General features: G+C 44.2%; 1 protein-coding gene across 1 annotated transcript; it reads left to right on the top strand.

Annotated features, from left to right (window-relative positions):
- The first annotated feature begins 12,923 nt into the window (after positions 1-12,923).
- Positions 12,924-35,939, top strand: LOC126276951 (uncharacterized). Its single transcript, XM_049977318.1, has 3 exons — positions 12,924-13,035; positions 32,013-32,327; positions 35,711-35,939. Exons 1-3 carry the CDS (start codon positions 12,996-12,998, stop codon positions 35,749-35,751), a joined length of 396 nt encoding a protein of 131 aa, XP_049833275.1. The 5' UTR covers positions 12,924-12,995; the 3' UTR covers positions 35,752-35,939.
- Positions 35,940-72,089: the final 36,150 nt, after the last annotated feature.

Below are 72,089 nucleotides of genomic sequence, written 5' to 3' on the forward strand. Positions count from 1 at the left end.
GTACTGACAGCCGGTCAGTTCCAGTCATTCCACCAGGAAGGAGGTAAACGGCTCATGTTGTCAGTAGTTCAGCTATGCCTAGACGGTCAATACCACGGTTCGATCGCGTCCGCGTTGTTACATTCTGCCAGGAAGGGCTCTCAACAAGGGAAGTGTCCAGGCATTTCGGAGTGAACCAAGCGATGTTCTTCGTCCATGGAGGAAGTACAGAGAAACAGGAACTGTCGTTGATGTGCCTCGCTCAGGCCGCCCAAGGGCCGCTACCTACTAATTATGGCTCGGAGAAACACTGATAGCAACGCTGCCATGTTGAATAATGCTTTTCGTGCATCCACAGGACGTCATGTTACTGTACGCAATAGGCTGTATGATGCGCAACTTCACTTCCGACGTCCAAGGCGAGGCCCATCTTTGCAGCCACGACACCATGCCGCACTGTACAGATTGGTCCAACAACCAGTTCAACAAAAGGGGCTCAATATGGCGCCCATCAATGCAAGAGGATGTGCAGCAATCTGGACCACCACCTCTGAAGCTTTCGCTGAATGGTGGTACAACATGCAATGTGTGGTTTTCAAGAGCAATAAAAAAAGCGGAAATGATGTTTATGTTGATCTCTATTCCCATTTTCTGTACAGGTTCCGGAACTCTAGGAACCGAGGTGATGCAAAACTTTTTTTGATGGGTGTGTTTATTTTAGTTAAAAATGGTTCAAATGGCTCTGAGCACTGTGGGACTTAACATCTGAGGTCATCAGTCCGCTAGAACTTAGAACTACTTAAACCTAACTAACCTAAGGACATCACACACATCCATGCCCGAGGCAGGATTCGAACCTGCGACCGTAGCGGTCGCGCGGTTCCAGACTGAAGCTCCTAGAACCGTTCGGCCACAGCGGCCGGCTTTATTTTAGTCGTCAGCATGTAGAAAATTTATTAAATTTTTTCTCGTCACACTGGAAGACACTGCACTTAATTTTAACGTGTACTAAACTACAAAACTTACTAAATACCGGTAGTATTTTTGATTTAATTCCTCTCAAACACACGTGGTATGTGTATGTAAATTAACTAAGTAACCATGGTTTCTTGAGCACACATACTTCCATAGTTGCAGTAGAGGTGAGTCCGCACCAGAAGCGCTTCGTAAAAAGCGTTTAACACAGATTTCCTTACCACCTGAAAAATGACGTCGATTCTGTGAAAAGTAAACAAATACCATTATTAACTCCATCATATCCTCATTATTAATATGCAATGAATTATTTTTCATATTAATTTCGTGTGCAAAATCAGTATAAAACGGTCAGGGCCAACCCTTTACAAGTTCCGCCGTTGGAGTCTAGTAAATTATTTTTCCATTACTGGTGCTCCCCAACGACACAAATTTGCGTGTACCTCCAGTGGAATCAACACTATTTTTACCATCGATGTCAATGTAGAAATGAAATCTTGAATAGCAGGATGAGAGCTGGTACAAATACAGGGTGAACATTGACAAAACCGACAAACTGCAGGACGAATTCCTGACTGGAACTGGAGGAAAAAAGGTCCTATGAACATGTCTCCGGAAATGCATCGTTGTCACCGTACGCAGCGCTGACGAATGAAAGTCCCTCTGACCACGTGACGTGTGTTCCTTGTGTGTAACTGTAAACTGTAGGCTGTGTGATTGGCGCAGCATACTGTACGCAACAGAATGGTCCGTTATTCATGCCGGGAACAAGCCGATATGGTATTTGTGTACGGCCAAACAGACGGAAACTGGCGAGACGCAGCAATACTGTACCAAAACAAGTAACCTCATAGACACCAACTACATCACATAACGTTTCAAGCTCTTTTAGGGCGTTTAGTGATCATTGGTCCTTTCAGAAAGACAAACGTGCCGCGAGGCGGTGGACTGTGCGTACACCGGACTTGGAGGATCGAGAGATTTCGAGAATCGCGTTCTATGTCTGTGACGCGTGCATTGCATGCCATGAAGACTACTTTGAAGATTTATTGTGATGTAGATGCGATGCAGCTGTTTGTATTGTGCTGCGGGGCGATTTGTTTTCGTTGCACGCACACCGTCAATTTCCGGACACATGTTCATAGGACATTTTTTCCTCCATTTGCATTCAGGAATCCGTCCATGTAGTTTGTCGGTTTTATTAATGTTCACCTTGTATAATTCAAATGGCTCATATGAAAAGAGACGGATAATTTCAAGCAATTTTGTTGTGGAACCGAAAGCGTCTCTTGTGTTGCAACAGAATCCACGATTATTAGGTAAAAATTTAGCGTGTTATGAACGAAGAGTATTCCCTCCGAAGCTACCGATTGTATGTAGCTCCAGTGCTTTCAATAAACAGTAGACTGATAGAAATAACAAATAACTCAACTGAATGACGTTACTCTATGTCGCGGAAAAATGTCCCGTAGCTACACGTGATAGCACCGGGTGGTTATAATTAAACTTTCCGTATTTAACACATTATAAACACGGAAACTAATTACCGTACGCGTACCAAACTTGGAAGCATTAATGTCCAGAGTATGGGTGCATGGTTTCCATGCCCCACAGAGCCACCGTCCAGTTTCAACTATGACCACAAGCTGTCGTGATTTCATAGTCTGACACACCTGACCAGTCCCCAGTGCACTTGTTAACGTGTCAACCTGAATTGGATAAAAGACCAGGGCATTATTGTTGAAGTTCTATTATCAAAACCAGTAACGCTGCAGCTGCACTTCGAGAATATGTCCGGCTGAAAGGATTACGGAAGAGTGCTCTTTGTCCATCTGCTGTGCGGAGCATGATGGAGTTCGAATCAACTAGAGAATTGGGAGTCGCTCCTGGCAGAGGCCGACGACCGGTTGCACCACAGGTGGTTGTTGAAATCACTGTTGCTATGGTAGACAACGCAGCGCGCAATTTCCAATCGTCAGGCAGTGCGTGTGCTGTGTCACAACGGTTGAACATCCAGTGGTCCACTGTACGGAAGTTGCTACGAACCATTCTCAGGTGGTATCCGTAAAAGATCCATATCGGTCAGCAGTTTGCACTGTAAGACGCACAACGACGTGTTGACTTCGCTCTCCACTTTTTCGCAAGGATTGAAGTTGACGAGGGCTGGCCTTCGACTATCCTATGGACAGAGGAAGCTCATTTTTCCCTGCTGGGTGAGGTGAACACACAGAATTGCCGTATGTGGGGATCTTCACCTCGAGTACCTGTCCATGAAGTTCCTCCGTATGGTGAACATGTCACAGTATGGTGTGGCTTCACGGCTACGTTCAATATTGGCCCATTCTTTTTTGAATAGATCTGAAGCGAAGCATATCAAGAGAGGTAGCCCGCATTCCCAAGGACATGCTTCGTTCTGCTATGCAGAATGCCATCCTGCGCTTTCAGACTCTTCTGGACACTGATGGGCGCCATGTTGAGCCCCTTTTGTAGCAGTAATGGTATTGCTATGTAATGGTATGACGTACCGTAGCAGAACATTAAAACTGAATTGATTCGGGATCATTTCTCTTCCCCACGTCCTTGACATTAATACTACGAAGTTTGGTGCCCGTATGATAATTAGTTTCCGTGTCATACGTGTTAAACAGGGAAAGTTTAATTATAACCACCCGTAATATATCTTTGACACTCTGCTCTTTCGTGAATGAGATTTCCAACGTTACAGAAGGACTCGCAAAAGCTTTATCGGGAGGTGATGGCTATCTTCTTCTAGATCAACATCCACACCATGAAAGCCGCCGTGAAGTGCGTGCTATAGGGTACTGCCTATTGTAATAGCTATTAGAGCGTACTCCCCCTACACTCACGTGAGGAGCGCAATAAAAATGGTTGTTAAAACCCTCTGTGGGCGCCGTAATTAATCTAAGCCCATCTTCGCATTACTGCAACAACGATACGTAGGGATTCATAGTATATACAGGGTGTTTTAAAAATGACCGGTATATTTGAAACGGCAATAAAAACTAAACGAGTAGCGATAGAAATACACCGTTTGTTGCAATATGCTTGAGACAACAGTACATTTTCAGGCGGACAAACTTTCGAAATTACAGTAGTTACAATTTTCAACAACAGATGGCGCTGCAAGTGATGTGAAAGATATACAAGACAACGCAGCCTGTTATGCGCCATTCTGTACGTCGCCTTTCTGCTGTAAGCGTGTGCTGTTCACAACGTGCAAGTGTGCTTTGGACAACATGGTTTATTCCTTAGAACAGAGGATTTTTCTGGTGTTGGAATTCCACCGCCTAGAACACAGTGTTGTTGTAACAAGACGAAGTTTTCAACGGAGGTTTAAAGTAACCAAAGGACCGAAAAGCGATACAATAAATGATGTGTTTGAAAAATTTCAACGGACTGGGAACGTGACGGATGGACGTGCTGGAAAGGTAGGGCGACCGCGTACGGCAACCACAGAGGGCAACACGCAGCTAGTGCAGCAGGTGATCCAACAGCGGCCTCGGGTTTCCGTTCGCCGTGTTGCAGCTGCGGTCCAAATGACGCCAACGTCCACGTATCGTCTCATGCGCCAGAATTTACACCTCTATCCATACAAAACTCAAACGCGGCAACCCCTCAGCACCGCTACCATTGCTGCATGAGAGACATTCGTTAACGATATAGTGCACAGGATTTATGGCGGCGATATGCATGTGGGCAGCATTTGGTTTACTGACGAAGCTTATTTTTACCTGGATGGCTTCGTCAATAAATAGAACTGACGCATATGGGGAACCGAAAAGCCACATGTTGCAGTCCCATCGTCCCTGCATCCTCAAAAAGTACTGGTCTGGGCCGCCATTTCTACCAAAGGAATCATTGGCCCATTTTTCAGATCCGAAACGATTACTGCATCACGCTATCTGGACATTCTTCGTGAATTTGTGGCGGTACAAACTGCCTTAGACGACACAGCGAACACCTCGTGGTTTATCCAAGATGGTGCCCGGCCACATCGCACGGCCGACGTCTTTAATTTCCTGAATGAATATTTAGATGATCGTGTGATTGCTTTGGGCTATCCGAAACATACAGGAGGCGGCGTGGATTGGCCTCCCTATTCGCCAGACATGAACCCCTGTGACTTCTTTCTGTGGGGACACTTGAAAGACCAGGTGTACCGAAAGAATCCAGAAACAATTGTACAGCTGAAGTAGTACATCTCATCTGCATGTGAAGCCATTCCGCCAGACACGTTGTCAAAGGTTTCGGGTAATTTCATTCAGAGACTACGCCATGTTATTGCTACGCATGGTGGATATGTGGAAAATATCGTACTATAGAGTTTCCCAAACCGCAGCGCCATCTGTTGTTGACAATTGTAACTACTGTAATTTCGAAAGTTTGTCTGCCTGAAAATGTACTGTTGTCCCAAGCATTTTGCAACAAACGGTGTATTCCTATCGCTGCTCGTTTAGTTTGTATTGCCGTTTCAAATATACCGGTCATTTTTGAAACGATGTTTCTTGAAACATACTAAATAGGTTTTCATGGTATAGTTTGCGACTATCTTCAGCCTTTTGCCTGTTTACTTCTTTCAGCTTCTCCGTGACGCTCTCCAATGGGTCGAAACAAAATTGTATCCATTCGTATTACCCTTCGTTGTGTGCATTCGGTATCCACTGTTGGTTCGATTTGGTGTACTGTGATTGGTACTGGAAGTATTGTTAGCGAAAGTTATGACGGCTGATCCAGTTTTTATTCTTCTGCCCCTCCAGGGTTAGGCCTAGGACTTGTTCCCGTCTCACAGTCTCATCCTCGGTCTTCCCACACTTCTCTTGCCTCGTCGCTAGTTTAGAAAGTCTGTGTGTTGAGACGCGAAGTACATGTTCTCTCCATTTTTGTTGTTGTTGTTGTATTGTGATGTATTTTGGGCTATTGGTTGCATCACTCATTCTTCACCTACTACTTCGTTTCTAATTTTGTCTTCCGTAGTGCAGCCTTTCACAGATCTCAGAAATTTCATATCTAGAAATATCATATCTATCATATTTCTAGTTGCCGTAAATCTTTCTCAGCGTCCATCTTGGCGCCCCATACAATAAAACGAGAACTGCCATGACTTTATAAAAATTTCAGTGGTGTCTCTTTCCTTGTTTTATGCTTAAGTGTTCTTCTGTAGCTTTCTTTCTTACTGTTTTTTTGAGTCATCAGCATTCTGACTGGTTTGATGCGACCCGCCACGAATTCCTCTCCTCAGCCAATGTTTTCATCTCAGAGTAGCGTTAGCAAACTAGGCCTTCCACTTTTTGCTGGGTATATTCCAATCTCTGTCTTCCTGTACAGTTTTTACCCTCTACACCTCATCCTAGTGTCATGGACGTTATCCTCTGATGTAGCAGATGTGTTCTCATCCTGTCCTTTCTCCTTGTCGCCGATTCTACGGAGAATCTCTTCATTCCTTTCCGTATCAGTCCATCTAAGTTTCAACACTCATCCGTAGCACCACATCTCAAGTGCTTCGATTCTCTTCTGTGCCTGTTTTCCCACTGTCCAAGTCTCACAATGCTCTGCTCCAAACGCACATTCTTATAAATTTACTCATCAAATTAGGACCTATGTTTGTTACTAGCAGACTTCTCTTGGCCAGGGATGCACCTTTTATCAGTGCTAGTCTGCTTTTGTTGTCCTTCTTGCACCGTCCCTCACGGGTTATTTTGGTTCCTAGTTAGCAGAATTCCTTCACTTCATCTACTTCGTGGTCACCAATCCTGATGTTAAGTTTCTCGCCGTTCTCAATTCTGCTACATCTCATTACTTGCATCTTTCTCCCATTTATTGTCACCCCATATTCTATACTTATTAGATTGTTGATTCCATTCTCCTTATTGAGCTACATAAGCACTGATAAGCATTAGGTTTCTTATACACTCCTGGAAATGGAGAAAAGAACACATTGACACCGGTGTGTCAGACCCACCATACTTGCTCCGGACACTGCGAGAGGGCTGTACAAGCAATGATCACATGCACGGCACAGCGGACATACCAGGAACCGCGGTGTTGGCCGTCGAATGGCGCTACCTGTGCAGCATTTGTGCACCGCCGCCGTCAGTGTCAGCCAGTTTGCCGTGGCATACGGAGCTCCATCGCAGTCTTTAACACTGGTAGCATGCCGCGACAGCGTGGACGTGAACCGTATGTGCAGTTGACACCCGGCATCATGGTGTGGGGAGCGATCTCCTACACTGGCCGTACACCTCTGGTGATCGTGGAGGGGACACTGAATAGTGCACGGTACATCCAAACCGTCATCGAACCCATCGTTCTACCATTCCTAGACCGGCAAGGGAACTTGCTGTTCCAACAGGACGATGCACGTCCGCATGTATCCCGTGCCACCCAACGTGCTCTAGAAGGTGTAAGTCAACTACCCTGGCCAGCAAGATCTCCGGATCTGTCCCCCATTGAGCATGTTTGGGACTGGATGAAGCGTCGTCTCACTCGGTCTGCATGTCCAGCACGAACGCTGGTCCATCTGAGGCGCCAGGTGGAAATGGCATCGCAAGCAGTTCCACAGGACTACATCCAGCATCTCTACGATCGTCTCCATGGGAGAATAGCAGCCTGCATTGCTGCGAAAGGTGGATATACACTGTACTAGTGCAGACATTGTGCATGCTCTGTTGCCTGTGTCTATGTGCCTGTGGTTCTGTCAGTGTGATCATGTGATGTATCTGACCCCAGGAATGTGTCAATAAAGTTTCCCCTTCCTGGGACAATGAATTCACGGTGTTCTTATTTCAATTTCCAGGAGTGTATGTCCATATTTTGAACATATAATATGTCAAATGCTAAATGCTTGAAATGAACTACCTGTTTTATTTATAGATATAGTCAGATTGTAGTTTTCACTTATCGCAGTTAGATTATGTGATGTGATTTGGAATTTACCTTTGCTGTCTTCTGTGTTAACTTGACCATCCGCGAACAACAACGTGTTAATAAGTTTATTCCTCCAATATCTATGGATCATGTCATCTATTTAGATACTGAATGATGATGGTGACAGCCGGCCGCGGTGGTCTAGTGGTTTTAGGCGCGCAGTCTGGAACCGCGGGGCTGCTACGGTCGCGGGTTCGAATCCTGCCTCAGGCATGGATGTGTGTGATGTCCTTAGGTTAGTTAGGTTTAAGTAGTTCTAAGTTCTAGGGGACTAATGACCAGAGCAGTTAAGACCCATAGTGCTCAGAGCCATTTGAACCATGATGGTGACAATCTACACCCTTGTTTTATTCCTTGATTCGTTTATATTTCACGTGTTATATCCTTAACGTCTCAGTTCTAGTGTTCATGTATGGTTCCTTGGATCACATGTTCAGGGATTTCTCTTTTTTTATATTATTCCTTGTAGCTTATTTCTATGAATTGTCTTAAAAATTTCTTCATAATCCACAAATACTGGATGAGTTTCCAGATTAAATTCTCGCCTCTTTCTGAATTATATGTTTCAGTGCGAAAACATCGTCTATACACCATCTTCCTTTTCGGAAATGTGTTTGCTCCGCCATTAAAATTACATCCAAAATATTTCGTATCCTCTCATTTATTATTTTGCTGTAGATTTTGTATACAATAATCTGAATACTTACACTACTGTAGTTATACGTCTTACTGCTTTCATCTTTCTTTGATACTGAAATGACTTTTGTATTTTCTACTCCTCCCGTATCTCATGTTCTTAAAACAACTAGCCAAAGGAGGCATCATTCTTAATTCTTAAAGAATTCCTCCGTGTTTAATAAATTTGGTATTTGTTTCATCTAGCCCTGGAGGTCTTAAATTTTACAATTTTTTTCAAACTGTCTTCAGTTCTGTCAGTTCTATATTGCTTGCAGTTGTTCTTTATCATCTGCTTGATTGACTTCTAGTCTGCCGGCCGGAGTAGCCACGCGATCTGGGGCGCCTTGCCACAGTTCGCGCTGCTACTCCCGTGGGAGGTTTGAGTCCTCCGTCGGGCATGGGTATGTGTGTTGTCCTTACCCAGCGTTTTCCCGTAAGTTTAATAAATAAAATATAAGCACATAACACAGAATTTAGTCATCAATAATATATCGATAATATATTAACTTCCAGTGAGTACAAAAATATGCCAACGCTGCAGTAACTTTTCGATTCTGTGGTTTTGAGGCGGAGAACTGGTTGAGCTGTCGATAAATGAAACCATAGCAGCCGGAATATCAATGTCCAAAACAAAAAATGCTATGAACTTATGCCCCAACCTAATACCATAGGTCTTTATAATGTGTAATTTAATCAGATGTTTGCATTTCAATTAAATTTATCTGTACCCCTTTCTTCTTTATTGATCTGATCCATTAATTTTTATGGTATTTCTTGTTTCCCATGGATCCAGTTTTTTAAGGTCTTCATATATTTTCAAAATACACTACTGGCCATTAAAATTGCTACATCAAGAAGAAATGCAGATGATAAACGGATATTCATTGGACAACTATATTTTACCAGAATTGACATATGATTACACATTCACGCAATTTGGGTGCAATGCAGTAAATGAAGCAGGCAAAAAGGAATACCAACGTCTCAAAAATGCGATCGACAGGAAGTGCAAAGTGGCTAAACAGGGATGGCTAGAGGACAAATGTAAGGATGTAGAAGCTTATCTCACTAGGGGTAAGATAGATACTGCCTACAGGAAAATTAAAGAGACCTTTGGAGAGAAGAGAACCATGTTTATGAATATCAAGAGCTCAGATGGCAGCCCAGTTCTAAGCAAAGAAGGGAAGGCAGAAAGGTGGAAGGAGTATATAGAAGGTTTATACAAGGGCGATGTACTTGAGGACAATATTATGGAAATAGAAGAGGATGTAGATGAAGACGAAATGGGAGATACGATACTGCGTGAAGAGTTTGACAGAGCACTGAAAGACCTGAGTCGAAACAAGGCCCCCGGAGTAGACAACATTCCATTAGAACTACTGACGGCCTTGGGAGAGCCAGTCATGACAAAACTCTACCAGCTGGTGAGCAAGATGTATGAGACAGGCGAAATACCCTCAGACTTCAAGAAGAATATAATAATTCCAATCCCAAAGAAAGCAGGTGCTGACAGATGTGAAAATTACCGAACTGTCAGTTTAATAAGCCACGGCTGCAAAATACTAACGCGAATTCTTTACAGACGAATGGAAAAACTGGTAGATGCAGACCTCGGGGAGGATCAGTTTGGATTCCGTCGAAATGTTGGAACACGTGAGGCAATACTGACCTTACGACTTATCTTAGAAGAAAGATTAAGAAAAGGCAAACCTACGTTTCTAGCATTTGTAGACTTAGAGAAAGCTTTTGACAATGTTGACTGGAATACTCTTTTTCAAATTCTAAAGGTGGCAGGGGTAAAATACAGGGAGCGAAAGGCTATTTACAATTTGTACAGAAACCAGGTGGCAGTCATAAAAGTCGAGAGGCATGAAAGGGAAGCAGTGGTGGGGAAAGGAATGAGACAGGGTTGTAGCCTCTCCCCGATGTTATTCAATCTGTATATTGAGCAAGCAGTAAAGGAAACAAAAGAAAAATTTGGAGTAGGTATTAAAGTCCATGGAGACGAAGTAAAAACTTTGAGGTTCGCCGATGACATTGTAATTCTGTCAGAGACGGCAAAGGACTTGGAAGAGCAGTTGAACGGAATGGACAGTGTCTTGAAAGGAGGATATAAGATGAACATTAACAAAAGCAAAACGAGGATAATGGAATGTAGTCAAATTAAATCGGGTGATGCTGAGGGAATTAGATTAGGAAATGAGACACTTAAAGTAGTAAAGGAGTTTTGCTATTTAGGAAGTAAAATAACTGATGATGGTCGAAGTAGAGAGGATATAAAATGTAGACTGGCAATGGCAAGGAAAGCGTTTCTGAAGAAGAGAAATTTGTTAACATCGAATATAGATTTATGTATCAGGAAGTCGTTTCTGAAAGTATTTGTTTGGAGTGTAGCCATGTATGGAAGTGAAACATGGACGATAACTAGTTTGGACAAGAAGAGAATAGAAGCTTTCGAAATGTGGTGCTACAGAAGAATACTGAAGATAAGGTGGATAGATCACGTAACTAATGATGAGGTATTGAATAGGATTGGGGAGAAGAGAAGTTTGTGGCACAACTTGACTAGAAGAAGGGATCGGTTGGTAGGACATGTTTTGAGGCATCAAGGGATCACAAATTTAGCATTGGAGGGCAGCGTGGAGGGTAAAAATCGTAGAGGGAGACCGAGAGATGAGTACACTAAGCAGATTCAGAAGGATGTAGGTTGCAGTAGGTACTGGGAGATGAAGCAGCTTGCACAGGATAGAGTAGCATGGAGAGCTGCATCAAACCAGTCTCAGGACTGATGACAACAACAACAACAGATCCTGAGAAATCGGGACACAGAACACCTCTGGCCGCAATAATGGCCTTGATACGCTTGGGCATTGAGTCAAACAGAGCTTGGATGGCGTGTTCAGGTACAGATGCCCATGCAGCCTCAACGCGATATCACAGTTCATCAAGAGTAGTGACTGACGTATTGTGACGAGCCAGTTGCTGAGCGACCATTGACCAGACGTTTTCAATTGGTGAGAGATCTGGAGAATGTGCTGGCCAGGGCAGCAGACGAACATTTTCTGTATCCAGAAAGGCTCGTACAGGACCCGCAACATGCGGTCGTGCATTATCCTGCTTAAATGTAGGATATCGAAGGGATCGAATGAAGGGTAGAGACACGGGTCGTAACACATCTGAAATGTAACGTCCACTGTTCAAAGTGCCGTGAATGCGAACAAGAGGTGACCGAGATGCGTAACCAATGGCACCCATACTATCATGCTAGGTGATACGCCAGTATGGCGATGACGAATACACGCTTCCAATGACGCCAAACACGGATGCGAACATCATGATGCTGTAAACAGAACCTGGATTCATCAGAAGAAATCACGTTTTGCCATTCGTGCACCCAGGTTCGTCGTCTAGTACACCATCGCAGGCGCTCCTGTCTGTTATGCAGCGTCAAGGGTAACTGCAGCCATGGTCTTCCAGCTGATAGTCCATGCTGCTGCAAACGACGTCGAACTGTTCGTGCAGATGGTTGTTGTCTTGCAAACGTCCCCATCTGTTGACTCAGGGGTCGAGACGTGGCTGCACGATCCGTTACATCCATGCGGATAAGATGCCTGTCATCTCGACTGCTAGTATACGAGGCCGTTGGGATCCAGCACGGCATTCCATATTACCCTCCTGAAACCACCGATTCCTTATTCTGCTAACAGTCATTGGATCTCGACCAACGCGAGGAGCAAAGTCGCGATACGATAAACCGCAATCGCGATAGGCTACAATCCGACCTTTATCAAAATCGGAAACGTGATGGTCCGCATTTCTCCTCCTTACACGAGGCATCACAAACACGTTTCACCAGGCAACGCCGGTCAACTGCTGTTTGTGTGTGAGAAATCGGTTGGAAACTTTCCTCATGTCAGCACATTTTAGGTGTCGCCACCGGCGCCAACCTTGTGTGAATGCTCTGAAAAGCTAATCATTTCGATATCACAGCATCTTCTTCCTGTCGGTTAAATTTCGCATCTGTAGCACGTTATCTTCGCGGTGTTGCAATTTTAATGGCCAGTAGTGTATGTTATGACTAGACGTTAACATGTGAACTAAAAAACTACTTTTGGGTTGCAGAATTGATGCTCCCAACCTCGTAGAAGGCCAAGAAGGCATTGCTCCAGTGGAGCACGGCTGTCGTTTCCATTAAGGCTCCAGCAAGGTCACGGAGTGTAAAAGAAGCGCAGACAGAGCGATTCAGCTACCGTACCAGGAAAAGCCGTTGCGTCAGAGCAGAAGAAGGAGCATCGGAAGGCGCCGAACAGCGGGAGGGGAAGTGTCGACACGCGAGGCGAGGCGTGTGCCGGCGGCGTCTGCGATATAAGGGGGCAGAGGGCTTCCGCGCCAGGAGCAGGACCCACCACGCTGCAGACATGACGACAGCCGCTCTCTGCCTGCTGCTGCTCATCGCCGGTAAGTCGAGGCGTCTCCACGCCGTTAACACTGGTACTTATCCCCGATAACACTCATCGTAGGACATACGCTGTGGCAGGCGCGAAGGAACTTGGCCCACTTCTTGCAGCGGTGTACCGTAGGTCTCTAGAAGAGCGTAGCGTTCCAAAGGATTGTAAAAGTGCACAGGTCATTCCCGTTTTCAAGAAGGGACGCCGAACTGATGTGCACAACTATAGACCTATATCTCTAACGTCGATCAGTTGTAGAATTTCGGAACACGTATTATGTTTGGGTACAATGACTTTTCTGGAGACTAGAAATCTACTCTGAAGGAATCATCATGGGTTTCGAAAAAGACGGTCGTGTGAAACCCAGCTCGCGCTATTCGTCCACGAGACTCAGAATGCCATGGACACGGGTTCCCAGGTAGATGCCGTGTTTCTTGACTTCCGCAAGGCGTTCGATACAATTCCCCACAGTCGTTTAATGAACAGAGCATATGGACTATCAGACCAAGTGTGTGATTGGATTGAAGAGTTCCTAGATAACAGAACGCAGCATGTCATTCTCAATGGAGAGAAGTCTTCCGAAGTAAGAGTGATTTCAGGTGTGCCGCAGGGGAGTGTCATAGGAGCGTTGCTATTCACAGTATACGTAAATGACCTTGTGGATGACATCGGAAGTTCACTAAGGCTTTTTGCGGATGATGCTGTGATATATCGAGAGGTTGTAACAATGGAAAATTGTACTCGAATGCAGGAGGATCAGCAGCGAATTGACGCATGGTGCAGGGAATGGCAATTGAATCTCAATGTAGACAAGTGTAATGTGCTGCGAATACATAAGAAAGCAACTGGAAGCAGTTAATTCCATAAATTATCTGGGAGTACGCATTAGGAGTGATTTAAAATTGAATGATCACATAAAGTTGATCATCGGTAAAGCAGATGCCCCGACTGAGATTCATTGGAAGAACCCTAAGGAAATGCAATGCGAAAACAAAGGAAGTAGGTTACAGTACGCTTGTTCGCCCACTGCTTGAATACTGCTCAGCAGTGTGGGATCCGCACGAGGTAGGGTTGATAGAAGAGATAGAGAAGATCCAACGGAGAGCAGCGCGCTTCGTTACAGGATAATTTAGTAATCGCGAAAGAGTTACGGAGATGATAGATAAACTCCAGTGGAAGACTCTGCAGGAGAGACGCTCAGTAGCTCGGTACGGGCTTTTGTTGAAGTTGCGAGAACATTCTTTCACCGAGGAGTCAAGGGGTATATTGCTCCCTCGTACGTACAGGTATGTCTCGCGAAGAGACCATGAGGATAAAATCAGAGAGATTAGAGCCCACACAGAAGCATAGCGACAGTCCTTCTTTCCACGAACAATACTGGGCTGGAATAGAAGGGAGAACCGATAGAGGTACTCAGGGTACCCTCCGCCACACACCGTCAGGTGGCTTGCGGAGTATGGAAGTAGATGTAGGTGTAGATCATGAACCTTAGCTTTGAGGGCTGCAGATTTATGGAGCTGTTTCTAAGAGAACGGCATTGTTTAGCGTGTAATAATTATCGTTAGGGATGAACCATTTTCACTTTTGCAATGAACGAACTTTTTTTAGGGTTCCGCTCTTCAGTCCTTAAAAACGGACCCTTATAGGATGGCTTTTTGTCCATTTGTCTGTCTGATGGTCCGACTGTTAAGAACACTTTTTCTCAGGAACGGGTAAACACATCAAGTTCCATTTATGTCTCATATTTAGGTCTGTAGTCCCTTGGAGGTGTCGAGATTGTAAGCCTCTAAGTCAACGCAGCCAAAAAATACGGTCATTTATGTCACATGTGTTTTGATACTTGCAAACTCACTCTGAAAATCTGCTACGTACTCCCTGTTCACCTAGAATCATGAAATTAAGTAAGAAGCGACGTTTGACATCACAAGTAAACTAAGAAACCTGAGACATAAAAAATTTTTTTTGCCATTTGAACATGCAGTTGCATTGATCGTCCGCCAAAAGCATAATAGACGAACATTACGGCATGCATACATGAAATGTTGTCGTAAGTGAATAAGATATGTTTTCTTGAATTTTCTCTCTCTACATACCTAAACTGAAGTCCTCTGCTCCTTCTTTTTGTAAGTCTGCGCTAGTCTCAGGAACTACTGTAGAGATTTTGGTAGGTTGTTGGAGTTCCCGGGACCAATATCTTGTCAGTATCGATATCGACAATAGGCATAATTAAGTCGTTCGGAACCCTCAATGAGCGAGCCCTACACGCACTTTTGAAACTAACGTCATCGAACAACATTTCATTAAAAGATGTCAATCCGAAGTCTGTTTGTAACACCACAGTGCTTTCCTAGGCGTAGTCCTAGTACGCCTTTCCCTTCTTCCGACTTTTGAACTGATTTATCCAGCCTTTTACAGGGGGACCCACAGTTCGTTATACAACAAGAAATAAGAAGGTACTTTTTTGATGTTTTTTGTCGAGTACTCGTTTTTGTCGTGAGCTGTTTGAAATCTGACAGTAACTAATGAGCGCTAAAGCCCACTCAAAATGTTCGCCAGTGAGTTAAGTTGGATTATTAAATTTAATGAACTTGAGTGTTGAATACAGCGGTCACAAAAATTATGGTCTCTCGGAAAAATCGTTTGTGCCATCCTAGGCTTATTGTGCTTTACGCCTGCTCCAGAAATATACGATTTCTCATACAGCAAATATAGTGTTACTGTAGCTATGCTTCTCGGGCGAGGCGTCGGATGCCGCTGTGAAGTTTCCACAATATCTCATCTGCGCAAATGATCGCCGTCTTCAGGTGGGGCGAAAGCACTGCTGGGCTGGGCTGTGACCGAAGCCTCCTTCATTAAACAACGCTTATCGACAGATATGTGAATTTAGTTCCGTATTATCGTGTGTGCATGAAGAGATTATAACAAAATTGTTAACGAATTGTCACAGGAGGTGTGGAGAGTGGTATACTAGACACTGGTTTTTGTGTTGTCTTGTTCCTGTTGTAATATCAGTTAATCATCATGTTAACCGTGCACCTAATCATACCAGACCGCAACGACTGTGAAGCAGGATCACGTGCGTGTTTGCGCTTCTCGTGGAAAGAAAAGTTCGTATACCAAAGTTTCGAGCTATAAACTTCTGTTACTGCCAGAACTGACTGAAAGTTCAAGCCATGGCACCACCGTGGCTGTAAACGTTTATCAAAATTAAAAATTTATCAAAATCGTTACAGCACAGTTTCGGCTTCTGTGCCATTTTCAAGTGTTACTGATGACGCTTTCATTTTGGCATACCTGTGCATCAACAGAGCTTTAAGCAAATGAACACTAGTCGACAAGTTCGGCAAGAAACAACGTCTGCACTGACTTTCTGTAAGACTATCAACCAAATGTGTTACGAACAGGGTAACAAATGAACTAAATAAGACAGTTTACGTTAAGTGTCAGATCTCAAACACGTGGCTTCAATTTTCCTTAAATTCTTATCGAATGGGAAATAGAAGATAAAGAAACTGATCGACTCGACAAAATGGAGGCTCTACTCGTCCCCTCCACACCGTACCAGCAACAGATCTTACGTAATAAAGTGAACGTTACCAACCGTAGAAACTGCAGAGAACCAAAGCACATACCACGCTAGAGCTTGAAGTGTTCAGAAATCAAACTCAGTAAGCAAGTATTATTACTACTTCTTAAGATTTTCCAGATACACTACAGGTCTAAAAATTTGTCGTGCGTCATCAATGTCCATGTCAGTCAGAATTGGCATATACCTTTTCGTATTTGAGCAAGTATTGGAATGTGTTACGAGAAACTGTAGATTGTATACGCTCCTTTTATAACTGCAAGTTGTACGCACAAATTAATTAGTTACTGTTGTAACTACACACAGCCATTAAGTTTATATAGAGAAATACTGTTCAATAATTTACATATATATATACATTTTTTTTACTCCAAAAGGTTTAGCGGACTGCTGGAAATCAGGTCAGTTATAGAGCCTCAGAACATCCCAGCTAATTACCTGGCGAAATGATATTGAGTCAGAGGAGTTACCAAAAAATTAATGTGAGGTGTGTTTAGTTTTTCTCCTTTTGTCTTAAAACATAGTAAAAATTCCCGAAAACTTTTAACAGAACCTTCGGATTGCAACTATTTAAGGTACAGTATTTAGACACAGTCGTCTATTGTCCCAGGCAACAGTCCGATAGCATGTGTATGAAGCAGTGGGTAGTTGCATTTTTGGTTTTGTACTTGTTACTATCTATTCCATGAAATGACCCACCTAAACAGAAACTTGAGTTTATAAACGAACGGCGAAAATTAATTCGATAGCTATTAACTATCTAGTTTAGGTTACAGAATTGCTTAATTAGTCTGAATGCCCAAACCAATCTAACATCAGTTTGAATTGTTCACTAGAACGGCTGGCGAGACTGTACGTCATCGATATAAAGAACTCTATGCGCTAGCTCAACGTTAAATGTTGCATTTGCTCGACTAGGTACCAGCGTTTGCAATAAATTCGTCAGAAATTTATTTTGAGGATCTGTGCGACTCGTAGACAACAGAAACCACTGTTATGCAATACTAGGATTCAACAACAGTATATCCGTCTATATGAGGCGGGAATAAGTGCTTAATTAGTTCACTCAAGAATGAGCTCTTCTGCAAAACCCACAGTCACCAGTTTTAAAAACAGTTTATTGGTATTACACTATACAGCCATAAAGTAAGCCAAGGTCCTTACAGTAATATTGTATTCTGCAGAATATGACAAATTTTCTTATCGTTTATTGGTAGAAGTTCACTACACTTTTCTGTCCTCTCATCAGCTCCAAAAACGTAACTTTTCGACTTATATTTCCCCTCCACGAATACGAGTATACTTATTCACAATCGGCATTTCCACATATTTCAATTGTGCCGTAAAGAAAGAACGCGGTTGTTACGAGTGTTATACAACATTAAGGTCTATAATACACTTCTGGAAATGGAAAAAAGAACACATTGACACCGGTGTGTCAGACCCACCATACTTGCTCCGGACACTGCGAGAGGGCTGTACAAGCAATGATCACACGCACGGCACAGCGCACACACCAGGAACCGCGGTGTTGGCCGTCGAATGGCGCTAGCTGCGCAGCATTTGTGCACCGCCGCCGTCAGTGTCAGCCAGTTTGCCGTGGCATATGGAGCTCCATCGCAGTCTTTAACACTGATAGCATGCCGCGACAGCGTGGACGTGAACCGTATGTGCAGTTGGCGGACTTTGAGCGAGGGCGTATAGTGGGCATGTGGGAGGCCGGGTGGACGTACCGCCGAATTGCTCAACACGTGGGGCGTGAGGTCTCCACAGTACATCGATGTTGTCGCCAGTGGTCGGCGGAAGGTGCACGTGCCCGTCGACCTGGGACCTGACCGCAGCGAAGCACGGATGCACGCCAAGACCGTAGGATCCTACGCAGTGCCGTAGGGGACCGCACCGCCACTTCCCAGCAAATTAGGGACACTGTTGCTCCTGGGGTATCGGCGAGGACCATTCGCAACCGTCTCCATGAAGCTGGGCTACGGTCCCGCACACCATTAGGCCGTCTTCCGCTCACGCCCCAACATCGTGCAGCCCGCCTCCAGTGGTGTCGCGACAGGCGTGAATGGAGGGACGAATGGAGACGTGTCGTCTTCAGCGATGAGAGTCGCTTCTGCCTTGGTGCCAATGATGGTCGTATGCGCGTTTGGCGCCGTGCAGGTGAGCGCCACAATCAGGACTGCATACGACCGAGGCACACAGGGCCAACACCCGGCAACATGGTGTGGGGAGCGATCTCCTACACTGGCCATACACCTCTGGTGATTGTCGAGGGGACACTGAATAGTGCACGGTACATCCAAACCGTCGTCGAACCCATCGTTCTACCATTCCTAGACCGGCAAGGGAACTTGCTGTTCCAACAGGACAATGCACGTCCGCATGTATCCCGTGCCACCCAACGTGCTCTAGAAGGTGTAAGTCAACTACCCTGGCCAGCAAGATCTCCGGATCTGTCCCCCATTGAGCATGTTTGGGACTGGATGAAGCGTCGTCTCACGCGGTCTGCACGTCCAGCACGAACGCCGGTCCCACTGAGGCGCCAGGTGGAAATGGCATGGCAAGCCGTTCCACAGAACTACATCCAGCATCTCTACGATCGTCTCCATGGGAGAATAGCAGCCTGCATTGCTGCGAAAGGTGGATATACACTGTACTAGTGCTGACATTGTGCATGCTCTGTTGCCTGTGTCTATGTGCCTGTGGTTCTGTCAGTGTGATCATGTGATGTATCTGACCCCAGGAATGTGTCAATAAAGTTTCCCCTTCCTGGGACAATGAATTCACGGTTTTCTTATTTCAATTTCCAGGAGTGTAGTTTCATTTACCCATGCATCGAAAGTTGTTCTGTTAAATGTGAAAATAGAAGCCAACAACTATCCTGGTTTTTCCAGTCACTTTTTTCAGAGGGACAGGAATCAAGAGATTCACTGTAGACAATGCTGTTTAACCACAGACACACAATGCTAGACTGGCAACAATGCGTCTTTTAGGGAACCTGACTTTTGGTGAGGTAAGATGGCGGTGTGAGCACGTTTGTGTATGGGACTATTACGATTTTCTGAAATAAAATGTCATTGTAGACTTTTCGAGGCTAATCAAATTCTGTATTTGAGCAAATATTTGCTTACTAGTTGAGGTTAACATATACACTGTAGAACTGTATTAGGTGAAAGATATCATACTACATATACACACGTTTACATACGACCGTAATTTTCGAAAGAACACTGAAATGAATAAAGGCATTTGTTATGAACGACAAATAGCACATTCTACCTACAGTAGCAATTTCGTAACGAGCATATTTTTCGAAGAAAAGCCATAATTGATCGAAACTGGTTAGAAACACATCATTAAGCTGTGTCTGTTAATTCTAGAGTTATTAAACCCGCTAAAATGTACATAAACTATTTAATCAATGCCGGTATTTCAGATATGACAAACTGTAATGTAATTATTTAGAATTACATACAGCACAAAAGCAAATATACGTAGGATTTTTTTAGCTATTCTTACAAAGTGACAAGTTCCTTTCCTTGTACCTTCCACCTGCTGTACGAGAAATTACTGTTAAGCACGACGCATCTATTAACCATTTTGTCAAAACTCTAAAGGTAACACAGTTATATCAGTCTAACCCCATTTCTTACCACTGTTTTATCAGTAAATAAACAGCTGCTTACAAGTCCTTTGCGCTGGCCGCCATATTTCTATTCTAAAGTGACATCAGTGGTGCTTAATACGGTATTGCCTGCCTACTAACGTATGTCTGCGTGTTTACCATAGAGCAAGAATATCTGTGGAGAGGACATCCAGAGCTGCGGAACATAATTATTGTAGTCAACCATTATCTCAGAAATACCTGGCTGTATAGTTACATAGAAATTAGTCCTCACGATATTAACTCTTTATTAGGTTGTATCTCAGTATTTTCAAATCACAACGTTGCTCTTTGCGGAATTAACTATCAAAAATGCCTTTTCTTAATTTGGTGTACTTCGATTTGCATCCATAGGAGCAACTATTATCCGCCTTTATTGTTACTAATAAATAAATGTTTTTAAACACAGTAAACAGGTGTAATATTAAAGACTCAGTCTTAATTAAATTTGCCTACAAAAGATGTTATACGTAAGTCACATGATTATACTGGCTAGATGATGAGGACATGCGTAGTACGCTTTAACCTACATTCCTGCTTCGTGCTATTTCCTAGTGTGTTCTGTATACACTGTATTTTGATCTACAGATGTTAGAGTTTAGCGTTGCACCTCATTTCTTGTCATGGTGGCCACAAAGTGCCACTAGATTATGAGACGAGTCGCTTTACAATTAGGGCATGTCCTTGCATGAATCTATTCCATCCGTTGTTTCAGATTTCTGGAGAAGAATGAAATGAACTATATCAGAACTAATGCAAAAATTTTTGTATTCTGCTGTACAATTTTAAAACTCGAGCTTGATCTGGGAACTGAAAGGCTGGTGAGAAAATCGTTTCTGTTTTATTTTCGCTTATGCTTTACCCGTTCCTCCTATTGTTGTGAAAATGACGCCAAGGTATGTGGTAGAAATCGATAAATTTCCTTCTTCCGCAATTCGTGGTATAGACAAAATGGTAAGATAGATGATATATTAGATACTTTAATAACAAATCATGAAATATTTGTAATTCGTATAATGAGGCCCAAACAATACAGATGGTTTCTGAACAAAGTTGCTTTGTTTACCACAATTTATGTTGCCACTTGGACACGTTGTTAAATACCATATTACCAAAGCTTGAAAATTTGTGATTCGTAAAATGAGGCCCAAACAACGAAGACGTATTTTGACCATAGTTGCTTTGTTTACCAGAATTTAAGTTGCCACTTATATATGTTGTAGATGTGACAATATATTTCTGTCAACACGATATTAAATGTAGACTTTTCAGAAAGGTGGTCTGCCCGCCGACATGTTGCCACAGTTGTTTCGTTTACACTTGAGAAATTTCGTTGGGAAGTTCTTGCCCATGCACCATACAGTTCCTCTCTCTCCCCATGCAATTTCTATATTTTTGGAGGCTCGAAGTAAGACGTTCGAGGCCGTCGATTTGCTTCGGGCGAATAGGAGCACACCTACGTACAATAATGGTTTCTTAGGGAACGTTAATATTTTTCCATTAAGACACTGACCGTTTTCACAGAAGGATAAATTTATTAACAGCTTTGGGATTACTTTTGAGATGCAAACAGTTTATTTACTTTTTTCCCATGTGACTCGATTTAGAGTATGGTTAGTTGCAGACTGGAAAACTTGTAAGGGTATTGTACGGTAGGTTGTGACGAGAAATAATTGCTAAGAAAAGAAATCGATACGTTGCGCCTTTTCCGAGACAACTGGCATAGAAGTTAGCCTATCAGGTCGTTGCCCGAAGAAACTGAAGCGGCCCGCCCGCTACGATTGGTGTCACTTGTTCTCATAGCGTATATAACAGCGCTCGAGACTGGTCAGCATTTGGTTCAGGATCGGTCCCTACTTCCGATCTATGTCCAATTTCAGTATCATTCTCTTGCTCGGTTTTAGGAAACCAAACGAAGACTCGTTTGCGACACCATCTCTGGCGAGTCGCTAGAATTTGCGCCCTCGACGGCCTGACTGGGTAACTTCAATGCTAATTAAGTTGGAAACGGCGCAACATATCGAACTGCTTTCTTAACAAGTATTTCTCAATACAATCTACCCTAGACATCTTTACAAGCTTTTCAGGCTCTTTATGACTACCCTGTATATGTGATGGACGTTATGGACCCCTCTCCTGTGCTGTGCAGTTAAAGCAGTCTAAATAAGGGTCGCACAGCTTCGCTTTGAATCACGAGACAGGGTTAAAATGGTCTATAGTCATACACGGCTAATGAGTGCCCTGTAACAATCTAACTAGTTTCCAGAGACCTTCAGATTCGACCACTAGATCGGAAAACGAGCACCGCAGACTGCCACCATATAGCTTCCAACCAGATTCTAGTTCCACTTGCAGGTACCACAGATTATCAACTCGATAAGCAAAACAGGACAAGAATTCCAAGGTGAAAAGGAACAGGACACTAACAAAACGCAACATTTCTAGTTTCCAAGTGAATAGATGTAATTTATTCACTTCCATTAGACCTCGCCAAGCCCTCGTCGTCTATTAAACCAGCTAGCTAATTGACTCTTCTTCCGAGTACATGTTTGCACACTAAAGTGTAAGAGTAACCTAGAAACTGGGAGCAAAGTTTTCTTCACTGATAAGTAAAGTAGAGACGTGTGGCATTAATAGCTGGGAGACCTCGAAGGGAGGTTCAGTCGCCTGAGTGGAAAGGCATTCCCCAGCATTTGTACTCGAAGGCACTTTTCTTTCGCTAAGAGTTGTGTGACGAAGTTTATCTGTTAATGTAGGTGACTGTAATGTGTGTGTGTGTGCGTGCGAGTGCGGAGTGTTCATAGTGTTGGGTGCCGGCATATGGTCTACTCCTCGCGAATAGCACCAAGGGGACCACCGAGCTTCACGTCCCCATCCTACTGATAGATCACCTTCAACAGTGTCGCTTACCCTCCCTTCTTGGAAAACTGCGGAGAGGTTTAAAAATTAATCCAGGACGCCGGCTTATGGGGCGCACGGTTCTAGGTGCTTCAGTCTGGAACCGTGCGACCGCTACGGTCGCAGGTTCGAATCCAGCCTCGGGCATGTATGTGTGTGATGTCCTTAGGTTAGTTAGGTTTAAGTAGTTCTAAGTTCTAGGATATTGATGACCTCAGATGTCAAGTCCCATAGTGCTCAGAGCCGTTTGAGCCATAATCCAGGACGTTGGCACAAAGATCTTACGCCATCTCGTCTCCTGTCTCCACTGCCGAGAAGGCAGTGGTAAAGCTGTTAGGAGCATGCGGCGTACCCGAACCAACGGCTGTCTAAGGACTGCCCGCACCCGACGTTGCTTATCTGAAGGAACTGGTGCATCAACCTCGACACGGCCGTTGACTCTTTACTGATAAAAACACTTAATTTATCGTGAGGCTCTCTCGCTGCCGATCTGGTACATGAGACCGTTCACCGAGGGCCAACGAGCCGCCTGCTATCCTCCTGACTCCTGCAACGCATCGGGCGTAGTAAGGCCAATCTTGAGTCTGGTCACGCACTTGTGTGTTCACCAGAGGCCAGTAACAAACAAAACAAACCCCAAATAATTAATAATCAATACATATGATTTTCCATTCTGGATATATTCTTAATGGTTCATTGGTGTATTTGTTATCACGTTATCAATTTTATTTTGAAGTGTCCGAATCCTGGATAACAGTTTACCTCTGATTAAAAATTGAAGAGCGCGTAATATATTGATTCCTGACGTGATGAGGAACAGTATTCCGGAATCTAACGTCGGATGCGACCATTTTGAGAGAATTGACTAACATCTTAAGATGGCGACAACCAATAAATTCAGACAAAAATTGAAATAGCACTTCTATTTCCTTGAGGAGGCGTAGTCAAGGCAGGTTGGGAAACCTCTGGGGACAAAAGATGTTTTCTGTTCTCTAAGTCCCGGCAGGTAGTCCTCGACCACTGCTCCTCCCTGGAATTGGTATGAGTCCTATTTCTTGAGGTCGGAAGCGTGCCTGCTCGCGGACGTTCCAACGCCATGAAACGCCAGAGCGCAGCTGTCTCAAACCCTGTTTTGTCAGGTTTTCGGACCACCGGTTGTATCAAGACGAGTCCGACACGCACAGGTATACTCCCGACCACCTTCGGTCAGGTTAAAAAAGTTTGTCTTCTTATTGATTTTATCCCTACTGGATGAGAGGTCGTGGTTGCGAATGTCAATGTTAAAAAATATATCGACTCAACCACTTGTTTATAGTGTAAAATACTAAGATTGACGCGTTTAGGAAGTCAAGCTTCCATCATCAGAATAATAAAAAGTAAAATAACCTGTTAATAGTCTGCTCAGTCTGTTGAACAGAGGTCAGAAATGTCTATCGTATATACTCGTCACCTTTCATAGTAGAAGCGCGAACTACATAGCGTTGTTGCGTGAGACTAAGCTTTTCTACAAGCGGTCATTTCAATGACCATCTATCGTCATCTCAATCGCTGTCTCATGGGTTCAGCTCTATTTGTAATACATTAGATTTCTCATAGGGATTCAACTTTTTCCGGCGCTTTATATCCAGGTGTCGTTCAAGTTCGTCTGATAATTACGTTGGTTCCTGTATTCACTTATTAAAAAATGTTCTAATGTGTGTGAAATCTTATGGGACTTACCTGCTAAGGTCATCAGTCCCTAAGCTTACACACTATTTAACCGAAATTATCATAAGAACAAACACACACACCCATGCCCGAGGGAGGACTCGAACCTCCGCCGGGACCAGCGCCTTAGACGGCTCAGCTAATCCCAAGCGACATTCACTTATTAAAATTCTTGTATGTCAGTAGCTTATGTTGTCAGTGAACGCTACTCCCTGCTGTATGAAAATTCTAGTAGTTTATGTCGTCAGTGAACGCTACTCCCTGCTGTATGTAAATTCTAGGACATATCCTAGTGTTAAACTTTAAGGTGTCTTATTAGAGTTGTGTGAACTGCCCATTTTCCTCATTTCCTAATTAACTGGGGTACCCTACAAGTTGGAACGATGTTCATTGTCTTCCACAGTCGGACCTGAGGTACATCTCCGTTAAATTCGCGGCAGCTTTTCGCCTCAAAAGGCACGGCTGAAGTTGGAACCTGACACTACTGTGGTGAGCAGTTTACGAATGGCTGCCCAGCGGTTACAAGCTGTCGATCAGCTGCGGGGTTTTGCGAGCTCACAGCCACTCCTTGAAATTTTGTTGAACCTTTAACTCTTTCAGCCACTCAGCCTCAGGAACAGAACTTCAGCCATTTCTCGCTCCCACTACTAGCGCAAGTCAGTACGGAGTGTTTTTCGCCGAGGGTGTTCAAAGCGTTTTTCCAACAGCTTCTGGGAAATAAGTGTCCGAATTTTAAGCCAGCGCACTATTCCCCAACTACAACACACTTAGAACAATTGCACGGAGACTCACGTATTGTCTCCGGGCTGGGAAAACCTCCCTCCACTGGGAACTGGAAACCGGCCCTGGCGACAATAATAGCGTAGAGAATGAACCCAGTAATTATATGTTACGAAGCCACACCCTAGACTTTTATCAAATTCCTGTACCCTACGCTATCTGATCAAACGTATCGCGACACCTAGTAGCGGACATTAACATTGAGCATGTGACCAACGTTTGCCTCTATGATGGCTTGAACTCTGCTAAGCAACTGTCAGTGAGATATCTGAATGTCTGTGGAGGAATGGAAACCCATTCTTCGTGAAGAGCCGAAACTAGAGAAGGAAGTATACTCGACAATGGGATCTGAAAAGAGGGAGACGTGCTAACTGATCCCAAAGGTATTCCATTGAGATCTGGTCGGGACTCAGGGTTGGTCAGCCCATTTCAGGAATGTTGTTGTCCACAAACTATTGTCTCACAATTACTGCTTAGTGACGGGATGTATCACCACTGATACAATCATCTCTGAACTGTCCCTCTACTGTAAGGAGTGCACATGTGTTCATATCCTTGCTTATATAGCATTTTCTTAGCCTAATAAGGGGATGACACAGTAACCAACAAAAATACCCCCATATGGTAACTCCACCTTCTGTGTAATTGAGTTGGCGCTATACAAGATGGTGGGTAACGTTCTACGTGCATTTGCGAAACCTAAGCCCATCCATCCGGTTACCGCTGGTTTTATTGGTTAATCACTCCAAGTCCGTCTTTTCCAGTCATTCACTTTCCAGTGGCGTCGCTGTTCGCACCACCTAGAACGTCGCCTCAATCTACATATACATGTACTCAGATACTCTGCAATCCACTGTATGGTGCATGGCGGAGGGGTACCTTGTACCACTATTAATCACTTCCTCGCAAATAGAGCGAGGGAAGAACGACTGTTTTTTTTTTCTTTCTCGCACACGAACCCTAATTTTTCTCAGCTTATGTTCCTGGTCCTTTCATGAAATGTACGTTCGTGGCTCTAGAATCGTTCTGCAGTCAACATCAAAAGCCGATTCTCCAAATTTTTTCCGGCAGGTGCTGAAGCTTCCCCGTAATACTTGCGTGTTATCCAAACCACTGGTAATAAATCTAGTGGCCCGTCTCTGGATTACTACGAAGTTTCCTCTTAATTCGACCTGGTGGAGATCCCAAACACTCGAGCAGCACTCGAATACAACGGGTCGCTCTAGTGTTCCATGCATGGTCTCGTTTACAGATGAAAGCACTTTCCTAAAGTTCTCCCAACTAAACGGAGTCGACAATTTGCCTTCCCTACTACAGTTCTTAAATGCTCGTTCCGTTCGATATCACTTTGCAATGTTACACCCACATATTTAATCTATGCAACTGTGTCAACCGGCACTCTACTGATGATGCATTCGAACAGATAGCGATTGTTTTTCCTGCTCATCTGCATTATCTTACGTTTAACTGTACATTTAGAGCTAGCTGTCATTTAGTACGCCAGCTATAAATTTAGTCTTTATCATCTTGTATCCTCCTACAGTCACTCAACGAAGATTCTTTCCCGTTCACCAGAGCATCACCAACAAACAACCACAGATTGCTGTCACCCTCTCCGTCAGATCATTTATGAACATTGAAGAACCGAAGAATCTGGTACACCTGCCTAATATCGTGTAGGGCCCTCATGAGCACGCAGAAATGCCGCAGTACGACGTGGCATGGACTCGGCTAATGTCTGAAGTTGTGCTGGAGGGCATGGACATCATGAATACTGCAGGGCTGTCCATAAATCCGTAAGAGTACGACGGGGTGGAGATCTCTTCAGAACAACACTTTGTAAGGCATCCCAGACATGCTCAATTATGTTCATGTTCGGGGAGTTCGGTGGGCAGAGGAAGTGTTTAAACTGAGAAGAGTGGGTGTCGTATTATCCTGCTGGAATTGCCCAAGTCCGTCGGAATGCACAATGAACACGAATGGATGCAGGTGATAAGACAGGATGCTTACGTTCGTTTAACCTGACAGAGTCGTATCTAGACGTATCAGGGGTCCCATATCACTCCAACTGCACACACCCCACACTATTACAGAGCCTCCACCAGTTTGAGCAGTCCTCTGCTGACACGCAGGGTCCATGGATTCATGAGGTTGTCTCCATACCCGTACACGTCCATCCACTCGATACAATTTGATACGAGACTCGTTCGACCAGGCAACATGTTTCCAGTCATCAACAGTCCAACGTCGGTGTTGATGTGCCCAGACGAGGCGTAAAGCGTCGTGCCGTCGAGTCATCAAGGGTACAAGAGTGGGCCTTCGGCTCTGAAAGCCCGTATCGGTGATGTTTCGTTGAATGGTTCGCACGCTGACACTTGTTGATGGCCTAGCATAGAAATCTGCAGCGATGTGCGGAAGGGTTGCATTTCTGTCACGCTCAACGATTCTTTTCAGTTGTCATCGATCCCTTTTCTTGCAAGATCTTTTTACCGCCCCAGCGATGTCGGAGATTTGATGTTTTACCGGATTTCTGGTATTCACGGTGCACTCATGAAATGGTCGTACGGGAAAACCTCCACTTCATCCCTACCTAGAGATGCTGTGTCCCATCGCTCGTGCGCCGACTGTAACACCACGTTCAAACTCACTTAAATCTTAATAACCTGCTATTGTAGTAGCAGTAACCGATGTAAAAACTGCCCATACACTGGTTGTCTTGTATAGGCGTTGCCGGCCGCAGCGCCACATTCCGCCTGTTTTACATATATCTGTATTTGAATACGCGTTCCTATATAAGTTTATTTGGCGCTTCAGTGTATGTAGAGAATAGCAGCTGTCCTATCAGACTTCCCTGGGGCACTCCTGATGATACACTTGTCACTGGTGGACACCGAACACTGAACACAGGAATTTGTGGCTTATGAAGAGCTGCTCGACCACCGTACCCCATTTTTTTTCTTCTTAAGCACATTAATAGTATTAGCTGAACTGCTGGCAGCGCTGTGGAACTTTCGGGTGAATCGTTGCTATGATTTCAAGTGATTTTTTACAGCCACGCTCCGTGATTGTCGACGGACCGCCGGCCGGAGTGTCCTAGCGGTTCTAGACGCTACAGTCTGGAAGTGCGCGACCGCTACGGTCGCAGGTTCGAATCCTGCCTCGGGCATTGATGTGTGTGATGTCCTTAGGTTAGTTAGGTTTAAGTAGTTCTAAGTTCTAGGGGACTGATGACCTCAGTAGTTAAGTCACATAGTGCTCAGAGCCATTTGAACCATTTTTTGAACCGACTAAAATTGACCCCTAGCCAATGACTGACGTGCGGATCTTCTGCTCCAGTCGTCGAACTTTGATCCTTACAGCAGGTGTTTCATGGCCTAGAAAGGAACTGATTTACAACAGAGTCGGTAGGAAACCTAGAGACAATGAAAGTCATGATAATCTGGAGAACTATATATTCAAAAATGCATACATAAAAGAGACGTAGCTCTGTGACTAGTTTCCGTAAATTGTCACTCACAGAGTCACTGGTGAACAATAGAGTTGCTGTAGAACAAGCTGAAAGTAGCAAGTTCACGCAAAAAAACGATATTCAGAATAAAAAGCAGTCACCAGAGAGAGCACAGAAATGAAATAACGGATATCACTGTATCAAAAATAGCTAACCTTGTGTCACGCTTACGGTATCAGTAACAAAGGTTGGCCAGAACAGCTTACCACGCTATATGTAGATCTGCAGCGCCAGTATCTTGTGGCGCAGACGTAGAGGTTCAAATGGCTCTGAGCACCATGGGACTTAACTTCTGAGGTCATCAGTTTCCTAGAACTTAGAACAAATTAAACCTAACTAACCTAAAGACATCACACACATCCATGCCCGAGGCAGGACTCGAACCTGCGACCGTAGCGGCCGCGCGTTCCAGACTGTAGCGGCTATAACCGTTAGGCCACATCGGCCGGCAGACGTAGAGGTAGTAGAGTCGCAACCACTATAACTGCGGTGTGCGTAGTGAGTCTAAAGATCACGGGTGAACGCGTATGACTAATCTAGGCTGTTCCCAAGGTAACGGGAAGCACTAGCCACCAAAGACGTTAACTGCTCTACATTCAATCTTGCGAAGTTTACACCTCTAGAAACTGCAACGGGATGGGCAGGAGAGCTGCTGCCCAGGTTTTTTAAAGACTCGGTCCATGAGCTACGGTGCACCTCCACGGTACACAAAAAGGTCCTTTTGGTCAACATAACTGGAGTGACAGGTGCAACCGTTCCTGCAGTTCTGGCCGCCTGCGGTGACTGAGTTCCGGCCCTCAAGTTGGGTGACCTGAACTGGCGCGAATTCTCAGAACGCGGGATGTACTCGCTTGACGAAATTTTGAGACAGACATTTTTTTATTGCTGGCAAGTGAGGAGCCGCTCGGCGAAGCTTGAGTGCTTACGAATTTTTTTGTTAATAACGCATCTCAATTAAAAAGCAATAGCAATAGCATCGCTACAATACTAGGCAAAAGCCTGATTTTCACAGCTTTGGGTTACATCTAACTTTGGCACACAAAGAGGCGTGTTACGCTGCCACAAAGATCTTTGGTCACTTACCAAACAGTCTGTAAGACAGTGAACCAACATTTAAAATCAAATTGAAAGACTTTCTGAATAAGAATTGCTTCTACACAAAAATGAATTTTTTGATGTAAATTACTTATCTTACAACTAAAAATAAAAACATAAATAAAGAAATACACTCCTGGAAATGGAAAAAAGAACACATTGACACCGGTGTGTCAGACCCACCATACTTGCTCCGGACACTGCGAGAGGACTGTACAAGCAATGATCACACGCACGGCACAGCGGACACACCAGGAACCGCGGTGTTGGCCGTCGAATGGCGCTAGCTGCGCAGCATTTGTGCACCGCCGCCGTCAGTGTCAGCCAGTTTGCCGTGGCATACGGAGCTCCATCGCAGTCTTTAACACTGGTAGCATGCCGCGACAGCGTGGACGTGAACCGTAAGTGTTGATGGACTTTGAGCGAGGGCGTATAGTGGGCATGCGGGAGGCCGGGTGGACGTACCGCCGAATTGCTCAACACGTGGGGCGTGAGGACTCCACAGTACATCGATGTTGTCGCCAGTGGTCGTCGGAAGGTGCACGTGCCCGACGACCTGGGACCGGACCGCAGCGACGCACGGATGCACGCCAAGACCGTAGGATCCTACGCAGTGCCGTAGGGGACCGCACCGCCACTTCCCAGCAAATTAGGGACACTGTTGCTCCTGGGCTATCGGCGAGGACCATTCGCAACCGTCTCCATGAAGCTGGGCTACGGTCCCGCACACCGTTAGGCCGTCTTCCGCTCACGCCCCAACATCGTGCAGCTCGCCTCCAGTGGTGTCGCGACAGGCGTGAATGGAGGGACGAATGGAGACGTGTCGTCTTCAGCGATGAGAGTCGCTTCTGCCTTGGTGCCAATGATGGTCGTATCTGTGTTTGGCGCCGTGCAGGTGAGCGCCAGAATCAGGACTGCATACGACCGAGGCACACAGGGCCAACACCCGGCATCATGGTGTGGGGAGCGATCTCCTACACTGGCCGTACACCTCTGGTGATCGTCGAGGGGACACTGAATAGTGCACGGTACATCCATACCGTCATCGAACCCATCGTTCTACCATTTCTAGACCGGCAAGGGAACTTGCTGTTCCAACAGGACAATGCACGTCCGCATGTATCCCGTGCCACCCAACGTGTTCTAGAAGGTGTAAGTCAACTACCCTGGCCAGCAAGATCTCCGGATCTGTCCCCCATTGCGCATGTTTGGGACTGGATGAAGCGTCGTCTCACGCGGTCTGCACGTCCAGCACGAACGCTGGTCCAACTGAGGTGCCAGGTGGAAATGGCATGGCAAGCCGTTCCACAGGACTACATCCAGCATCTCTACGATCGTCTCCATGGGAGAATAGCAGCCTGCATTGCTGCGAAAGGTGGATATACACTGTACTAGTGCCGACATTGTGCATGCTCTGTTGCCTGTGTCTATGTGCCTGTGGTTCTGTCAGTGTGATCATGTGATGTATCTGACCCCAGGAATGTGTCAATAAAGTTTCCCCTTCCTGGGACAATGAATTCACGGTGTTCTTATTTCAATTTCCAGGAGTGTATTAATGATGGCAAGGGAAGAAACCTTTTCTGGTAAGTCACACAACATTACGAAGTGGCGTGTTGATGACCTGTGGAACAAGTACTAATGTAATCTGATCTCTAATCTAAGCATATCAAATAGCAAACAGCGGGCAGGCTTGTGCGATAAGGCGAATTGACGGGTGGCTCCTAGTAAGCAGCGGTTTGTCTGCAGCGTCGGCGAGCGTGTCAGACGCGCAGTTCTGGAACCAGTGGGACGGCTCGCCCTGGTGGCTGAACCAGGACCAGGAGCCGACGCAGCGGCCGCAGGTGCGGCCCCGGCCGCGACCCACGCCGCCCACGACGACCAGCACGACAGCGGCGGCGGCGGGGGCGGCGGGGGCGGGTGGCGGCGTCCCGGTGGACAGCTTCGGCCGCGTGGCCGGCTGCGACTGCCCGGCGCCGCCGCAGTACAACCCCGTCTGCGGCTCCGACGGCGTCACCTACAACAACCCGCAGATCCTCGAGTGCGCCAACCGCTGCGGCCACCGTGAGTGCAGTACACAGCGCACGCGCTCGGCGCCGGGCTTCATTTAGGGATGGCGGAAACCGGCCGGTTAAAACCGATGCCGGTATTTTAGTTCGGCATAAATCTCATCTTAGAGACACTCGTTGTTAAAGTTCCTTGTCCGAAATCACTCTGTCTACTGGGGTAGGTGGTGTGCAGTTACACCCGTTTACCAAGGCCCCTCCTAGCTAGCGAAATCTTGTCATTCTAGGGCTGATGAATACTAAAGGACTCTTTAACATCGCTAGTGTGTGTCAGCTACCATTTTGTCTCTGACAAAATTTGTTTCCCTTGAAGGGGATTATTTGCTCTAGACGCCTGATGCAAAGACTTTCTAATAGGCTACGGCACGTATTTCCAGTTTCGTTTTTGTAGCGTGTACCTGGAGTCAGCCCAAACCAATACAGGGTGTTCCATTGATCGTGACCGGGCCAAATATCTCATGAAGTAAGCGTCAAACGAAAAAGCTTCAAAGAACGAAACTTCTGTAGCTTAAAGGGAAACCAGTTGAAGCTATGGTTGGCCCACTAGATGGCGCTGCCATAGGTCAAACGGATATCAACTGCGTTTTTTTTAAATAGGAACCACCATTTTTTATTACATATTCGTGTAGTACGTAAAGAAATATGAATGTTTTGGTTGGACTACTTTTTTCGCTTTGTGATATATGGCGTTGTAATAGCCACAAACATATGGCTCACAATTTTAGACGACAGTTGGTAGCAGGTAGGTTTTTAAAGTAAAATACACAACGTAGGTACGTTTGAACACTTTATTTTGGTTGTTCCAGTGTGATACATGTACCTTTCTGAACTTATCATTTCTCAAAACGCATGCTGTTACAGCGTGATTACCTGTAAATATCACATTAATGCAATAAATGCTCAAAATTATGTCCGTCAACCTCAATGCATTTGGCAATACGTGTAACGACATTCCTCTCAACAGCGAGTAGTTCGCCTTCCGTAGTGTTTGCACATGCATTAACAATGTGTTGACGCATGTTGTCAGGCGTTGTCGGTGGATCACGATAGCAAATATCCTTCAACTTGCCCCACAGAAAGAAATCCGGGAACATCAGATCCGGTGAACGTGCGGGCTGTGGCATGGTGCTTCGACGACCAATTCACCTGTCATGAAATATGCTACTCAGTACCGCTTCAACCGCACGCGAGCTATGTGCCGGACATCCATCATGTCGGAAGTATATCGCCAATCTGTCATGCTGTGAAACATCTGGTAGTAACATCGGTAGAACATTTCGTAAGAAATCAGCATACATTGCACCATTTAGATTGCCATCGATAAAATGGGTTCCGATTATCCTTCCTCCCATAATGCCGCACCCCAAGATCGCTGATGTTCCACTTGTGGCAGCCATCGTGGATTTTCCGTTGCCCAATAGTGCGTATTATGCCGGTTTACGTTACCGTTGTTGGTGAATGACGCTTCGTCGCTAAATAGAACGCGTGCAAAAAATGTGTCATCGTCCCGTAATTTCTCTTGTGCCCAGTGGCAGAACTGTACACGACGTTCACAGCCGTCGCCATGCAATTCCTGATGCATAGAAATATGGTACGGGTGCAATAGACGTTGATGTAGGATTCTCAACACCGACGTTTTTGAGATTTCCGATTGTCGTGCATTTTGTCTGCTACTGACGTGCGCATTAGTCGCGACAGCAGCTAAAACACCCACTTGGGCATCATAATTTGTTGCAGGTCGTGGTTGACGTTTCACATGTGGCTGAACACTTCCTATTTCCTTAAATAACGTAACTATCCAGCGAACGGTCCAGACAGTGGGATGATGTCGTCCACGATACCGAGAAGCATACATAGCACACGCCACACGCCCGTAGGGCATTTTGATCCCAATAGCCATACATCAACAAGATATCGACCTTTTACGCAATTGGTAAACGGTCAATTTTAACACGGGTAATGTATCACGAAGCAAATACCGTCCGCACTGGTGGAATGTTACGTGCTACCACGTACTTATACGTTTGTGACTATTACAGCGCCATCTATCACAAAACGAAAAAAGTGGTCCAACTAAAATATTCATATTTTTTTATGTACTACACGAATATGTAATAAATTCGGGCCAACCATAGCGCCATCTGGTTTCCCCCTTCAAGCTAGGCGAGTTTCGTTCTTTGTAGTTTTTTCGTTTGATGATTATTTCGTGAGATATTTGGCACAGTCACTATCAATTGACCACCCTGTATTAATCATCACGTCTTTTATACGACGGCCATTGTCAGCAAAAGGCGTCAGTTTGTTTCACTTTCAAAACAAAATGATTTTTAAAGCGGAATTTTGCGCTCTTATACAATATAGCGGACCCACATTAGTCTATTGCGACATTTGTTTTATCGGTATGTATTAAAGGGACGAAGAATAGCCAGTAAAACACGAGGAACAGCCAGTACTCCACCAATGACGACACTACCTTGACCCTGACCGCCAGACAGTAGCAGCACTGCTCGGTCGCTGCTGGAGTACTAGTTATTCTTCGTGTTTTACTCTTCCCGTCTATGCATATTGATAAAACGAATGTCGCTATAGGCTAATGTGGGTCCGCTCTATCGAATGGGCACGTGAATTTCCGCTTTAAAAATCATTTTGTTTGTAATGGGAAACAAATTGACGTCTTCCGTTGACAACGGGCGTCTCATGAAAGACATGATGAGCCGCATTTCGTTGGCCTGTCTCCAGCTCCACACTGCAAAAACAAAATTGCAAATATCTACAGAAAGATCAGAGAATATGTGTGTGGAGACTTTTAGGTGGGATGCCCTGCACACTGAGCTTCAAAGTCTTTGCAGTGGTTTGCAGTCATTAAGGTGCTAGACTTGTATTGGGAAAGATGAAGGTTAATATTTCAGTCGGACCATCCTCATTTTGGTTTTCCGTTATTTCTATAAATTGATCGAAGTGTTTGGCAGCATGCTAACTTGAAAAGACCGTCAATAACTACCTGTCCGACCCAAATTTGACGCCGGCCTATGCGACCGAGCGGTTCTAGGCACTTCAGTCCGGAACCGCGCTGCTGCTCCGGTGGCAAGTTTGAATCCTGCCTCGGGGATGGATGTGTGCGATATCCTTAGGTTAATTAGGTTTAGTTCTAAGTCTAGGGGACTGATGACCTAAGATATTACTTAAGTCCCATAGTGCTTTAAACTAATCTGAACCAAATTTGACCCTCTCTCCCTCTCTCCCTCTCTCTATAGCGACTATATTTAAAAGTGTCTTTCTTTAAAAATTCTTGCCTTATACCATGTAACAAAAGCAAGGCGTTACGTAAGCAGCCTTCAAGAAGTGTTGCTCCGGTACTGACACAATATCCTGGTGTTGCAGCGGTAACCATCGACTTCATCGGGCTGTGTGTGGCTGGCTAGCTACCCTTACATCTTGACTTCTGGATACTTCCGTCAGCTGCCAGCACCTGGCAACTTCGACTGCCGGCACAGCGTCCTCACACTCAATTCTTTGAGGCGTCGCATTTCAACTGTGACATCTTGTTTATACTTACTGAATTTGTACAAAATAAATTGCATGTGGCATTGTGCTTATTTATTAATCCCAATAGTGCATACACTGACTTTATGACAGAAACACTTCCAAAATAAACAATCATTGGTATTAAAAAGTTTATACTGACGTCGGGGATGATCAGTTTGTGTTGTGCAGAAATCCTGGAACACATGAGGCAGTACTGACCATATGAAGCAGCATAGAAGATAGGCTGAAATGGACTAGCAGTTATAGGTATAAAAAAAGCTTCTTACAGTGTTGAATGGGTTGTCCTCTTTCGAATTCTGAGGGAAATACAGGGAACATAATGTAATATACAAATTGTACATTGAAACTTACTGGCAGATTAAAACTGTGTGCTGGATCGAGGCTCGAACTGCGACCTTCGAAACAATGATCCCAAACTAATACAGTGCGATGCTACTTTTATCCATACGTATTATAGGGACATTAAAACACTAAGAATAACCAGTTCGAGTCTCGGTCCGGTACACTGTTTTAATCTGCTAGAAGTTTCATATCAGCACACACTCCGCTCCAGAGTGAAATATTCATTCTGGAAACTTACAGATTATCAGCACTCCATTTATAAAGGCAATAATTGAAAGGGAGTGGGACAGGGCTATAACCTAATCCCGATGTTATTCAGTGCTATTATTCAGCGCTACACTTAGCAAGCAACAAAGGACACGAAGAAGAAATTTGAAGAGAGAATTAAAGTTCAGTGAGAAAAAAAAGTTGAGGTTCGCCAATGATACGGTAACTACATCAGAGACAACAAAAGATCAGGAAGATCTGCTGAACGGAATAGATGGTGTCTGGAAAATATTATTAACATAATCAAAAGTAAAGAAATAACGTGGGATTTAAATCAGATAATGCTGAGCGAATTAGATTAGGAAATAAGACCTAGAAGTAGATGAATTTTTCTATTTGAGCAACAAAATAACTTATGATAGTCGAAGTAGACAAGATATAACATGCAGGCCGGTAATGACAAGAAAAAAATTTCTGAAAAACAAAACTTTTTTACAAAAGGAAATAAATTTGTGTGCTCGGAAAGATTTTTTGAAGGTATTCGTCTGGAGTGGATCCTTGCACATATGTGAAATGTGGACGACAAACAGTTCAGACAAGAACAGAACAGCACCTCTTGACATCTAGTACTACAAAAGAATGCTGAATGTTGGATGGGTGGATCAGATAAAGAATGAGAAGGTACTGAAGCGAATTGTGGAGAAAAGAAATTTGTGGCGTAACCCGACTAGAAGGAAGGATCGGTTAGCAGAATACGTCCTGAAGCAGCAAGAACTTGTCAGTTTGATAATGGAGGGAAATGTGAGGGCAAATACTGTAGATAGAGTCCAATCCAAGGATTGACTACAGTAAGTAGGTTAAACGGATGTAAGTTGCAGTCGTTATGCAGAGATAAGGAGGCTTGCACAGAAAAAACTAGCTTTGAGAGCTGCATCAACCAGTCTTCAGACTGACGGCCACTCCAACAGACAAATTGTACTTGAAACCAGAGCAATTAAAATCAGCCATATTTTTTGTTGTTGCTGCAGTAGTCAGATTCGATACAGCTCACCACTTCAGTCTGTTCTCTGCAATTCCAACTGCACCCTACATACAAGGGAAATGGTTACTGCAGCCGAGCCTTGCTCTCATTCTAAAATTTGAATCCCTTCTCATTTCTCTCAGTTTCTAAATTATCTGTTCCTTGATGGTGAGGATGTATTATCAACCTTCCATTTCATTTAGTCAAGAAGTGCGATGAAGTTGTTCTCTCTATGAACTGATTCGGCACCTCGTATTGCTTGTGCGATCTGTCCAACTATTCTTATGCATTCTTACTAACAAGAAATTTCAAAAGCTTCTATTCTCTCCCTCACTGTGCTATTTATCGTTCGTCTTTCGACTTGTGTAATGATAAACTCGGGTGTGTCCCAGGGGCGTTTGATAAGTCCACTACAGAGGGTGATTTGTAAGTAGGCTGTTTAGGTTTTTATGCAGCTAACGTCACGTAGCGCTCTGTATGAAAATCACTGGTTGCGCTGTGTGCAGTCTGTGGGTGGTTGGCATTATTGGAATATTCACTAGTGTACTGTTGGGCAGCTGGATGTGAACAGCACAGAGCGTTGGGCAGTTGGAGGTGAGCCGCCAGCAGTGGTGGATGTGGGGAAGTAAGATGGCGGAATTTTGAGAGCGGATGATCTGGACGTGAGTCCATCAGAAACAGTAAATTTGTAAGAATGGATGTCATGAACTGCTATATACATTATGACTTTTGAACATTATTAAGGTAAATACATTGTTTGTTCTCTATCAAAATCTTTCATTTGTTAACTATGCCTACCAGTAGTTAGTGCCTTCAGTAGTTAGAATCCTTTATTTAGCTGGCAGTATTGGCGCTCGCTGTAGTTCGAGTAACAAAGATTTTTGTGAGGTAAGTGATTAATGAAAGGTATAGATTATTATTAGTCAGGGCCATTCTTTTCTAGGGATTACTGAAAGTCAGATTGCGTTGCGCTAAAAATATTCTGTGGCAGTTTAGTGTTGATCAAAATAAGTGTAGAGAGAAATGTCTGAGTACGTTCAGTTCTGCTCAGCTGTTTGAAAATCAAATAACGTAAGAGGTTTTGCAGCACTGTCATTTTTAATTTTTTCTAACGGGACGTTTCAATGTAAATTGATGGAAAAACAAATCTCAACTCCGAAAAATAATTAATGCAGAATAATGAAATTTCTGTAATACATCTGTCTGGTAACATATTCAAGTGATCAACGTTGCAAAATCACGGGTTAATGCAAGCGCGAGGTAAGCCATTGCAAATATGAAATACTGGTGCATTATTAACCGCTTTGACCGGCAGAAAGTTGAATGCAAACATGAAGATGTGTATGCATTATGTTGTACAGGTCACGGATGTCAGTCTGTGCGATGGAGTTTCATGCTTGTTCCACTTGGTCGGTCAGTACAGGGACGATTACTGTTGTTCTAGAATGTCGCTGAAGTTGTCGTTCGGTGGTGTCCCCATTGTGCTAAATTGGATACAGATCTAGTGATAAACAGGCCAAGGCAGAATGTCGACACTCTGTGGGCGACCATTATCCTGTTGGAAAACATCCCCTGGAATGCTGTTCAAGGATGGCAGCAAAACGGGTCGATTCACACATTAAAGTACAAATTTGTACTCAGGGAGTGGAGAATAACCAAGAGAATGCTCCTCCTGTCATAAGAAGTTGCACCCCAGACCATAATTCCAGGTGTAGATCCAGTATAGTATACATCTAGTCTAGCGCGCAGACACGTTGGTTGCAGGCCTCCAACTCGCCTTACACACGACCATCACTCGGCCATCACCGACGCCTAGGCAGGAATAGCTTTCGTCAGAAAACACGACAGACCTTCACCCTGCCCTCCAATGAGCGCTCGCTTGATGCCATATAATTTGCAAATGACGGTGGTTTGGGTTCAGTGGAATGCAGGCTATAGGGGGTCTAGCTCAGGGCTGTCCTTGATGTAACCAATTTGTAATAATTCGTTGCGTCACTGCGGTGCCAACTGCTGTTCAGCTTGCTCAAAAACTTACTTTTGAATACATTATGGGAGTGACAGTGATCAATGTGTTACAAATATTTACTATCAAAAACAGTCTTGATCACAATTTATTTATTACGGAGACCGGTTTCGACCACTGATGTGGTCATCTTCAGACCAGTGAATAAGAACCTCCTCCTGCTGGAATATCACTAGTAGTGGTCGAAACCGGTCACGTAATGAATAAATTGTGATCAAGACTGTTTTTGATAGTAAATATTTGCTCAAAAACCTTCAAATAAGTGTGACTTCCTAAGGGACCGAACTGCTGAGGCCATCGGTCCCTAAACTTACACACTATTTAAACTAACTTATGCTTAAAACAATACACACACAAATGGCCGAGGGAGGACTCGAATCTTCGGCGGGAGGGGGCGCGCAGTCAGTGACATGGCGCCTCTAACCGCGCGGCTTCGACCTGCTGCTGCAGATGCAGTTATGAAGAGCCAGAGCCATACACCGCACACGACGGTCTTCTTTATATGTAGTGCCCCATGGCCGTCTGGAGCCCGGTTTTCTTGCGCCGGTACATTTCCGTGATCACAGCTGCCAGGAATCACGTACAGTGGCTACATTCGTGCCAAGTTTTTCTGCAATAACGCAGGGGGAACATCAGCTTCTTATAGCTGCATTACGAGACCTCGTTCAAACTCTGTGAGGTGTTGGTAACAGCGTCTTTGTCGCGTTAAAGGCATTGTTGCCTAACATCAACTCACCAGCCCAGTCTCAAAGGTAACTAATCCTCACGACCGCTACAGCGTGTATTTGAAGCAAACCTAACTTGCATCCTCATAGTGACGCAATTAGTGTCATTGTTATGTAACTGGCCCAAAATTGGAATAGACATCACCTTTCAGATGTAGAAACACGCCTACCAACTTTCGTTTATGACGCACAGTTCCTTAGTATTGCAACATTTTTTAAGTCAGTGCATATCACTAGCGATGCGGATGATAGTAGAAGCAATCATAGAAAGGAGATAACATGATAATCTGTGAAGACGTGAACCTGAAGAAAAATCGCTTGAAAATCTGGACAACTTAGTGAACGAATGATGACGGCAGGGGCCAAGGTAACACCATTTTTCATGGCGTCCAGAAAACCGATTTAATTCCGCGCCTTCGCTAAGTGAACAAAATACATCCATTCCAAATACCAGACGGATATGTAATTTGTCTGAGGACTTTCCAGCAAACAGAGGCAACAAGATTATTCATTAATTGACTGAAACTCCTAAGAAGTTCTGATCATGCGTAAAGTTATTAAGTGGATCAAAAACATCTGTTCAGTCGCTCAGTCACAATAATGGTACTGAAACAGAAGGTCGCAGACGAAAATCGCTGACAACAGTATGTTTTAGAGTTATGGAACATGCCTTCTGGTCAAGGCTTATAACTTTTAAGAGACCGAAAATCTCCTCTTTGAACTTCGACCCAGATAGAGTAAACTCAGGTCTGCGAAACTCAGGTCGCTCTGTTCGTCCACGATATACTGAGAACCGCACGAAACGGCGCTGAGGTTGGCTCCGTGTTGTTTGACCTTCGGACGGCGTTCAGTACTTCCGTTTAGTCAATATAATACGAGCTTGCCAAGCACCGGAGTAGATCTGTGATTGGATTTACAAATGCCTACAGTTCTAACTGAACGGGACGAAACAGATAGCTGTAAAGGTAGCTTCGAGAGTATCCACAGTGAGCGTTAAAATTTCATTAGATGTAAATGACGTAGTGGAAGGCTTTTCATAGACGATGCTGTTGACTATAGCGAAACGCAGGAAGACCTACAGAAGAACGACAGTTCGTGCAAGGACTGGCAGTTGGGCCTGAACCTAAGTAAATGTATCATATTCTGCATAAATTGATCATTTTACACTATTCGCTACAAATAATTGAAAACAGAAACAACCGTTAAATACGTAGTAACCACGTGGAGTGCCTTAGAGTGGATGACAACACAAAAATAATTGCATTAAAAGTAGATGCAGAGCAGAGATTTATCAAAAGAATCTGAAGAAATTGTATTGATCCACGAAAGAAGTGGCTTACCAAACATTTTTTCGGCCGATTCTTGGGTATTGTTCATCAGTCTAGGACGCTTACCAGATTAGATTAATAGAAGATTCAACGAAGGGTGGTGCGTTGTGTTGCGTCACGGGATCGTCAAGCGCTACGAAGATGGCCAACGAACTCCATTGCTGTTTTAGTCCATAATAGATATGTAACAGTGACTGTACCTTGTGACGTGGCATGCTTTAGTTGCAATGCACTTCACAGCCTAAACAAAGTTTTGGATGATAACAATCTGCCGAAATCCAAGTAAGGCTGCCTGATAGCTTATAGTCATCCTTAAATGACTGCACAACCGAAAGTTGCAGTTCTAATGATTCTAGAATAAGCGTATATTTAATTCAAACAACAGTAGCCAGTGAAGCTGACTGTTATCATAAAAAGAGATGTTAAATTAGCTCTTCTAATTACCAGATTAATTCGAAAGTTTAAGCTACTGCTCAAAACCCAAATAGGGTTATGTAGAATTGGTAAGTTACGTTTTCTGGTGAGACTGAGATCTACCTCTGATTATTTGAAATGATATTGTTGCAAGCCCCAGTTAATAATGTAGACCTCCAAATTTGCTGCTCCTTGGGATAAATTTATCTTGCTGTTGTTGGTTGTCCAGCGTTGTAGGTCCGCAGATCTGTTTTATATCTGAAACAATATCTGAGGTTGGATGTAACAAACAAGAACTTTTGCGGAGTGTTTGTTTATTTGGCTTCCACGCATAGTCAACAAGCGAATGCACTGGACATTCTCGCTGCTTCAGTGTTGCCACCTTCGCGCCAGATAAAAACAATACAGCACCGCCTTGAAAATAATCTGTAGCTGTTAACCGTCCGCTTGCTAATCCAGTCGATATCACGCCAAGACTATCTTCCGAAGGTGAGAGATTTGCGTTTAACTTGGTGCCTGGTGACGCCATCGGTATAGTATCAACTGAATTATTCGCGACTATGCTGATCAACAGTTATACTCATTATTAAATGCATCCACATGACATTTAGAGTCCCTCACAAATTGCCGGCTCTGTTCACTTGCAAACCGTGTTTTAATTATACTGTGCGAACTGGGTGAGATGTGGTCGAAATGCTGGAAACATAGTTTGCATATTTCCACTCAGCAACGTCGTACATAATAATTTTCTAACTCATCACTTGGAAAGAAAGTATCGATTGCACAAAAGCTAGCAGTAAGAATAATACGTGGTCTTCATCCACGGATCTATGCGTTTCAACTGCGCCGTCACAATTCATACATTCGCTAATACAATGCGTCTTAAATAATCTTACACAATTTGACAAGAACAGTGATTTCCATACCTACATTAGCGGGAAAAATGAGCTGTTAGTGGCTCAGAGAGGCGTTCAATGTGCAACAACACAATAACATAAAATGTCTGACAGGTAGCTAAGCAAGTTGGTTAAAAAATGGTTCAAATGGTTCTGAGGTCATTAGTCCCCTAGAACTTAGAACTAGTTAAACTTAACTAACCTAAGGACATCACACACATCCATGCCCGAGGCAGGATTCGAACCTGCGACCGTAGCGGTCTCGCGGTTCCAGACTGCAGCGCCTAGAACCGCACGGCCACTTCGGCCGGCGCGAAGCAAGTTTCAAATCTAATTTAAAATCATTTCTCCTAGACAACTCGTTCAGTCCCACAGACGAATTTCTACTTAAAAACTGGTAGTCAGCAGGAAAAAAATGTAGTTGGATGAATAGGACTTTGCAGGTTCATCCAAAGATATACGCAGATATTCTTTGCCACTAAAATCGGTAGTAAAGAAGCGATAAATTAAACTGTCTGCTGCTGAAGTCTTACTTCTTAACAGCCAAAAGGTAATAAGCGATAATCATATTTCCTTTCGTCATTTTGTATGGAGTGTCAGCGAGAAAACATTTTGTAGGAGTTGTAAATTATGTTTAAAGTTGGTCGGAAGTCGGTAAGCGCTCTCACTCTCGAATACTGAATGACTAAAGTCCTTGTATTTGCGCGCCGCCAGTCACACTTCCTTAAGACATTGTAATGTTTGTCTACTGTATTAAACTTTAACACGATATTATACCTCTCAAAGAGCAGATAATGACATCATTTCAAATCCTTAAATTCCGTCAATAATTACTTGAAAAAATAAAAATAAAACTTTTGTTGTCCCTGGAAGCATTTAGATGGCCAGCTGCAGCTTTTACCAGGTTCCAATTTCCTGGTTAGGCACACTCAAGGTTTGGAAGCGAAGTAACTAACCGTTGGCAACGGTCCGTTGCGCATCATGACTCATGAGCGTAATTCAGGGTTAGATAATAACTCGTGTCTGGAAGGTTACGAAAGGATTTCTTTCCTAACAAAAAATAGCCCTCTGGGGGTTAGAGCACAGTCCGCTGAAATCGGACAATGCCCTTCACCCATCCCAGAGGTCTTTCCGAGAGTTCTTGAAACAAGCTTTTCGTGGCTCCAATGGTCCATGAAATTAGTGGGGAGCTTACTTTTGTAATGAAAGAGTCTCTGTAACGGCTCATTATGTAGAAGCGTGGCATAAGAGTTCAGTTTCATCAAATATTATTCATTGTTTGTTTGTGAAACTGACGTGATATAATGATGTACAATGACTAGTCACAAGCCGTCTATGGCCTATAGATGGTCACCATAGCAGCAGCCATTTGTTCCTGAAGAAGACGTTGGAGTATTGCGTCGAAAACTCCATATTTTATCTTGATGGCACATGACAATAAAAACGACTTTTATGCAACGAAGCCCCAGCGACAAACCTCGTGAACTTCGAGCCACAGTGCGATCTGAGACTGTTCAAACCAGCTAATCTTTTTCTGAGCTGAAAGAAGCGATAAGTGACAAGAAAATCCTAGGGTCGATTAAGTCCCAGACCTTGTGACTTACACACACACTGGGAGGTAGAACAAGTATCAGCATCAGAAAAACTCATCAATCAACCATCTACGACAACAACGATGTGTTACTGTTTCTCTTGATAACGGTATAATCCGCAGTGATCATATGAGACAAGGTGAAATTTTGTGATGTGTTGGCAGCAGTGCTCTACCGACGGTCTCTTCCCCTGAAAAGTAGGTACCCTCGATCCATTCTCAATAAGGCATTTTCTTTCATATTTTTACTTAAAACCTACACACACAATATTCGGCTAAGAGTGAAACACTTTCGTTTCAGTATCCTGTGTGACCTTAAAAAGCGATTATATTTTTCTCCACTACTCAGACGCTGGGAAACAGAGGTCACAGTATTAGTAGTAGATGCAGTAGCTTATGCGCGCGTGCAGGAAGTCTCGTACTGAAGCACACGCAAGACCACACAGCGTCTTGCGTCAGCAGCACAGATAAGAAGATTCTTCGCTGTCTTTCTTCTTTGACGCTGAATGCGGCGTGCTGCAAGATCAACAACATGTGTGTATCAAGATGGCAGAAGCAATACAGCACCGTGCGTGCTGGTGCCTCTACGAAACGTAGGCGTGGCTTTGTGGTGGGTTTCCTGTACAACGCTGATCAACGATACTGATGACATCAGTTACATCGTTCAGTAGTGAAATGGAAATTATATATGACATGACCGCTAACGGCACGAGCCAGCATTTTTCCATTCATAGCTTGTACAGAAATTCGTTGTACTGTGTCTCTTTGCATTTCAGTAGCACAACTTCATTCTTTCATGAAAATTTAGCATACTCTAGAGACAGTTTACTAACCTCCCGAAGCGGGGCAGACTAAGATATAAGAATACAGTTTGTAACTGACGCGCTTGCTAGAGAACTATCGAGGAAGATATAAGATGTGAGGGCGCCGTCTCTCGCATGTCAGCTCCCATTTGAAAGTTTAAATCATGGATTTAATGACATTGTCTTTGGTCATCCTAGTCTTACATTTCCGCTATTTAGATGCGTGGGTTTGAACAGAAGAATCCAATTGATGACACGGCCCCAAATACCTTCATAAATATAAATCTGACATCTGATTTAGGAGTGGAGCAAACATATTCCGAAGACATCTGCCAGGCGTTTTTCATTTACTTCTCCACTCCGGTGATCTTCGAGAGATGCATACGAGTACGAGACGGTACTTCTTATTGCAACATACGTATCGTTCAGGGAAGTGTTTATTAGCCACTTCGGTTTCCTTAGTTTCCTTACTTAAAACATGTGTGGGTACATTTATAGAATGATTCTCCGTGTGGCTCAAACGCCTGGCGCAAGTCTATCAATTGTCCACCACTCCGACGACTCGTTTGTCCCCATCCCAACAATTCTATCGGGGAGAGGGGACCTATAGCTTGGAAGCCAAAGCAGGTGTTGTTCCTGACGTCTTTTTAGAAGGTTGAAAGGTGAAGGTTAGCATAACCGTAGAGTGAAATAATCCGTGGTCTGACTGGGGTTCGATCCCACGTTCTCTCGGCTTGCAGCCACATGCTTTACCAGTGGACCACTAGTTCCTGTGTTTTCTGGCGATGCGAGCAATATGTATGTTTAAGCGAGGGTGCACCGGTTTAGGGATTTAAAAAGATGTTTGTGGAACAGTCTCACGAATCCCGAATGAGATTTTCACTCTGCAGCGGAGTGTGCGCTGATATGAAACTTCCTAGCAGATTAAAACTGTGTGCCGGACCGAGACTTTAACTCGGGACCTTTGCCTTTAGCGGGCAAGTGCTCTACCAACTTTTTGTTTTTGTAATCTGATTTTTTGTTCGTTAGTGTTCCTTTCAATTGTTCGTGGCGGACGTCACCTGACGCTCGTTGAAGTTCGTTGTTGATCCATTCTCTCAGTTTTGTTATTGCAGAGGGTAGCTAACCCTCTGACCGAACACGCTGAGTTACCGTCCCGGCAGGAGACGAGGTACTGGCAGAAGTGGAGCTGTGAGGACGGGGCGTGAGTCGTGCTTGGGTAGCTCACCAACTGAGCTACCCAAACACGACTCACGCCCCGTCCTCACAGCTCTACTTCTGCCAGTACCTCGTGTCCTACCTTCCAAACTTTACAGAAGAACTCCAGCGAACCTTGCAGAACTAGCACTCCTGAAAGAAAGGAGCTCTTGCCCGCGAAAGGCAAAGGTCCCAAGTTCGAGTCTCGGTCGGGCACACAGTTTTAATCTGCCAGAAAGTTTCATATCAGCGCACACTCCGCTGCAGAGTGAAAATCTCATTCTGGAAACATGTCTCCGCAGTATCCTTTCTTTCAGGAGTGCTAGTTCTGCAAGGTTCGCAGGAGAGCTTCTGTATAGTTTGGAAGATAGGATACGAGATACTGGCAGAAGTAAAGCTGTGAGGACCGGGCGTGAGTCGTGCTTCGGTGGCTCAGATGGTAGAGCACTTGCCCGCGAAAGGCAAAGGTACCGAGTTCGAGTCTCGGTCGGGCACACAGTTTTAATCTGCCAGGAAGTTTCAGTGTCACGAATGTAATACCTCTGCAGCACATCGCGCCATCTTTCTTAGTGCACGCTGTATGTCCTATACTGGTAACTCCAGCTGTGCCCCAGTGAAGTGTGTTGGGGCACTTGCAGCTCACGCTGTATATTAACGATCTTGCAGACAGTGTTAATAGCAACCAGAAACTTTTCACGGATTGTCTGTGGTCATCCTAGACCTTACATTTCAGCTACTGAGTTCCATAGTTTGAACAGAAGAATCCAAGTACTGACTGAAAAAGTTTCCCAAATATTCAGTTGGGATCTTGATAAAATTTGTTGTTGTTGTTGTTGTGGTCTTCAGTTCTGAGACTGGTTTGATGCAGCTCTCCATGCTACTCTATCCTGTGCAAGCTTCTTCATCTCCCAGTACCTAGTGCAACCTACATCCTTCTGAATCTGCTTAGTGTAGTCATCTCTTGGTCTCCCTCTACGGTTTCTACCCTCCACGCTGCCCTCCAATACTAAATTGGTGATCCCTTGATGCCCCAGAACATGTCCTACCAACCGATCCCTTCTTCTGGTCAAGTTGTGCAACAAACTTCTCTTCTTCCCAATCCTATTCAATACTTCCTCATTAGTTATGTGATCTACCCATCTAATCTTCAGCATTTAAAATGAGTGAAAAGTTCTGCAATTTGATTGAAATGTTCAGAAATGAAACTTTGCGCCTCACAACACCAACGATTCACAGTTGGAACGGTCAGCTCGTAGAAATACCTGGATGAAACAATTTGTTAGGGACGTGAAATGGACCTATCACGCAGGCTCAGACGTAGGTAGAGTAGGCGGCATTCATTTCTTTTGTAGATTGCTAGAGAAATGCAGTCAGTCTAGAAAGGGGATTGCTTACAAGACACTCGTGCCACCCATCCTAGTATATCGTTCAAGTGTGTGGGACCCGTATCAAGTAGAACTGAGAGGGGATATTGAACTTACGTAGAGAAGGTTTTTGTAATACGATAATTTCTGTAAGAATATACAGTGTTCAAATACTAGTCTTGCATAAATTTATTCCGATTTAAGTGTTTGTATGTTGATAAAAATTAATCTGAAAAAAAAGTGCGGCATCCATCCCGCTTTTACCTTATCTGGTTGCATGGTTAATGGTGAATATCTCGAGCACGTCATATCGTATACATATTTAGGGGTAATACTAAGAAAAGTATGAAAAGTAATCATGTAGCTCATTATTAGGCGAGGGGAATGAAAGTTCAGACATTTTGGAAGTATTCTGGGAAGATGTGGCGTATGTTAAAGGAAACCGCACAGACGCTCTCAGTGCGACCAATTCTAGATTACTGCTTCTGTCCATAGAGGTCTCATGAAGTTGATACGACAACAGAAATAGAACGATTTCAAAGACGTGCTGCAAGGATCGTTATAGGTCGATATAGTCCACATGAAAGTTTAAGACAAATACTTGAGAACTTAAATGGTAGGTTAAGAAACTGGAAGAAAGACGAAGCAGATCTCGTTTAATAAGACTGAATTTAGTGAACCTATGGTGGAATGTGACTTTACGCCATTATGCTACCATTAACGGGTATCTGACACAGGGATCACGAGAAAAAGAGTAAGCGAATGGATTTGGAAAGAAAACTGATAATGCTGGTACGATGTACCCTCCGCCATGCCCTGTACAATGAACAGGTTGCGTAATGTTAATACAGGTGTACATGTTGAGGACAGAGTGGTTGTATTCCCCTCTATCATTGTCGACAAATGTTCCGAAAAAGTTCCCACGTCGCAGGCGTACGTCAGCACGGTGAATCAGATGGTGTAGCCTTTCTGACCGTGCGCATCTTCTACGGAAACAATTACGATTGCTAACGTTACAAGCAGGATTCAGGGAAAGGACGTCAAGTATCACAGCCTTCCCGGTAGTGACTGCGGCATCTTGTTCAACGACAGAAAGATATGACTGACCCATTACTTCGGCATTTTTGAAGCCAGGAGTAATCTTGGGAGTTGTAAAATAATAGAGCGCCACTGGAGTACTGTGAAAATACGTAGTAGCCTAGGTTACAGCTTCGTTGACACCACTTCACAAGTTATTGTACTTTTATAAATTCAGGAAATATTTCTGTCCTCCAGTTAACTCTTTAAAAATTAGCAAAACATGTCAGCTTAAACTGTAAAAGCAACGCGGGAACCACAGGAGCAGGTTTGCAGTCGCTTTCGGTTAATTAGTTGACCTAGCGATTTTGCGTTCAAATGATTCAAATGTCTCTGAGCACTATGGGACGTAACGTCTGAGGTCGTCAGTTCCCTAGAACTTAGAACTACTTAAACCTTACTAACCTAAGGACATCACACACATCCATGCCCGAGGCAGGATTCGAACCTGCGACCGTAGCGGTCGCGCGGTTCCAGACTGTAGCGCCTAGAACCGCTCGGCCTCCCCAGCAGGCCAATTTTGCGTCACCGTGGATAAGACGTCTTGTAAAATCACAATTACTTTGTTTAACTCTGTAAAATATGTTTCTCTTCATTCCGAAGAATCATTAATGGTCACATTTGTGTTCTCCCGCAAACAGCCGTCAGGTTTTCTTTAAGATTTATTCACCGATTGCGATTTCCTTGACATCACCTGTATTAGGTGACCTACGGAAATTATCGCGATCCACGTTCGAGCCAGGATCAGGCGCAGAGCTTAATATGTCACTCTCGGGAAGTAGACTTACGCCTAACGCAACTGATTTCAAGGGAATCGCAATCAGCGAATTAATTTCGAAAGTACTTCGTGCAGCTGTGGATCGTGAACAGTGTCAGTTCTTTCAGACCTGTATGTAAGCATCAGGTATTCGTTGCTGTTCAGTACTGAAGACCATGGCTGCTTCTTTACGCTGTGTAAATCTTAACTGTAATTATTCCGAAATTGTCGAATTCGTAACCTATATCCAATAAACTCTTCACTGGCTTCCAATTACGGCAAAGAGTTAAAACTACACGACCTTTCGGCCATGTGCTGCTCGGTCTTTGCCATGTATTAACTACACATTATCGTGCCCCTTTTTTTAAGTTTTATTTTCATGCATACCTTCCACTATTCTAAAACATGCTTGGATAGCTGCGCGCATTAGCAGGCCGCTTTCGTGATTCGAGGAGGAGCATTGGCCGCGGACCGATTCTACAATATCCACATGGCAGAATCTCCCAATAGTGTGGGTTGTAATACAGTAGATTCTGACGGGCACCGCCTCAGATGTGGAGAGGCGGAGCTGATTTGTCACCTAGTGCGGCAGATGCTGGCTTATCTTTTGCGAGTTACGCTGGAGCATATGTCTGCACGCACGTTATTGCTTCCAGATGAGACATTTTACCGCAAGACTAGGACCAATTGCGTCACCTGGATACGTGGACATGCGGTACATTGTCTCGATCGTGACAGACACAAGAATTTACTCGACTTCTGGCTCTATTTGCAAGAACGACTTCTGGCTATTGCGGGCGTACCAGATATCGAAGATGCTTCGCAAACTACCTATGGAGTACCTTTCACAGCCCTTCGTGTAGTTGGAATGTTCCAGGCAGTGGTAGATGAGGTCAGAACGAAATGCAGACGATCATACATTGAACTGTCTCTATCAGTGGGCGCAGTTGCTGGGAAGCCTGACTACGAAGTGGTAGCTATATTTTCATGCTATTTATGTTGACTATCTTCGATGGTGTTTTAATTCTGTTTTAGTTTTCCAGCCTGGACTATCCGTGACTGTTCGCACATTGATATCTATATGTCCATACCGTACATTAAAAAATTTAAAGAAAACGTCACGCACCCTACTAGAAATACCCTTCCCCCACTTCCTTTCATCGTGCCACCAGCTTCCCACTAATGACTACGTACCATTGGGAAATAACATCGGAATCAAGCATGGCATCGTGTACAGTCTTCCACACCACGCGCTACCGTACATCAGGATATTTTAGTTCTACATCTACATCTACATGACTACTCTGCAATTCACATTTAAGTGCTTGGCAGAGGGTTCATCGAACCACAATCATACCATCTCTCTACCATTCCACTCCCGAACAGCGCGCGGGAAAAACGAACACCTAAACCTTTCTGTTCGAGCTCTGATTTCTCTTATTTTATTTTGATGATCATTCCTACCTATGTAGGGGGCGGCATTGCAGCAGGTCGTGATATACGCGTCGAGTTGTGGCCATTCGTGGTGTCGTGAGCGCTGCACTGGAATAACTTTGTTCGAAATAGAAAAGTCCTATATAAAAGAGGGGCGCTGGGATGTCCTGTAGCTTCACCGGCGCTCTTAGTGAAGCAGGTCGTAGCTTCGTCAGAAGCAAACTCGTCAGGCTTCTAGGACAACGGCGCAACAGACATAAATGTGAGCTAACATAGACGGCAACGGCCTGTCATGTACATTAACTAGGCCCAGACCACCTTTTTCCTTGGGGAGAGTAAGAGATACGTATCTGATCTTCAGTAACATACCAGCGCTGACGGAGTATCCCAGCGCTGCCATAATGCTACGCGCCAAGGGGTTCGGAATGGGTAGCATTTGGGCGACATGCGGTATGCGGGACGCATAAGTATACATTGGCATAATGAGCCTGCTGAACGATGTTGAGGGACCGCAAGCGCTGATTTGCAATTCCGGCCCGAATTTGGTTAAGAAGGCGTCGATAATTGAGCGTCGTCGCGCGTCGCATGTTGTTCATGAAATCTAAACCCAAGCAGCGGATAGTATAACTGAAGCATAAAGGGGCAATGTGTTCCTGCGGTAGCCCTATCCCGACGCTCAAGGTGACGGACTTGTCAACGTTGATTTGGCTACCAGAAGCTGTACCGTAGGTTGCAATCGAGTCCAAAGCCGCCTCCAAATCGGCAGCTCCACGTATGACGATCATCAGATCATACGCATATGCGGTGCAGCGATAGATGGTGCAGCCAAACTGTATCCCAGTGAGCCTCTCTCGGAGACTACACAACAAAGGTTCGAAGGCCAATGCAAATAACAATGTAGATAATGGAGGTCCCTGTCGTACTGATCGGCAGATCGGCATGGGTGCTGTCATTCTTCCATTAACAAGAGCTCGATAAGTAGCACCATGCAGAAGGCGTGTCAACACTGTGATAAAAGGATCAGAGTATTCCATGCGCCGTAGAACGGCCGTGAGGAAAGTGTGGCCCACACGATCTGAAGCCTGGCTAAAGTCGATAGATGCCAGAGTTGCTCGCAAACGTCTCACCTGTGCAAGGGAGATGAGATCACTGTAACGATGTAACGCAGTTCTGATGTTGCTGGGTCCCCACAAGGACGTCTGCTCTCTGGACAGGACGCGCAGGAGTATGCCGCGAATACGTTCTGATAGCAGCCTCGAAAAGATCTTGAAGTGGGTGTTCAATAACGTTCAGAGGTGATAATCGTGGACATATTTCCGTCCCTTCGGCTTAGGGATGGGTGTAATCAGTCCTTACAAGAACTGTGCAGGCAACGGTATACCAGGTGACATCAATTCCTCACAAATTTCATCCCAACATGGTACCAAAAGCTGTTTTTTTTTGGAGGGGGGGGGGGGGGGGTTCATCAGTCTACTGGCTGGTTTGATGCGGCCCGCCACGAATTCCTCCCCTGTGCTAACCTCTTCATCACAGAGTAGCACTTGCAACCTACGTCCTCAATTATTTGCTTCAAGTATTCCAATCTCTGTCTTCCTATACAGTTTTTACCCTCTACAGCTCCCTCTAGTACCATTGAAGTCATTCCCTCATGTCTTAGTAGATGTCCTATCATCCTGTCCCTTCTCCTTATCAGTGTTTTCCACATATTCTTTTCCTCTCCTATTCTGCGTAGAACCTCCTCATTCCTTACCTTAACAGTCCAACTAATTTTCAACATTCGTCTATAGCACCACATCTCAAATGCTTCGATTCTCTTCTGTTCCGGTTTTCCCACAGTCCATGTTTCACTACCATACAATGCTGTACTCCAGACGTACATCCTCAGAAATTTCTTCCTCAAATTAAGGCCGGTATTTGATATTAGTAGACTTCTCTTGGCCAGAAATGCCTTTTTTGCCATAGCGAGTGTGCTTTTGATGTCCTCCTGGCTCCGTCCTCATTTGGTTATTTTACTGCCTAGGTAGCAGAATTCCTTAACTTCATTGACTTCGTGACCATCAATCCTGATGTTAAGTTTCTCGCTGTTCTCATTTCTACTACTTCTCATTACCTTCGTCTTTCTCCGATTTACTCTCAAACCATACTGTGTACTCATTAGACTGTTCATTCCGTTCAGCAGATCATTTAATTCTTCTTCTCCTTCACTCAGGATAGCAATGTCATCAGCGAATCGTGTCATTGATATCCTTTCACCTTTAATTCCACTCCTGAACCTTACTTTTATTTCCATCATTGCTTCCTCGATGTATAGATTGAAGAATAGGGGCGAAAGGCTACAGCCTTGTCTTACACCCTTCTTAATACGAGCACTTCGTTCTTGATCGTCCACTCTTATTATTCCCTCTTGGTTGTTGTACATATTGTATATGACCCGTCTCTCCCTATAGCTTACCCCTACTTTTTCAGAACCTCGAACAGCTTGCACCATTTTATATTGTCGAACGCTTTTTCCAGATCGACAAATCCTATGAACGTGTCTTGATTTTTCTTCAGCCTTGCTTCCATTATTAGCCCTAACGTCAAAATTGCCTATCTCGTGCCTTTACTTTTCCTAAAGCCAAACTGATCGTCGCCTAGCGCATTCTCAATTTTCTTTTCCATTCTTCTGTATATTATTCTTGTAAGTAGCTTCGATGCATAATCTGTTAAGCTGATTGTGCGATAATTCTCGCACTTGTCAGCTCTTGCCGTCTTCGGAAATGTGTGGATGATGCTTTACCGAAAGTCAGATGGTATGTCGCCAGACTCATATATTCTAACGCCAACTTTAAAAGTCGTTTTGTTGCCACTTCCCCTAATGATTTTAGAAATTCTGATGGAATGTTTTCTTTCCCTTCTGCCTTATTTGACCGTAAGTCCTCCAAAGCTCTTTTAAATTCCGATTCTAATACTGCATTCTCTATCTCTTCTAAATCGACTCCTGTTTCTTCTTCTATCACATCAGACAAATCTTCACCCTCATAGAGGGTTTCAATGTATTCTTTCCACCTATCTGCTCTCTCCTCTGCATTTAACAGTGGAATTCCCGTTGCACTCTTAATGTTACCAACGTTGCTGTTAATGTCACCAAAGGTAGTTTTGAATTTCCTGTACGCTGAGTCTGTCCTTCCGACAATCATATCTTTTTCGATGTTTTCACATTTTTGCTGCAGCCATTTCGTCTTAGCTTCCCTGCACTTCCTATTTATTTCATTTCTCAGCGACTTGTATTTCTGTATTCCTGATTTTCCCGGAACATGTTTGTACTTCCTCCTTTCATCAATCAACTGAAGTATTTCTTCTGTTACCCATGGTTTCTTCGCCGCTACCTTCTTTGTACCTATGTTTTCCTTCCCAACTTCTGTGATGGCCCTTTTTAGAGATGTCCATTCCTCTTCAACTGTGCTGCCTACTGCACTACTCCTTATTGCTGTATCTATAGCGTTAGAGAACTTCAAACGTATCTCGTCATTCCTTAGAAATTCCGTATCCCACTTCTTAGCGTATTGATTCTTCCTGACTAATGTCTTGAACTTCAGCCTACTCTTCATCACTACTATATTGTGATCTGAGTCTATATCTGCTCCTGGGTACGCCTTACAATCCAGTATCTGATTTCGGAATCTCTGTCTGACCATGATGTAATTTAATTGAAATCTTCCCGTATCTCCCGGCCTGTTCCAAGTATACCTCCTCCTCTTGTGATTCTTGAACAGGGTATTCGCTATTACTAGCTGAAACTTGTTACAGAACTCAATTAATCCTTCTCCTCTTTCATTCCTTGTGCCAAGCCGATACTCTCCTGTAACCTTTTCTTCTACTCCTTCCCCTACAACTGCATTCCAGTCGCCCATGACTATTAGATTTTTGTTCCCCTTTACATACTGTATTACCCTTTCAATATCCTCATACACTTTCTCTATCTGTCCATCGTCAGCTTGCGACGTCGGCATGTGTACCTGAACTATCGTTGTCGGTGTTGGTCTGCTGTCGATTCTGATTAGAAGAACCCGGTCACTGAACTGTTCACAGTAACACAGCCTCTGCCCTATCTTCCTATTCATAACGAATCCTACACCTGTTATACCATTTTCTGCTGCTGTTGATATTACCCGATACTCATCTGACCAGAAATGCTTGTCTTCCTTCCACTTCACTTCACTGATCCCTACTATATCTAGATTGAGCCCTTGCATTTCCCTTTTCAGATTTTCTAGTTTCCCTACCACGTTTAAGCTTCTGACATTCCACACCCCGACTCGTAGAACATTATCCTTTCGTTGATTATTCAATCTTGTTCTCATGGTAACCTCCCCCTTGGCAGTCTCCTCCCGGAGATCCGAATGGGGGACTATTCCGGAATCTTTTGCGAATGGAGGAGATCATCATGACACTTCTTCAACTACAGGCCACATTTCCTGTGGATACACGTTACGTGTCTTTAATGCAGTGGTTTCCATTGCTTTCTGCTTCCTCATGTCGTTGATCATTGCTGATTCTTCCGCCTTTAGGGGCAATTTCCCACCCCTAGGACAAGAGAGTACCCTGGACCTCTATCCGCTCCTGCGCCCTCTTTGACAATGCCGTTGGCAGAATGAGACTGACTTCTTATGCCGGAAGTCTTCGGCCGCCAATGCAGTGGCGGGGATCGAACCCGCGACCGAAGACGTTTTGATTATGAATCAAAGACGCAGCCCCTAGACCACTGGAACAAAACTTGTTTAAAGACTCGATAGAACTCTAATGGTAGTCCGTCGATTGCTGGTGATTTATGGGGAGTACCTTTACCAATGGCGTCGAGCACTTCCTCTTGTCACTACTCCCGGTAAAGTCGGTATCATGTCTGGTGGAACTATACCGTGGACATGTGCAGAAACGGTGTCTACTGTCGCCAAATCAGGGAGCACTATTGAATAAAGGTGAGCATAATGCCCATAGAAGGCTTCTGCTATATCTGCTTGTTCTACCACATGTAGACCGTCGTCCGTTATCATGTCGGTTACCAGCGCCCTACGGCGCCTCCTGCGCTCCAAGAGCATGTGGTGAATAGATGGCCTTTCCGATTGTAGCCTGTCTGGAGCACGCGACCATATAACAGCGTCCTCTAAATGATAGCGTGCTAAGGAGACGAGCTGCGCGATTGACAACGACCTGCCTGTCAGGTGAGGGCTCCATAGCAAGACATTCATGTAGGATGGTGTAATAAAAGTTTTCCGTGCTCCTCCTCCAAGCCGCCGCTTCCTGGCCATAAGCCATGAATGTGCGCCTAAGAGCAGGCTTCGCACACTCAGTCCACAAACTGAGGGTAGATTGGGAACGACCACGACTCTTCGATAGCACCTTTATATGCCTGCTCGTCCAGATGGGCGACGTTCAGTTTCCAGGAGGACCTACTGGGCCAAACACGTGCGAGTTGGAGGGAATGTTGGAAATGCAGTTGGCCAGAGCTCTGCTCTTCTCGTCGCCGTCGAAAGGATGCTTGTGACGCAAATCCTGTCTAACCGACTTGACGAATGACTTGTATAATGGGTGTAACCAGGAGCTGAGCCATGGATGTGGCGCCACGTGTCGAGCAAGTGAAAGTCACGCACTAGCATTTACAATGCCGCAGACGGGACGTGATGTGGCCGCTGATGAGACGGAGATAAAATGCAGTTAAAATCTCCTCTGGTCACCATATCGTCTATGTGGCCCATACAGAGACGCGTAATGTCTTCCGGATATAGCGGGCCCGATCTCTCCGTCTCCCTGATCCTGAAGGGGCATATACATTGACGAGTCGTACACCGTTGGCAGTGACGGCCATGGCTCTTGCACTCGGTAGGTACAGTACGTCCTTAGCCGCCAAGCCTTTCCATAGCAGGACAGCTACACCACAATCGGTAGAAGAGGCGTGGGAGATGTGGGCGGTATATCCGTAGAAAGCAGGGAAACTAGCGGCACATACTTCCTGTAAGAGGGCCACGTCGACGTCCTCCGCGTCGAGCGTGCGTTGTAACATTGCCAATTTGTGTGGTGCCCTTATCTTAAGTCTACTGATTGTGGCAAGGCGAAGGGTGTGCTGCCTAGCCTCTTCACCTAGGGTAGACGCCATGGCAATCGAAGATAACTGCAAGAGATTCCGGACCCACCAAACCCGTTACAGATTATGAGTATTTCACGCTAGGAGTGGCATCCCCAATTCCACCCTCTTCCCTGTCACCAATGCCCTCTCCAGGAAGTTCTTCAACATCGTCCGACCACTTTGGATGCAACACGATGCTGTGTAGCTGATCGGCACCTAAATGTCTTTCACCCACGTCGTCTTTGGATGAGGTGGACGGAGCGCCATCCATCTGTGGTGCAAGAAGTAACTGGGCACTCGTGGTATGGGCAAGCGAACCGTCTACACCTCTTAGATCCTCAGCAGGTGCAGGATCCATGCCATCTGATGAGATATCATCTTCTTGACCGACCGTGCCTAGGAGGCAATTGTCAGAAGGGTTCTGCCAACGTCGGTTGCGTCGTCGAGGCGAACGTTGCTTTCGAACGTAGACATCCATATTTGAATGTGGGAGGCAATCCATCGTCGTATCACCTTCCGCTAGGAAAGCCGCGGTCGGGACAATGTGACCTTACAAGAAAGTTCACGGTGCCAAGACCACAGTGTTCTTCCGCTGTAGAATAACTGAATTAATTATGATTCTTAATTATGCTTCATTTTTATAGCAAGTCACTTCAAATAGAATTTCATGTTGTAATCAAGGGAACAGCTCCTCTTGCTACCTTCGTTTTCGGTTCTTTTTCTTCCTGTGTCTCAAGTGCGTGTGAATGTAAGTGTTCGTGATTAAACCATCCCTCGATCATTCCTTTTCCGTAGATCATAGACCTTGCAGGGGACTCCGAAGTAAAGTTCTAGTGCTAATTAATACGCGACGTAATAAATTGCAGGCAACAAACAGCATCATATTACTCACTATAAACGTTCACAAGTGCAATTAAATTTACCGATCTAATAAATGTTCTTTTGCCAATTTTTTTGCGTACGCTCTCACTGCTAAAATTCCACTCCATACTTCATCCAGCTCTGATGTACGGCACAGCCTAATGCATTCCGTTTGCGCAACAGTTGTATTGAGGCCACACATCACCCCCCCCCCCCCCATTTTCAGATTAATTGTAAAGATACTCCTTAATTTGAAAGATATCTTTCAACATAAATTTACATTTCACTACACGCTTTTCTGTTGGTCATAGTATATGAACAATATGTGAGAAGTAGGGACTGATAGTGTTTGCACGAGTGTTAATAATTGAGCAAGGGACTGGGTAACAGCATTGATCGTTCTAAGGTCATTTAAAAAAAATTTTTTGGGGAGTTTACAAGTGGTGGTTCATGGACTTGCTATATTGTCCACATGACTCTTCGATGGTGATTGTGCACCTGCGCAGTCGCAACGGATGGCTGCTAGCCATCTCTACAAGGAATACAGTGGGTCTGCATCTTTCATGACCCAGCAACACCATTATTTCTACAAGGACTGCAGTGGGTCTGCAACCTCTTATGGCCCACCAATACCATAATCTCTACCAGGACTACAGTGGGTCTGCTCTGTGATGACCTACCTACCAATATTTTCAAAACTTCGACAGACTCTGCTGTGGGTTTGCTCTGTTGTGGCTCATTACCTGTCTCCATGTCAAGAGTCAGCACGTCTTTCCGTTGGAAGGACAATACTACTTCTTCAAGACTGCATGGAAATCCACTACTTCCATGTGTATTTTCTTTTACTGCTCAGACTTTGAGAAAAAAAACCACTGCAATTTTACTGTGATGAATGATCAGGACTGTCTTTATAGACTGTGAGAAAATTTTAGCTTTTGACCAACTTTGTATCAATAAGTGTGTGCATTTGATTTCTTTGTTATAGTAATTATGAATTTTTTTTTGAAATTTGTATTGGCCACTGCCCAAAACAATTTGTAAAATTTTTTGTGGGGAGCATGGGGGCTATGTAAGTAGCTGTTTAGGTTTTTATATTGGTAACGCCACGTAGCGCTCGGTATGAAAATCACTGGCTGTGCTGTGTGCAGTCTGTGGCTGGTTGGCATTGTTGTTTGCTATTGTAGTGTTGGGCTGTTGGCTGTTAACAGCGCGTAGCGTTGCGCAGTTGGAGGTGATCCGCCAGCAGTGGTGGATGTGGGGAAGTGAGATGGCGGAATTTTGAGAGCGGATGATCTGGACGTGTGTCCATCAGAAACAGTAAATTTGTAAGAATGGATGTCATGAACTGCTATATACATTATGACTTTTGAACTCTATTAAGGTAAATACATCGTTTGTTCTCTATCAAAATCTTTCATTTGCTAACTATGCCTATCAGTAGTTAGTGCCTTCAGTAGTTTGAATCTTTTATTTAGCTGGCAGTAGTGGCGCTCGCTGTATTGCAGTAGTTCGAGTAACGAAGATTTTTGTGAAGTAAGTTATTCGTGAAAGGTATAGGTTAATGTTAGTCAGGGCCATTCTTTTGTAGGGATTATTGAAAGTCAGACTGCGTTGCGCTAAAAATATTGTGTGTGAGTTTAGTGTTAATGAGGATAAGTAAAGAGCGAAATGTCTGAGTACGTTCAGTTCTGCTCAGCTGTTAGAAAATCAAATAATGTAAGAGATTTATCAGCACAGTAATTCAATAATCTTTCTAAGGGGACGTTTCAATATACGTATTCATTTGAGCGTGTTTACTATAGCCGAGCCTTGTTCTCCCTGTACAGCTTTTAGCGCATGCTTTTCCTCCACCGAAGATTCCTTGATGCCTCAGTACAAACCCTAACCAGCCCTTTCTTTTAGTCAGGTCGTGCCTTACTTTTCTTACCTGCCTAGTTGTATTCAGTCCTCCTTCACTAGTTCTCCTATGTAGCCATCTAACCTTCAGTATTCTTTAGTATCAACACATTCAAAAATTTCTATTCTTCCCTTGTCTTAACTGTTTATCATCCATGTGAGATGTTACACTCCAGAAAAATGCCTTCAAAAATATTTCCTGTCGTTGAATAAAGAAAGATTACTATTTCTTTTTGACAATACACCTTTACTCATCCTTCAAATTCTGGTGCACTTGTCCCAGTGTTTCTGCCAGTCTGCAAAGACATACTGGAAGCAGTTTTTGAAAGGTCTTCGGAATCGCCCCCGTATCCTTCACTATTGCTTCTGATGGAAAATGCCACCCGCAAAGATATTTCTTCACTTTATGGAATAGAGAAAGTCACATAGGTCTAAATCCGGACTATAGGAAGGGTAAGCGATCCACTTTAGACTGGTTTCCGCAAGTCCTTAGTAACAACGTTGCAATATGCGGTGATGGACTAGACCGACGATGCATCCAGACTGTTTTTCGGATATGCGGTCTTCTGTAGCTGATATGCACTTACTAGTTTGCAGTAGATCTCTGAAGTATAGCCCAGTAATTACTGATTTGCGTGCAGGTACAACATACTGATAAACAATTCCATGACCGTCGAAAAGTGAGATGATCTAACTTTAACAGCAGAAGCAACCACTTTCATTATTTTGGTGGTCATTGATGAAGCAAATATTCACACTGAGCTTCGTTGTCTGCCCTCAGGATCAAAATGATTTAGGCGAGATTAATCAGCAGTGATGACCTTCTAAACATTCATGGTGGTGTCTGATTGTTCTATATCGTGTCTCCCTACCACTTTCGCGCAACGACGCTCTGAGCGTGGTTTTTAGGGAATTGACTAGTTTGAACCTGGGACCTGTTGCTGGTAAGGAGAAGCCAGACCACACATGACATGTAGAATTCAGAAGAGTTCAGTGAGACTAGCGATGATATAACCAAATACTTAATGATCTGAGCGTCAGCTCCACTGCACTCCCTGTAAAAGAATCTTAATACTAACTAAATTAAGTGGAAGGGGTTCAAGGCTTTCCTATTTTTAGTTAGCTGGTAAAATAACGTCGAAAAAGCAGTTAAGTTTACCATTGGAAAATTTATTCTACTCACAAAACATTGTTTATAAATTCCACTATTGATAAAAGGAGATGTTTTAATACAGGATGGTAGAAACCAACTGCGTTCAACAAAAATGTGAACGAATATTCCCTGAGTGGGTTTCCAAGTTCTACAATGGATCGAAGGATGACCTATGGCATATCACATCTATAATCTAGGTTTAATTTAAGTTTCACAAAAGAGAAAACTATCAAAATGGTCTACAGTGATCCTCAATTATCTTTTATTACTTATCTAACTTGTCGTAAATTACAGTGGCTGATGTGGCTTCTCAATAACTATATAACAGAAAAATTATCCCGTTTCAGATTTTTACTTCAAGTGGTAAATGTGAACACCATGAGTTTTAATTAACGATTGACACTAGTATTACGCAAAAACGGAGTGTAACAGATGAGACTTCTACAGTTCTAAGTGAAGCCTTATGCGCTCAAAAATGCGGCATCGCGTGCGTTCATTACCTTGTCGGTGTTTAAGCAGCGTCAGGGCGGCAGCGGCCGGCGCAGCAGCCATCCAGCTCGCCGTCTCGGAACCAACTCTCTTCTAACTTCTCGTTACTACAATTTACCGAAGTTGGTTTAAAAAATTATCTGGCTGTGTTTTCATCTGACCAATCAGGGTCTCAATGTTAACCTTAAGCTCGCCTACAAAAATTCTGTCTACCCAATGAGAAACGTTATACTTTTCGTGGTGGGGCAATGTTTTTAAAGTTTGCAACGTAACAGAGACGCTAAAAAGTTTCACGCTAAAACCTGCAGCTGGTGTGGTCCTTTTAGCGTTATCGTAAGATCTATACTGTTCTTCTGGAGGGCTCTATCTTTTAACATGGGCTGGGGGGTGGTCCTTGACGTACCAGTGACACGATAAAGTCTCACGCTAAAAATTGCGGGTGGTAGTGGCCCTTTTTGTGTTATCGTAAGATCTATACTGTTTTTCTGGAGGGCTCTAGCTTTTAACATGGGCTGGGGGGTGGTCCTTAACGTACCTGAGACGCGAAAAAGTCTCACTCTAAAACGTGCAGGTGGTAAGCCCTAGTGGTTAGTTGGAGACGTGGGTGTCCGTCCCTTATCGTAGGGCCTTCTAGCTTAACACGGTTCTGCTCTCGGCTTCTGTCCTCGTTTCTCCCCTCGGAACTGCATCTGCCTCACGGTGGGAAGGTACGACATGCATTTAGGCATTCTTGTGTTAGTCTGTGGTATTCCATTTGCTCACTCGTTACTCGTATTACTTTGGTTAATGTAATGTCACGATTTATTCGGAGCTATGTGACATACTACTGGATTTGCTTATCATGTCAGGGTTTTCATGGAAGGTGTTGGATTTGCCTGACACCTTACAACCTTTCAAAGAAACTCTGGATCTTCCAACTTCTACTGCATACAGACCTGCATTTGAACGTCCTTTTGTTCGGGAATCAGCAGTCTGGGAACCTACAGTACACAAACACGTCTCAAATGTAATTTTTTGCTACGAACTTGGGTTGGCACGAAATTAAACGTTCAGAATTTCAGGAAGTGTTCGTGAGGTTATTCGTCGATCCTCTCTCTCAAGGTGACGCTGTATGTCCTATGCCTCCAATGCCAAATCATCGAATTTTGTGACCCATTACCTTGGAAATTTTTTAAAGCACCAACTTACAATTTTACATAATTATTGAATGCACCTTTCTAGATACACTGAACTAGAATTATTACTAAAATTATGTTGTGGGGCATGTTATCTTTTTTCCAGACACTCAATTCTTTGACAGAATTTTGTAAATAAATGAACATAAAAACAAAACAACTCAGGATACTTTAATTATTCTAGTTCCATATGTATTGAACTCACACTTAGCGTGCTGTGAAAATTTCATGTTTCTACCATCACCACGTTTTTAGAAAACGGGTCATTTGTTGCAAAAGATGTAGTTCAGAAATATTGAGGTTTAAAACATTTTATTACAAATTCTTATACAGACTTACACTTCTGCGTCTTTCATGCACTAGAATTGCCCTGGCCCATAGTCCGTGTCTTCTTCAGTGTCACAACAGCCAAGTGCTTGCCTCCTCATCCTCCGCCTCCTTTTCTTTCTTGCTTCTTTTGTCATTTGCCGAGCAGCTAACCTGCTTCACGTACACGAAGCTCATCCAGTTCCCGCAGTACTTTAGCTGTGTTCTGTCCAAATCTTACCCCTAACTTCTCCAGTACCTTAAGTCTTTCACAGTTCCCACCATAAATAGTTATTACAGCATCAGATACTGCTAACTTCAGAGTCATAAAGACAACAAATACATTTTTAGGCACACGGCACCACACAACATTATTGAAGGACTCATTCACGTTCTGGGTCTTCCCATGTAAACACTTATTTCGTACCTCAGGATTTGACAAATCACTGTAAATAGGTTTTGTTACCTCTATTACCGCCAAAGTCATTACTTTTACTACTGTCACTAGTTTCTAAAGTTACATTCCTTTTCGATGCAGTAGAGGCCGTGGTCACTTCAGAAACATTATTGTGGTTTACTTCAGAGCTGGCACATGTGTTTTCAAGTACTTCAGAAGCAAATGCAGGTCTCACATATCTTTTACCCGCAAATTTTAGTTTCTTGAAGTTACTTTTACGCTTAGTCAGTTTATTTACACATAAAAAGCAATAGAAATAGCTGATAATCACACTACTTTCAACGAAAACTAGTACCAGAAGCAAAGGACTGGTTTGTTTATTAGTAATACCAATTTCTGAGACGTACAGTAGGCATACAACAAAGCAATTCACATCATCATAGACTGTATAGTTCCCAAGATATGACTGTTCAACTGTGGCACTATATGCGTAGCCGCGAAATTTGTAGTCACACGTTAACATTCAAAATATTATTTGAAGGTCTCACAATTGTCTGATTTCAATGCATTATACACCAAAATCTTCAGGAAAGTCCAAAGTACATTATGGAGTAGAAAACAGGAAATTTCAAATTTCAACGAATTTCACGTACAATGTACCCTTAACTACAGGAATGGTTCAAATGGCTCTGAGCATTATGGGACTCAACTGCTGTGGTCATCAGTCCCCTAGAGCTTAGAACTACTTAAACCTAACTAACCTAAGGACATCACACACATCCATGCCCGAGGCAGGATTCGAACCTGCGACCGTAGCAGTCGCACTGTTTCGGACTGCGCGCCTAGAACCGCGAGACCACCGCGGCCGGCTACGACAGGAATGGCGTTGATGTTTTCATCAGTAAGAGCAGTAACTGGAACGCCAGGTCCACCTTCCTTTAAAATTGATTGCCTCCTGTCTTTAAGAAATTTAAACCATCTACGAGCTATGCTGAAGGGAATGATAGACTCTCACCATATGTCCCTGTAACACTGCAGAGGACTCAGCTGAAGGTTTGTTGAGGCGAAAGCAGAATTTCAAAGGCGCACGTTTTCCATCACGCATCACTCCACAGTTGGCGTTAGGCGACCCTGAGCACCTCTCAACTTGGCTGCCTCTCACAGGTGGGAACTGAGGAACGCCAAGAATGAAGCTAGTACACCATGTTTGTTACACATTAACCCTCCCATACTATATGCATGGGGTCTTTTTTTGGCTCCAAAGAGATTTTAGTAACTATGTGGCAATAAAATGTGAAATATTTAAAAAAAATGATAATGACGTATTGTGACACCCATACACATTGTTGGTATAACAGCTCTATTGTTGCATGGTGTAATTAAGTTGCAAACTTGTAGAAAAATTGTCATTGGTAATGTTCCTACCACATCCCCTGAGTCGAGCAACTAAATCATGTACCAGTCGTTTCCCTTAACTTATTTCTCTTCCTTCAGCAGAATTCCCAGTATACAGTTGCGCAGTTATGAGATAATTGGTCTCACAGTCTTAATCGTATACTTTCTATTTCTCGAAGGAATGTACACTTTCAATGGGCACCGTTCCCTCAAAGTAAACATGTGCTCATCAACTGTAATATATGGAATATAAGACGAAATGCATGTATCACCGAACATTTCAAACACTGCCCATATAGGTTCTGATTTTGATACAGAAACAGCTTTTCTTTCGTGTCTTGTTGGTTTGTCATCGAACTGAAGGTACACCAGAATATTATAATCTTGGAAAGCTCATTGTGGCTCGGAAAATAGGTAAGCCATACTCATCTAACTAAAAGGGTTTCCCACATGCCTTGTATGAAAACAGCTATAGTTAGTGGACCACAGAATGACTTTAGTTCTATAGAGTCAAGTTCAATCCAGCATTCGAGATATTGGTGTAGAGTTTTACTGTCTTCTGCACTATTATTGATATATATTACTATTACGCTAAGCATGTGATTCGTGATAAAATGTCTGAGGCTGTCTGTCCCTGTCTATAAATGTGGTGAAAGGTGACGTGGAATATGAGCAGTTTCCGGATTATATTCCTGGGAGCCTACTTGCGAATCAGGTGGTACTGCCAACTTCTAGATACAAGAGTAGGTGTATTGAATGTAATCATCATCTTCTTCATATTCATTGACATTCACCTTATCTCCGACATGGCGTCCAAGAAGACCACAGACACCGAGCAAGGGTTAAGCTAACAGAATATCGTAGAATTAAATGCTAGAGCAAGAAATTATGACCGTAAAAAATCTATGACAATTCTTTATTAAAAAAACCTCGGATATTCTATAGTAACAAATTAATCTTTTTCAGAAACTCTTTCTTTTCTGTTGGTAGTTTGAATTTTACTTCTTCTTTACCTCGACGATCGTCTGTTACTGTAGTTCCCTTTTCCTTGGTTGAATTCACATGTCATTCGCTTTACCTATGACTGTCAACATAAGGGCCAAAACAACTATGTTTCTTCTTGTTTTTTACCATCATCAGACTTGCAACTAGAGAGACGCTCAGATACTTAATTAAACTTTTATTATTAGTCTGTGCAGTTATTACTCGTGAGACGTCATTACTTATCGCACTACAAAGTGTTGATACCACATCATGCTGACTTAAAAAAAGTTTTTCTGTCATCCAGTCAGGCGGATGCAGTAGAGGCGAAATGAGATTGAAGAGTACTACGAATATGTCGTATAAGTGTATTACAAGAAATCTCGTTTGTCACCTCTCTCGGGACTCTTGATAAATCACTACGTGTCACTCACTTTCTCGACGAGATAATCATGTCAGATAAGAAATCGGTTTAGAGCACTGGTCACCCATGTTTCGCCACATATTGTGAGAATGGAATGGCTGCAGCACAAAACTGGGTTGCATTAATTCTGTTCCAGCGCCTTATACACACATCAAATAAAGCTGTGCATCACCCCAGTTCGCAGAACTCCTGAAGACAGACGAGGACTGTGGATATTGTACCACAGACACTGTCCCTTTGACTGTGTCAGAGACGTAACTAAAACCACCCAAATATTTAAACAACCATGCCCAAGCAGCACCTATTAGACGGAGAGGGTCCGACAGCCGATCAGTTCCAATCATTTCACCAGGAAGGAGGTACACGGCTCGTGTTGTCTCTAGTTTTAACCATGCATAGACGGCCAATACCGCTATTCGATCGCGTCCGCGTTCTTCCTATGTGCCGGGAAGAGCTCTCAATAAGGGATGTGTCCGGGCGTCTCGGAGTGAACCAAAGCGATGTTGCTCGGACGTGGAGGAGAAACAGACAGGAACTGTCGATGACATGCCTCGCTCAGGTCGCCCAAGGGCTGCCTACGGATTATGGCTCGGAGGAACCCTGACAGCAACGCCACCATGTTGAATAATGCTTTTCGTGCAGCCACAGGACGTAATGTTACGACTCAAACTGTGCGCAATCGGCTGCATGATGCGCAACTTCACTCCAGACATCCATGGCGATGTCCATCTTTGCAACCACGACTCTATGCAACGCGGTACAGATGGCCAAAAAAGCAACGTGCCGTATGGAGCGCTCAGGAATGGCATCACGTTATCTTCACTGATGAGTGTCGCATATGCCTTCATCCAGACAATCGTCGGAGACGTGTTTGGAGGCAAACCGGTCAGGTTGAACGCCTTAGATACACTGTCCAGCAAATGCAGCAAGGAAGGTGGAGATCCCCTTTTGTTTTTGGGTGGCATTATGCGGGGCCGAAGTACGCCGCTGGTGGTCATGGAAGGCGCCATAACGTCTGTGTGATAAGTGATTGCTATCCTCCAACCGATAGTACAGCCATATCGACAGCATATTGGGGAGGCATTCGTCTTCATGGACGACAGTTTGCGCTCCCATCGCGCACATCTTGTGAATGATTTCCTTCAGGATAATGGCATCGCTCAACTACAGTGGCCAGCATGTTCTCCAGACATGAACCCTATCGAACACACCTGGGATATATTGAAAAGGGCTGTTTATGGACGACGTGACCCACCAACCACCTTGAGGGATCTACCCGAAACCCGTTGAGAAATGGGACAATCTGGACCAACAGTGCCTTGATGAACTTGTGGATAATATGCCACGACGAATACAGGCGTGCATCAATGCAGGAGGACTTGCTACTGTGTATTAGAGGTACCGGTGTGTACAGCACTCTGGACCACCACTTCTAAAGGGCTCGCTTTATGGTCGTAAAACATGCGATGTGTGGTTTTCATGAGCAATAAAAAGGGCGGAAATGATGTTTATGTTGATCTCTTTTCCTGTTTTCTGTACAGCTCCAGGAACTCTCGGAACCGTGGTGATCCAAAATTTTTCTGATGTGTGAATTTATCGCCACATACTGAAATCTGGCTAGCGACTCGCTTATGAATGTATGTTTGATACGTAACATTTTCGGGAAGACAAAGTAGCCGAATGAGCGAATTTTCTGTCGTGAAGTAGGACATCGGTACAAGTTTTAGTTCGTTGTGATATCACTGCACTGCAGATGACTGTTTACGCTAGATGAATGCCAGTGGTCTCTTCATTCGTGCCAGTTTCAATACAACCTGGCAGTTAAACGTATTTCATTGCTGTGACAGTTGTGAGTGAGGCTTACCTACCTGATTAGGTTTTTTAATCCTATTAGCGAGTGTTCATCACCTTGGTTTGCATGCTACTAGTAGATGATGTGAACAGCGAGTGTTGTTGGCTATTGACTGCTAGCGTAAAAACACATCAGAATTAAAGCGTTCTCCGTGGCGTTTCCCTCACGAGGAGAACACGGCAAATGCCATAACCTTATTTTCCGGAAACTTCGCCCAGTGGAAGAGGGTTAAAAAAAGCGTACACGTGCCTCGGCTTATCCGTAGTTGCTTCACCGTTTCTGAAAAAAAAAAAGATGGTCAAAGTGACTCTTATCTCCTGACAGAGGAAAGGTGGCAAAATACTAGTGTCGCAGCTGCTTAATTTTGCCGCCTGTCTTCGAAAGCCGTTTATTGCGTCATTGTTGTTTTTCCTTGATATACTGACGCTTATAGAAGACTACTACACCAATGTTTTCCCGTGTAAATTGATATAACGTTGTTCTTATTTGTCTACCAATTGTGTGTCAGACGAATGAATTAAAAGTAGAAGAAGACTGAGAAAATTACTTTGAAATGGTTTTCGGTGAATTTTCTATAGGGTATCTTGATTCATAATCAATTGCAGCCGCCATTTTTCGGGAAAGTGAACCGTTACGTATGGTTTACAGCTAACTGGCAACCAACGCCCGTAATCTTTACTATTTTTGACGACGTTTCTATCCAGAGTGAGAATAAATATCACTGTGGAGAACTAGCCTTCGCGCGACGCTCGTATTGGTCGGTGTATCTGTGTTTCGAACGTGTCTACGATCGGTACTATCCGAGGGAATGCGCCAAATCTACCTGGAAAATAAACATACTGAATAAAATATATGATCTGATTTGAGACTGATATATCAGAATATGAGAATTTAAAAAAGATTGTAACGTCTCAACATACCATACGCATATATATTATACAGGAAATGTTTGATGATTATTGTGAAAACGAGGTGTAATTTTACAATTAATATAATGTCCTTGTGTCTTCTAATTTGATGAAAAACATTCGTGTAGTATCTTTTTCGGACGTGAGTAGGTAAATGGAAACGGTAAAAATAAAATAAAATTTTAAAAAAGCATTAATCGGGTCTCGAACACTGGGCACAAAATTAAGAAGCTGCGACTCCAGCCACTGAGCCACCATTTCGCCTAAGAGTATCAGGAGGTAAAAGACAAGTAAAGTGCCTGGAAAATGCCTCGAAAACTTTGACCGTTATTTTTTCAGAAACGGTCAAGTATCTACGGATAAGTCGAGAGACGTGTTCGTTTATTTTGACTCCTCTTCCACTGAGCGGAATTCGTGGGAAATCGGGTGATGGCACCTACCGTGTTCTCCTCGTCAGGTTCGTCTGGTCGTCACAGACATCTGGATTAATCATTGCTAGCCTTTAAAATTACAGTATCATGATGGTAACATGCAACAAATGTCAAATTGGCGTGATTGCTACAAGCTTGCCTATGCAATGCACTGACATTGTAGCACAACCTAAAGATGTAGGTAGCAACCGCGCTATCTACAATCTAAAACGACCACGAGGTGCCACTCGTTGATCTAGTGTTGGCGTTGGCCGTACCACAGCAAGCGCACCTCCCTGTCGTCGCCTGTTGTCGCATCAAGGGGAGCCGCAACAATGGTCAGTCAACGTCAGTCATTCACTGGGAACGACTTCGCCGAACACTGAAAGAAGTAAATGGAGTAAAGTCATTACACTTGCTGCACCTAGCAAAACGAGAGGTGAATTTAAGCTTGTGAAATATGGATATGGCATAGGATGGAGAAGATCAGCTACACTGATAAAGCCGGGAATTAGAAAGTACGGAAAAGTATCGAAGAAGATCGGAAGATGTTACTGAAGGTGAGGAAATTTAAGATTAATTGCATAGGACACAATTTAAGCACAGATAACCTTCTTGCAGAGACAATTACAGGTTTTATTCCACGAAAGAGAAGGAAGATCAGAAAACACACTCGACGCTGGATAACGTCAGTAGATGTACCAAATGATGAAGAGCAAAGCAGAGGATGGGCCATGAAATCTAAACCTGCAGCAAGGCAGATAACGAAACGATGATGTTGCACCCAGAGGGGGGTGGGGGCACTGTTCGTCTATAGTGGAGCAAAGTGGAGGGGTTTGGGGTGGTATGGGAGCGCTGTAGGCCCATAGAGTAATTTGGAACGTAAGACTCGAGATTTATTTTAAAATATTTTATTCTGTAGGGTCCAGATCCTGCCGGCCGCGGTGGCCGAGCGGTTCTAGGCCCTTCAGTCCGGAACCGCGCTACTGCTACGGTCGCAGGTTCGAATCCTGCCTCAGGCATGGATGTGTGTGATGTCCTTAGATAAGTTGGGTTTAAGTAGCTAAGTTCTAGGAGACTGATGACCTTAGAAGTTAAGTCCCATAGGGCTCAGAGCCATTTAAACCATTTGGTCGAGATTCTCACCGTGTTTTGAAAATGAAAACATAGTCCGAGTGGGCTGTATTCTTTTTATTATCTGTGCAATTGGTCAGTTTCAACCGCGGGTCGTTTTCAAATTCATATTTTAAGTTTCCGACTTTATTTCACATTCTTATACCATGCTGGAACATGTGGACATGTGTACATCGTATTTCTGTACGTATCTGGTTCGAAAACATTACACTGGCGTACGTGATTAAGTGCACTGGCCGACACCGAGCGAGATGGTGCAGCGGTTATCAACTGGATTCGCATTCGGAATGACTACCGCTTAAACCCACGTCCGGTCATCGTGATTTAGGTTTTCCGTGATTTCCCTGAATCGCTTCAGGCAAATGCACGGCCGACTTCCTTCCAAATCCTTCCCTAACCTGATGGTACTGATAACCTCGCTGTTTGTATCTCTTCCCCCTAATCAACCTACCAACCAACCGACATAAATAGTAAACTGAAGGGTCGTCGATATGCTGGCAAAACTGTATGTTCAATTCCGGAGATACACATAAAATATCAGTCAAAATTTTGCTGAACGCATACTCTGAAGACTACACTCCTGGAAATGGAAAAAAGAACACATTGACACCGGTGTGTCAGACCCACCATACTTGCTCATGACACTGCGAGAGGGCTGTACAAGCAATGATCACACGCACGGCAAAGCGGACACACCAGGAACCGCGGTGTTGGCCGTCGAATGGCGCTAGTTGCTCAGCATTTGCGCACCGCCGCCGTCAGTGTCAGCCAGTTTGGCGTGGCATACGGAGCTCCATCGCAGTCTGTAACACTGGTAGCATGCCGCGACAGCGTGGACGTGAACCGTATGTGCAGTTGACGGACTTTGAGCGAGGGCGTATAGTGGGCATGCGGGAGGCCGGGTGGACGTACTGCCGAATTGCTCAACACGTGGGGCGTGAGGTCTCCACAGTACATCGATGTTGTCACCAGTGGTCGGCGGAAGGTGCACGTGCCCGTCGTCCTGGGACCGGACCGCAGCGACGCACGGATGCACGCCAAGACCGTAGGATCCTACGCAGTGCCGTAGGGGACCGCACCGCCACTTCCCAGCAAATTAGGGACACTGTTGCTCCTGGGCTATCGGCGAGGACCATTCGCAACCGTCTCCATGAAGCTGGGCTAGGTCCCGCACACCGTTAGGCCGTCTTCCGTTCACGCCCCAACATCGTGCAGCCCGCCTCCAGTGGTGTCGCGACAGGCGTGAATGGAGGGACGAATGGAGACGTGTCGTCTTCAGCGATGAGAGTCGCTTCTGCCTTGGTGCCAATGATGGTCGTATGCGTGTTTGGCGCCGTGCAGGTGGGCGCCTCAATCAGGACTGCATACGACCGAGGCACACAGGGCCAACACCCGGCATCATGGTGTGGGGAGCGATCTCCTACACTGGCCGTACACCTCTGGTGATCGTCGAGGGGACACTGAATAGTGCACGGTACATCTAAACCGTCATCGAACCCATCGTTCTACCATTTCTAGACCAGCAAGGGAACTTGCTATTCCAACAGGACA

The sequence above is a fragment of the Schistocerca gregaria genome, chromosome 1, assembly GCF_023897955.1.
Source record: "Schistocerca gregaria isolate iqSchGreg1 chromosome 1, iqSchGreg1.2, whole genome shotgun sequence".
Lineage (NCBI taxonomy): Eukaryota > Metazoa > Arthropoda > Insecta > Orthoptera > Acrididae > Schistocerca > Schistocerca gregaria.

Bases quoted from the DNA above. Each gene is read 5' to 3' on its own strand.
- LOC126276951 (XM_049977318.1), top strand. From the start codon at position 12,996: ATGACGACAGCCGCTCTCTGCCTGCTGCTGCTCATCGCCG. The intron at 13,036-32,012 runs GTAAGTCGAGGC...GTTTGTCTGCAG, and splicing joins CCTGCTGCTGCTCATCGCCG to CGTCGGCGAGCGTGTCAGAC. The intron at 32,328-35,710 runs GTGAGTGCAGTA...CTGGTGTTGCAG, and splicing joins CGCCAACCGCTGCGGCCACC to CGGTAACCATCGACTTCATC.